The sequence below is a fragment of the Bubalus kerabau genome, chromosome 3, assembly GCF_029407905.1.
Source record: "Bubalus kerabau isolate K-KA32 ecotype Philippines breed swamp buffalo chromosome 3, PCC_UOA_SB_1v2, whole genome shotgun sequence".
In the NCBI taxonomy this organism is placed as follows: domain Eukaryota; kingdom Metazoa; phylum Chordata; class Mammalia; order Artiodactyla; family Bovidae; genus Bubalus; species Bubalus kerabau.
In genome coordinates, this window is record NC_073626.1 from 149,217,139 (window position 1) to 149,289,227 (window position 72,089).

The 72,089-nt window shown below is 41.5% G+C and overlaps 1 protein-coding gene across 1 annotated transcript; it reads left to right on the forward strand.

Annotated features, from left to right (window-relative positions):
• Nucleotides 1-8,478: 8,478 nt before the first annotated feature.
• On the forward strand, nt 8,479-40,775 carry CPO (carboxypeptidase O). Its single transcript, XM_055573269.1, has 9 exons — nt 8,479-8,546; nt 21,608-21,707; nt 23,689-23,790; nt 28,033-28,137; nt 29,250-29,360; nt 30,766-30,856; nt 33,293-33,495; nt 39,496-39,580; nt 40,396-40,775. Exons 1-9 carry the CDS (start codon nt 8,479-8,481, stop codon nt 40,656-40,658), a joined length of 1,128 nt encoding a protein of 375 aa, XP_055429244.1. The 3' UTR covers nt 40,659-40,775.
• Nucleotides 40,776-72,089: the final 31,314 nt, after the last annotated feature.

Sequence of the window (72,089 nt, forward strand, 5' to 3'; positions counted from 1 at the left end):
TAATTGACCCATGTAAGTTTAAGGCAAACAATGTTAGCTATCATCTCCATCTCCATCAGGTCACATAATTACCATTTTCTTTTTGTGGTATAACATTTAAGATCTACTCTCTTAGCAGCTATCAAGCATATAACACAATATTATTAACTATAATGACCATGCTGTACATTAGATCCCCAGAAGTTATTCATCTTCTAACTGAAATTTTGAATCCTTTGACCAAAATCTCCTCTTTTTCCCCAACCTTCATTCCCTGGTGACCACCATTCTACTCTCTGTTTCTGAGTTTGGCTATTTTAGATTCCACATATAGTAAGAACATATTTGTCTTTCTCTGACTTATTTCTCTTAGCCTAGTGACCTCAAGTTCCATCTGAGTTATAGCAAGTGGCAGGATTTCTTTCTTTTTTCATGGCTGAATGATACTCCATTATATATTTCTCTATCTACATAAAATCTTTTTTATTGGTTCATCTGTTGACAGACACTTAGGTTGTCTCCATATCTTTTGCCTCCCGTTTGAATGCCTTCCATTTAAATATCACCATTGACAAAGCCCTGATGGTGATAAATCAGAAGTGTTATTTTTTTCTTTTTAATTTGATTTGTTTAAACTCATAAGAAGCAAAAACAGTTTTTGAAAACCAATTGGTAGCTGATATGGAATGAGGTACTATCCAACTGTGAAAGAGATGGAAAAGTACCCAAAGGGCTAATTCCTAAGCTAACTGCCCTTACCATACCTTGGTTCTATGCCCATCTCACCTCCAGGCAGGTTGCTGGGATTTCTGGAGGAAACCCAAGCTCCTCACTAGTAGCTCTTCAGTCTCCTTACCCTCCTATCTACACTCCTGGCACTTGAGAGCCTATATTTCCTTCCTTTTCCTCTTTCTTCCCCTAATGACCTAAACAGAAGATACTTTAGCACAAAAAAGAAATAAAGAACAGTTTGTTATCTCCACAAAAAGATAGAGGACCTGCCATACAGTATTGGGAACAAAGTAGACAGGGCAAGCAAGCAATGAGATAAAAAAAAAAAAAATACATTTTTTAAAGCCAACTAGTATGTGGTGCTATTTAGCTAGCGTGTAATTTTCTGTAGTTTGCTGGCTGTGTTTTGGAAGCCTGATAAGATCTGGCCATGGAGGATTGCTCCCATTCTTCCAAACCTCAGCCTTGTTTCTGCATTTAATTATTCACGAAGTCCAAAAAGACTAAGAGCAATTGTGTTTACTTATTTTCATTTGTCCTGGAATCTGGTTGGTGTGTTGGCTGGATCATCTGAGAAGTAGATGCCAAGATGGACTTGGAAGTGGAAAAGATTTATAGGGGGTAGTCCTTGTGAAAGACAAAAGGCATAGGAAGCAGGAGAACCTTCAGAACTTGATGCAGTTCTGACACTCATTAAAGAGAGAGGGAAGAAAGGAGGATTGAATAGGCCATGGTGCAGTTCCAAGAATATTGCTCATAGAATAACCCTGCATATATACAAGGGAGAGCTCTTACGCCATATCTGCGTTCTATCATTGGTTGGGGGATGTCCAGGTAGCGCATAGTTTTACCTTGAATACTGAGTAAGATTCTGAAGGCATCCACAGCCAGAGATTGGCAGAAGTTTCCTTCTTGGAAGTGAATCTCAATGGGGGTGCTCCCATAGCTGCTATAGCTGGTAAAAGGGAAGCAGATAGAAACAGAGAGCTAAGTGCCTAGCTGTATACATGAGATGGTAGACATAGCCAAGATTTATGTCATTTGACAAGAACATGGATACAGATTCATGTGTCCATCCATGAATCCATGGATCCACCCACTTAACTATCCACCTATACACTCATGTATCGCCTGACAGCAGCAGTCTCTGAAGGTTCTCTCAAAACATGAAACTTATCCATGGTGCTACCTCAGAAACCAAATCTAGATTTTGCCTCTTTGCTACCACAGCCACAATCTGTGAGTGACAACTAGCCTGTATCTCTACCCAATTTGCTTCTGTTCCTAATTTAACTTACACTTCTGAGATGAAGTCCTTTAATAAACCCTAATTTCTACCAGTCAGACACACCTCTTTCTTGAGTCTTAATGATACTTTGCTCCACTGGATAGACCATAATTTATGTTATGGACTTTTGACTCAGTGTTGCAGGCATAAAAGGTGCCTGGCAAGTGATGAGGTTCACTGTGATGTCCTTGGGTTCAGGGTCAATAAGAACAACTAAGGGACAGCAGAGGTAGTGAGACAGCTTGGCTGTGTGCCTTCCATTTCTGAAGTCACTGAAACTGTTTACCTTCAAGATAACCATGGCCTTTGGTTATGATATTTCATAGCATCCTCTTGCCAACTAATACGGCCACCAGCCATGAGAAATCATGGACTTGATTTTGACAGTATATTATTTTGGAGGATAAAGATGGTGGGATTGTCTAGGGCTTGGCAAATAATAAAAAGAGGTTGATTTTTTAAAGAGATATTCCTGCCAATTAGAAATATATCTTTCACTATATCAGCAGTCTCTAAGATTCTTTGCATTTCTTTCACCCTATTACTTATTCTATCAAAGGACATGGATCTCACCATAATAGGAACTAATTTCTCCCTTTTTCTTTTTAAAACAATGTTTACATTTTGGCAGGCCTTCTCTCACATGGTTTAAAGAACCACATGTGTTTGCAGGCATTCTATCAAGTAGTTTAGAGAACATAAAACTTGCAGTAATAATTTTGGGGAGTAAATTTTATTGTTATGGCTTTAAAACACAATCAAATAAAAACAAGAATTCCATTAGTAGTTGAATATTGTAATAATAGAGTTGAGAATAAATTTTACTGCTATAAGAACTATAAAACAGCAATAATAAAAAACACTATTATTGTGAATAAATTGTGTTGAGATGACTAACTAGAAAGCTATAAAACACAATGATAAGGAATAATCTAATCACCAGAAAAGATATGATAATAATTCACGCTTGTTAGTGAGGAGTCCGTGGTTCCAGTTCATTGGCCCCGAGTGCTCTAGGTTACTGCCTGCATTCCATAAGGTTGCAGAAAGATAATCTTTGACCATTGGGTTGGCAGGAGACTACATATTACAGTGAAATTGGACATGGGGATTGAGGAAAATCCAATTATCAGTGAAAACCCTGTGTAGTACTGCCAAACGTCCTCACAATGTATTCTTAAAAATTATTTGCAGGTTTCCATTAACAATTTGCATGCATTATTTGATCATGCATTTCATGTACTTCTTATTTTTATTTATATTCTTTTTCTTCAGAATGACTGCATGGGATTGCATAGCTATTGAGGGGAAAAGCCTATTTAATCTTGCTTTTTGTTTAAACTACCCATGCATCACTGAGTCCATCTGGGTCCCCTTCCAATTAGCAGAAGCATGGAAAGAAAACACCCTTATCTCCTATGTTCCTCTCTCCATCTGTGGAGCTCTCAGCTCAATGAAAACATTTGCTTCAGAGTTAGGACCACCCAGGTTGCTGACCTGTCTGTGCATCAGGTAAGGGGAAGAATATCACAAGGGTTGCATTTTACTTCTCATTCTGAACACCATCAAAATTCAAATTCAAGATTTCCAAATTGACAATTTCCCCAGGGGGATGAAGGAAGATTATTAACAGTGAAGTTTCTATTAGGCCACAGAAGCATGCTGCAGAATTTTCTGTACTCCCCACCTCCTCTCTCTTCTTGGTCCTTTTTGAACCAACTCTAGTTGACTTTTGTCTTATCACATGCCATGTACTGACTGAAATTGCTCTTTTCAAGGTCTCCATGAATCTCTATCCTGCTAGTTCTCAGCCCTCATCAGACTTGACGTCTTTACAGGATTTGGCCCAGTGGGTAACTCTCACTTTCTTAAAATGCTCTTCTCACTTGACTTCTGGGACACAACAGTCTCTCAGTTTTTTATATACCTCACTGGCTGTTTTTTCTTAATTTCCATTGCTGATTTCTCCTCTTCTATACCACAATCTCTAAATGTTATACTGACCTACACCTCAGTCCTTGTTCTTCCCTTCTCAGTCTATCTAAACTTGGCCCCTAGAAGGGCTCCTCTGGGTGGCTTCAAACACCAGCTCTTTCATCCCAGAGAGCCACAAATGTATGCACTTCACTCCAGCTTTCCTTTGAGATCCAGCCTGCTATAGCTGCTGCCCATTTCTAAGTCCTGGGGTGTCTAAGAAACATCTCAAAATTATCAACCCTAAATCGAATCTTGACTTTCCATTCCCTCAGAGTCACACTTCCTTTGATTTCCCCCATATCATAAAAAGTCACTACTATTCAATCCATTTCGTGGCCTTCAATCTGGGAGGTGTTCTTGAGTTTCCTAATTCCCTCATACTTTGTATTTATTCCAAAAGCATATGTGTTAGTCTGCTGTTAAAATAAATTCCCAGTGCAACCATGGCTTACCATGTGGTCCATGACATTTAGCACTGGGCCCCTTCATCTCTCCCCTGGAATGCTGTGGTAACCTTCCCCACTGCTCTTTCTGTCTTCATTTTTTATTATAAATTTAATTATTTATCATTGAAGGATAATTGCTTTACAATATCGTGTTGGTTTCTGCCATACATCAACATGAGTCAGCCATAGGCATACATATGTCTCCTCTCTCTTGAACCTCCCTCCCACCTCCCACCCCTTCCCACCCCTCTAGGTTGTTACAGAGCCCCTGATCTAGTTCCCTGAGTCATGCAACAAATTCCCATTGGTTATCTATTTTATGTATGGTAGGGTATATGCTATCATGTTAGTCTCTCCATTCGTCCCCAGGTCTCCCTCCTCCCTCCAACCTATGTCCATAAGTCTGTTCTCTATGTCTGTATCTCCATTGCTACCCTGAAAATAGGTTAATAAGTACCATCTTTCTAGATTGCATATATATGATATTTGTTTTCTCTTTCTGACTTACTTCACTCTGTATAATAGGCTCTAGGTTCTTCTACCTTATTAGAACTAACTCAAATGCATTCCTTTTCATTGCTGAGTAATATTCCATTGTATATATGTACCACATTCTTTATCCATTCACTGTTGATGGATATTTAGGTTGCTTCCATGTCTTAGCTATTGTAAATAGTGCTGCAATGAACATTGGAGTACATGTGTCTTTTTCAATTTTGGTTTCTTCTGTGTTCAAGCCTAATAGTGGGATCTCTGCATCATATGGTTGTTTTATTCCTAATTTTTTGAGGAATCTCCATACTGACTTCCATGGTGGCCATATCATTTTATATTCCCACCAAAGTGTAACAGGGTTCCTTTCTGCACAGCCTCTCCAGGATTTAGGACTTTTTGATGGTGGCCATTTTGACTGGTGTGAGGTAATATCTCATTGTACTTTTGATTTACATTTCTCTAATAATGAGTGATGGGAGAAATATCAATAACCTCAGATATGCAGATGACACCACCCTTATGGCAGAAAGTGAAGAGGAACTAAAAAGCCTCTTGATGAAAGTGAAAGTGGAGAGTGAAAAAGTTGGCTTACAGCTCAACATTCAGAAAATGGAGATCATGGCATCTGGTCCCATCACTTCATGGGAAATAGATGGGGAAACAGTGGAAACAGTGTCAGACTTTATTTTTGGGGGCTTCTAAATCACTGCAGATGGTGACTGCAGCCACGAAATTAAAAGACACTTACTCCTTAGAAGAAAAGTTATGACCAACCTAGATAGCATATTGAAAAGCAGAGACATTACTTTGCCAACAAAGGTCCATCTAGTCAAGGCTATGGTTTTTCCAGTGATCATGTATGGATGTGAGAGTTGGACTGTGAAGAAAGCTGAGCGCTGAAGAATTGATGCTTTTGAACTGTGGTGTTGGAGAAGACTCTTGAGAGTCCCTTGGACTGCAAGGAGATCCAACCAGTCCATTCTGAAGGAGATCAGCCCTGGGATTTCTTTGGAAGGAATGATGCTAAAGCTGAAACTCCAGTACTTTGGCCACCTCATGTGAAGAGTTGACTCATTGGAAAAGACTCTGATGCTGGGAGGGATTGGGGACAGGAGGAGAAGGGGACAACAGAGGATGAGATGGCTGGATGGCATCACTGACTCAATGGACGTGAGTCTGAGTGAACTCTGGGAGTTGGTGATGGACAGGGAGGCCTGGCATGCTGCGATTCATGGGGTCGCAAAGAGTCGGACATGACTGAGCGACTGAACTGAACTGAATAATGAGTGATGTTGAGCATCTTTTCATGTGTTTATTGGCCATCTCTATATCTTCTTTGAGAAATGTCTGTTCAGGTCTTCTGCCCACATTTTGATTTGGTTGCTTTTTTTAAATATTGAGCTACTTGTATAAAATAGATAACTAATGTGAACATATTGTATAGCACAAGGAACTCTACTCAGTACATGTTGTGACCTGTTGAGGCTGTTCAGTTGTGGTGACCTATTGAGGCTGTTCAATCACTCAGTCTGACTCTTTGAGGCCCCATGGACTGCAGCATGTCAGTCTTCCCCGTCCTTCACCATATCCCAGAGCTTGTCCAAATTCACATCCATTGAATCAGTGATGCCATCCAACTATCTCATTATCTGTTGCCCCCTTCTCCTACCTTCAATCTTTCCCAGCATCTGGGTCTTTTCCAATGAATTAGTTCTTTGCATCAGTTGGCCCAAAGTACTGAATCCATGTCTGTTATGTCTTCCACACTGGCAGGCAGGTCTTTACCACTAGGGGCACCTGGGTAGCCCAACACAACATTGTAAACAACTTTACATCAATAAGATTAATTAAAAATAAAAATATCAAAACACAACTTGTTCAATGATTTCTTAGAATAAAATCCTAAGTCCATACTGTGGCCCATGGTTTCTACTAGATCTGGCTCTTGCCTATCTCTCTGACTTCATTTTCCATCACTCTCTCTTGCTCCCACTTCACTTAAACACTGATTTTCTTCCAGTTCCTCTATCATGCCATGCTCATTTCTTCCCTACATGTTTGGCCCCCTTTACTTAAAATACCTTTTCTACAGACCTTTGAAGAACCACATCATTCAGAACTGTCTTACATCAGTCAGGAATGGCTCTCTATCTCAATATATTCTTGGCCCATATATTTCCTTACTTTGATTTCCTTTACTCAAAATTGTATTATTTGTTTGTGAACTTGCTTATTCTCTTCTCAATTCTACTGTGAATTCCATTTAAAGAACCTCATTCATCTTGTATGTATTGATCTTTGTAATAGTGCTTGGTACCTGGTGAGTACTCATGACATTTTCGTAGAATAAATGAATGGATGAATGATCATACATGGCAAAGGATTTAGAAGGATCCCCGAATGCTAGAACCCTAACCCCCACCATGAGGGGAGATGCTTAGTGGCTCAGTTGTGTCTGACTCTTTGTGACCCTTTGGACTATAGCCAGCTACTGTCCTCTGTCCATGTGATTTTTCAGGCAAGGTTTTTCAGGAAGTGGATTGCCACTTCCTCCTCTAGGGGATCTTCCTGTTTCAGGGATTAAACCCATGTCTCCTGCATTGCAGGCAGATTCTTTACTACTGAGCTTCCCTGGTGACTCAGATGGTAAAGAATCTGCCTGCAATACAGGAGACCCGGGTTGAATTCCTGAGTCAGGAAGATCTCCTGGAGAATTCCATTGGCAGAGGAACCTGTTGGGACTGCATAGCGTCAGACACGACTGAACAACGAACATACACAACCCACATGCTAAGAACTCTGTTTAAACCCTTTACGTCTCTGCACTAAAATTTGCCTAGCTCAGTTAGATTTTAATCAGTAATCTTAACTTGAACCTTTGTTTTATTGGTCACTGTTTGAGATTCAAGGCGTATCCTGGGTTTGTCTAAAACATGGGGGTGGGAGGCAGTGTCTGACAAGAGTCCTTTATGTAAGAAGAATGTATGGGGAAATCCACTTGGGAAAGGATTTAAAACATTTTCATTGCTCATATATGGAGAGGCCTGGGTTTAAGGAGCTGATGATGTGGTCCATCAGAATAAGAGAAGACATTTGACCCCAGATAAAGCCTTAGATTGCAGAGTGAAGTGAAGATCCTGAATAATAATCATGCCCACCATGACCAGAGCAGAAGACACACCCCCTATTATACTCAATGACCTGTGTGGAAGAAAGAGCAGGAGTAGTCTGCTCTTGAATATGGGTGATGGGGATTCCTAGAACTGAGGACTTTACACAGGGAAGAAACTTCTTTCTGGATCTGGGGGAGCCAAGAGCTTTGATAAAGTTGGTTTTAAAGGAGAAAAAAGTCAAATAATTTTCCACTATTTAAAAAAAGCTATTTGAAGACATGATGGAGTAAATGAAGCAACTGCTCACACATTAACTTCTGCTGAGACATCCAGTAACTGACTTATCTTATCTTGATTGTGGGAGCCTATGCCTTATGCATTCTCAGAGACACAGGATCCACTGACCTGCACGAGAAGCACAGGATTTTCTAGCTCTCTTTACAGAAGAATGAAACCTCTGCTTGGAACCTTTTATCTGCTGGGTATGCTGGTTCCTGGTTGGTTGGGATACGATAGGTGAGTATGAAGTGGAAGGAGGGGTGACTGGTATGATTTGGATTGTCTAAATGGAAAGCTTCTTTTTAATATCAGTGCAGTTGGATTATCCACTCTTCCTACCCATTACACACACCACCATGAAATAAGAATAATAATGACTGAAATTTTATCATTGAGCATTACTCTGTGTGTGTGTGTGTGTGTGTGTGTGTTAGTTGCTCAGTCATGTCTGGCTCTTTGCAACGTCATGGACTGTAGCTTGCCAAGCTCCTCTGTCCATGGAATTCTCCAGGCAAGAATACTTTTCCAGGGGCTCTTCCCAACCCAGGAATCAAACTGAGCATTACTCTGCAGCTGCTGCTGCTAAGTTACTTCAGTCATGTCCAACCCTTTGCAACCCCATGCATTGTAGCCCACTAGGCTCCTCTGTCCATGGGATTCTCCAGGCAAGAATACTGTAGTGAGCCATTCCCTTCTCCAGAGCATTACTCTAATAATCTTTAAATAAATATATAGATCTTCAACAAAGATTTCCTAGCACAGTGTATGATAAATACCAATAGATATGTCATATTTTGTAATTGAAAAAAGAAAACTGTAATGAAAATTCTATATCCCTCATTTACATAATTTCTCCGTTTATAAATCACATTATTCTAATTATTCAGAAAATGTTTCAAGTGTTTAAAACTACCAAACAATTTCACTAAGACATAATTACTGTTGATGTTTTTGAATAGATAGTGAGATAGCTAATTAAGCATATAGTACTACTGCAAACATTTTTCAGTTAAGTTGTCTTATACAAAATTTCTTATGGCATTCATAACTTATTGAAAGCATAATGCAATCACTAATAATAGTCCATCATTGCTACCCTATAAGGCAGAGTGATTTCTACTGTCATTTGATACATAATGCTGTGATGCACATCCAGCCATATGATAATTTTTGTTGTTATTGTTGCAAATTTTTTATTATTTCTCTAATATAAGTTATAAGAAGTGGAATCACTGGATTAGAAGCTGCAAAAAGCTCAAGAATCTTGCTACCCCCGCCCTCTAGAAAAGCTGCATCAGTTTACACTTCCAGCTACAGTGTATGAAAGCACTTTTTAAGCATTTTCCAACTTGACAAGTGAAAAATACCCACAGTTACTTATTTTTCATTTTGTTGATTTCTTATAAGGTTAAGTATTTTGTCTTATTTATTACTCATTTTATGTTTATAAATTGCTCATTCATGTCATTTGCCCATTTTGTGTTCTTTCTCCACTCATAATGAATAACTTTTTTGAATATATAATATATATAAACATTGCGTGTATGTGTAGTTTCAAAATAAAGTATATTTTCCTGTATTAATATTATACATAGTTTATTATTCTGCACATTTACTATATCTCATCATGCATGTGTGGTTATAAACAGTGTTTCCCCTTTAGTTCCATGTTTAATCTAATCCTACAGCAAACACGCTCTCACTGAACAGAGAAATCCAGTCCAATTTTTGCCCCAGATTAACTGTATGACCTCAGCCTGTCCCTCAGCTTCATAGACAGTCTGATTTCAGGTATATATAGGAAGTCCAGGATCTAGTGATACCTAAAGCTGTTTATATCACCATCTCATGTTTTCATTACTTTACTTGGGTTTCATATAGATATTGCATTTATCTTCTCTTCTGAGATTCTTCATTCATAAATCAGAGACAAAGACTTACATATGTTACAGGACTTTGATTGGAATAAAAAACTTGCTTAAAATATCACAAACCTTCAAACTTACATATTCTTTGAATCAGTATTCCTTCTTCTGTAAATTTATATTGAGAAAACAAACTATGGAAAGAATCATATGCACTGAGATATAGCTTTATTTATAAGATAAACATGATATTAAATATTATAACATTTGGAAACAACCTGCGTGCCCCATATTAAAGGATATAAATATTGATACATGACATATGACAGTGGGATATTATTTATCCACTAGAATAATAACTATGAAAAAATTAATAGCATGGGAAAAGACATGTTTTATGCTAAAAGAAAGATGCAGAATACAAAATGTAATAAAAATACTTAAAAAAAATAGAAGAAACCAGGTATGTACCAAAATGGACACTGTTATCTTTGGCTGGTAATTCCTTTCCTTTTCCCTCAATTATTCTTCATTTTGCAAATATCTATAAAGGAGATACATAAAATTTTTATTTTAAAAATGATTGACAAGCCCAAGTTAAATTATGGAAGTGATTTGGCTCAGATATGGGGAATCAGACAAGATGGCTTCCAGTGCACAGCTCCTCATCCCAGCTCTTGAGCAAAACATTTCAAATCTCCTAGTCCTGGTCCTTGTTGATGGTTTTCATTTTCATTATTATTTACTGACATAAAATAATGCCCACTTTCGTATGGCTCTTACCAACTCAAAACATAGGTTAGCTGCCATTTTTGATCCTCCTTACATACTTTGTGTGATGTAATCAGTTCAGTTCAGTTCAGTCCAGTCGCTCAGTCATGTCCGATTCTTTGCGACCCCATGAACTGCAGCACGCCAGGCCTCCCTGTCCATCACCAACTCCCGGTGTCCACCCAAACCCATGTCCGTTGAGTCGGTGATGCCTTCCAACCATCTCATCCTCTTTCGTCCCCTTCTCCTCCTGCCCTTAATCTTTCCCAGCATCAGGGTTTTTTCCAGTGAGTCAGCTCTTCACATCAGGTGCCCAAAGTACTGGAGTTTCAGCTTCAACATCAGTCTTTCCAATGAACACTAAGGACTGATCTCCTTTAGGATGGGCTGGTTGGATCTCCTTGCAGTCCAAGGGACTCTCAGGAGTCTTCTCCAACACCACAGTTCAACAGCATCAATTCTTCACCTCTCAGCTTTCTTTATAGTCCAACTCTTACAGCCATACATGACCACTGGAAAAACCATAGCCTTGGCTAGACAGACCTTTGTTGGCAAAGTAATGTCTCTGCTTTTTAATATGCTGTCTAGGTTTGTCATAACTTTCCTTCCAAGGAGTAAGCGTCTTTTAATTTCATGGCTGCAATCACCATCTGCAGTGATTTTGGAGCCCAGAAAAATAAAGTCAGTCACTGTTTCCACTGTTTCCCCATCTAATTGCCATGAAGTGTTGGGACTGGATGCCATGATCTTCTTTTTCTGAATGTTGAGCTTTAAGCCAACTTTTTCACTCTCCTCTTTTACTTTCATCAAGAGGCTCTTTAGTTCTTCACTTTCTGCCATAAGGGTGGTGTCATCTGCATATCTGAGGTTTTTGATATTTCTCCCGGCAATCTTGATTCCAGCTTGTGCATCCTCCAGCCCAGCGTTTCTCATGATGTACTCTGCAGATAAGTTAAATAAGCAGGGTGACAATATACAGCCTTGACATACTCCTTTTCCTATCTGGAACCAGTCTGTTGTTCCATGTTCAGTTCTAACTGTTGCTTCCTGACCTACATACAGATTTCTTAAGAGGCAGGTCAGGTGGTCTGGTATTCCCACCACTTTCAGAATTTTCCACAGTTTATCGTGATCCACACAGTCAAAGGCTTTGGCATAGTCAATAAAGCAGAAATAGATGTTTTTCTGGAAGTCTCTTGCTTTTTCGATGATCCAGAGGATGTTGGCAATTTGATCTCTGGTTCCTCTGCCTTTTTTAAAACCATCTTGAATATCTGATGTAATAGTAGTCCAGAAAATCTACAGTTAACAAGGATGACAAGCTTTGTAATCTTTCCCTTGATCATTTAGGGAGGTGGTCTATTATATATATTACATACTCCCAATATGTAGAATCATTTGGATCAAGCCTATGAATCAAGGATGGATGCTTCCATATGCTCAGTCATGTCCAACTCTTTGTAACCCTTTGGACTGTAGCCCACCAGGCTCCTCTGTCCATGGAATTTTCCAGGCAAGCATACTGGAGTGGGTTTCCATGCTCTCCTCCAAGGGGTCTTCCCAACCCGGGAATTGAACCCCTATCTCTTACATGTCCTGCATTGGCAGGTGAGTTCTTTACCACTAACACCACCTGAGATGCTCCAGTAATTACTGTAAAATACTATGCAGTCAATAAAAATATTTATAATGAGTTTCTATTAGTTTGAGGAAATGTCTTTGGTAGAATATATAATAAAAAGAAGCAAAACCAAAATTATATATAGATATAATTTGCACTGTGTTTATTAAAAAATATGCACTGATAAAAGCCTGAAGGGAAATATGTCAAAATATCAGCAGTGGTTAACTGAAGAATGAAGACGATGGGATTATTCCTTCTTTCTCTCTTTTATTTTTCTTCTCTCTGTACTTCCTAACTTTCCACTTATAAGCAAATGTTAATTTTGTAAGAGAGAAAAAAATTGAAAATACATTACTGTCATGAAATATTCATGTAACTGTTTCCTAAGTATTTAAATACAAAATTTGCCTCAATATACATTAGGATTTTTTGCCTCTTTCAACATTCCAAAAAAAATTTCATCAGACAATCTTTGATCTGCAGTATTTATTAATAATGTACCCCAAGAGATCATTTTCTCTGTTAAACATTTTATGAATTCCTATTCAAAAAGAATACACAACGTACAATAATCTTCTCATTTGATCGTGAGATGAGACTGGTGATAATTCGGGGGATTAGACAGCTTTTCCTTCCCTCTCTACATGTATTATGCATCACCCAAGAAATTGCCTGGAAACAGGAAGCTGCCTTTTCTAAGTATATGGTTTATATGTTGCTTGAACTAAGTAACATTTGGGGTTTTGAGATATAAGTATTATGTTTAATGTCATGTAAAATGATCAGCACTTCTAATATTAGGGGTTTTCATTCAAATCTCATATGGTTCACATTTTTTTTTGCATATTGTATGGACCCAGTCATTCAATGCTGGGCTTGGACATTTTCCAGACATTTAACTGGGGCAAAGTTGAAGGTCGGTGCTTGATAGTGTCCAGTGACCTTTCATTTATTCCCTTCCATATTGTGAAATTGCTTGGGAATACCAGCTCAGTTGAAACAGAAATTCACCAGCTGCCAGGACTGCTTTTTAGTGTATTCACTTTCCTATGTTACCAAGTAGATGACTGTGATCGAAACAGACCTTTGCTGAACTATGTGATGGAAATAACCATGTTGCCTTGAACAACCACCATCCCTGGTCCCAACCGCACAGGAAAGCATCTGCAGTGATCTCCTTTCCCAGTTGGACAGTCAGTGTGAGGAGTGAGAAGGAAGGGCTGAATGGACTCTTCTCATTAGCTTCATTTCCTCTCCTCTCCCCATTCTGCAAAAGCACTGAAACTAGGTCCCAACGCATTTATAGTGCTAATACTTATTTAGCTTTCTTGTAGTCCAAATTAGAGATCAGTAAGAAAAAAAAAGGCTAATAAACATTTTTATGCATATTTTCTAGAGTATAATGAATGTATAATTTGACTTCCCAGGTGGCACTAGTGGTAAAGAACCCCCCTGCCAATGCAGGTAGATGTGAGATTTGTGGGTTGGATCCCAAAGTCAGGAAGATCCCGGGAGGAGGGCATGGCAACCCACTCCAGTATTCTTGCCTGAGAATCCCATGGACAGAGGAGCCTGGCAGGCTACAGCCCATGGGGAAGCAAAGAGTCAGACATGATAAGCGATTTAGCACGCACACAAATGTCTAATTTAGCCTCTGTAACAAAATCTTCAGAGGAGAAAAAAAAAAAATCCAACAACCTAGGACACTAGTATTTACCTTAAGGATTGTTGTTAGAACTATATATAGAGTTAGAACAGTGCTGACATACATAACTGCTTGTAAAATATTGGTTGTTATTATAACCAGCTACTCTTCAGTTTGGAATTCTCCTTCTCCTGTCCTCAATATACTTAGTGCACTATTTAATTGGTAATTAGGCTCTAGCTTATCATACCTCATTTTATATTTTTTAATAGCTAAGTTATTTTGCTTTTCATGTATTTATATCTCACTTCCTTAAGTAGATTTTAAGCTCTGTAAGGAAGAAATCTACATTCTATTACTATTACTATGTTATCACTTTTGCATAGAGTCCCAAGGGTGCCTGCCTATTGGATTGTTGAATGAATTAGATAAGATAATAATGTAAACGTTTAGACTGGTGCCTAGAATATAGTGCCCAATAAGGGTTAACAAATGTTACTATAACATATATATACTAGATGATTATTTGATAATAGCAGATGAAATGAGCTTCTGAAAATTTATCGGTAAGTTAAATTTTAAAAAATTTTAAACACCAAGGGATGTATGTGTTTTCTTTATAAAATGTTAATATGTTTTGTAAATAATCAGCCTCAACATATTACACTTATAGTATTTTTAAACTGAAATTGTTCATTCTGAAGCACTCTGATTTTCTTTAAAAATCAAATAAATGATAAGCGTTAGAAATTCCTCCTTGAGTGGAAAAGTGTATTGCTCCACAACAATTGCAATTTTAATAGCAGTTGTTTCTTGTAATCTCCTTTCAAAATTAATTTCATTGTTTTAACTAATTATCTAGACAATCATATCTTGTGAGCTTTTCTTGGACAAGCTAAATGAAGTACTGCTCATTTAACAATAAAACATTTACAGTTTTGAAGATAAAGAGCTTCTGCTAAGTTCAGATTATTATTATTAATATGGTAACAATTAAAATCATGGAATTGTGTAGAGAAATTGATTTCTACTACAGTGGGTGATTATTATGGTACATGGTGCTAATTGAACAGATTAAAAAATTAAATGTAGTCAGTTCTACATTGGAGTTATATTGATGTGAATGGAACTTGAGTTTTAATTAATTTATCAAAATATTTTGTAGTTTGATATTGCTTGAAGATAATATCAGTTAGGTGGCTAAATTATTCTCCATATAATTATTATTTTCAATATTATTGTAGCAAAATAGAGTTTTTACTTAGCATTGTTTTGAATTGCTACTTTGTTTTAACCTACATTAAGCATTAACTAAGTTCCAAAATCACTGCAGATGGTGACTGCAGCCATGAAATTAAGACGCTTACTCCTTGGAAGAAAAGTTATGACCAACCTAAATAGCATATTCAAAAGCAGAGACATTACTTTGCCAACAAAGGTCCGTCTAGTCAAGGCTATGGTTTTTCCAGTGGTCATGTATGGATGTGAGAGTTGGCCTGTGAAGGCTGAGCGCCGAAGAATTGATGCTTTTGAACTGTGGTGTTGGAGAAGACTCTTGAGAGTCCCTTGGACTGCAAGGAGATCCAACCAGTCCATTCTGAAGGAGATCAGCCCTGGGATTTCTTTGGAAGGAATGATGCGAAAGCTGAAACTCCAGTACTTTGGCCACCTCATGTGAAGAGTTGACTCATTGGAAAAGACTCTGATGCTGGGAGGGATTGGGGGCAGGAGGAGAAGGGGAGGACAGAGGATGAAATGGCTGGATGGCATCACTGACTCGATGGACATGAGTCTGAGTGAACTCTGGGAGTTGGTGATGGACAGGGAGGCCTGGCGTGCTGCGATTCATGGGGTCGCAAAGAGTTGGACATGACTGAGCGACTGAATTGAGCTGAACTGAAGTTCCAGAGATTAGCTTATTTTAAAACATGGACTAACTAATTTAATCCTCATAAAAATCCCTTGGAAAGGCATTATTCCCATTTTACAGATTATAAAATGAGACTAATATAATGCCAGAATGTTCAGAGGAAAAAAATGTGTGAAAATACATAAAATCATTGAAACATTATCTCATTAGATCACTAACACATTTCTTTCTCTCGATCCAAAAGTTCACACCCTAGCTTCACCAAAAACTCACATCCTAGTCCTATAGAGTTGGACTGTGAAGAAAGCTGAGCGCTGAAGAATTGATGTTTTTGAACTGTGGTGTTGGAGAAGACTCTTGAGAGTCCCTTGGACTGCAAGGAGATCCAACCAGTCCATTCTGAAGGAGATCAGCCCTGGGTGTTCTTTGGAAGGAATGATGTTGAACTTGAAACTCCAGTACTTTGGCCACCTCATGTGAAGAGTTGACTCATTGGAAAAGACTCTGATGCTGGTAGGGGTTGGGGGCAGGAGGAAAAGAGGACGACAGAGGATGAGATGGCTGGATGGCATCACTGACTCGATGGACATGAGTTTGAGTGAACTCCGGGAGTTGGTGATAGACAGGGAGGCCTGGCATGCTGCGATTCATGGGGTCACAAAGAGTCGGACACGACTGAGCGACTGAACTGAACTGAACTGAGTGCTATTAACATAGAAAGAAATCACTCCAAATATAGTTATTGGGTAAATGAATGATCAATTGCTATGCTCTCATAATGAAAATATAACCCTACATTTAACTTAGGTAAAGACTTTTAGTTAGGGAAACAAAACATTCCTCAAACATTTGTGTGGATTGGAGACAGAGAATTAGCTCCATGACTTACTAACTCTGTGACTGTCTGCAAGTTACTTGGTTTCTCTTGGCCTAATTTCCTTATTTGTAAAACATGCATGATGACATTTCACAGAGTTGAAATGAGAATAAATCATATAGTGTGCATTATTGTTCTGGCACAATATCTGGCACAAAGGAGAGGCATTGAATACTTTTATCAAACTGTTTGTTAAAATATAAGCCATACCTGGCAATCTATTACATAGGCCTATATCTATTATGGGCTTCCAAGGTGGCTCAGTGGTAAAGAATCCACCTGCCAATGCAGGAGACCTGGGTTCTATACCTGAGTTGGGAAGATCCACTGGAGAAGGAAATGGCAACCCAATCCACTCCATTATTCTTGCCTGGGAAATCCCAAGGACAGAGGAACCTGGTGGGCTAAACAGTCCATGGGGTGACAAAAGAGTCAGACATGACTTAGCAACTAAGCAACAAAGAATATATATTATAGAAATTGAATTAATAACCTTACGAAACAGAAAGCACCAAGCCCAGATGGGTTCACTGGTGAATTCTATGAAATATTTAAGGAAAAGGTTGTATCTCTACAATTTCATCCAAAAAATAGAAGCAGAGGGAATATTTTTTAATTTCTTTGAGGCCAACCAAATATCAAAACCTTTATTTTTGCTTTATTGACTATGCCAAAGCCTTTGACTGTGTGGATCACAGTAAACGGTGGAAAATTCTTCAAGAGATGGGAATACCAGACCACCTGACCTGCCTCTTGAGAAACTTGTATGCAGGTCAGGAAGCAACAGTTAGAACTGGACATGGAACAACAGACTGGTTCCAAATAGGAAAAGGAGTACGTCAAGGCTGTATATTGTCACCACGCTTATTTAACTTATATGCAGAGTACATCATGAGAAATGCTGGGCTGAAAGAAGCACAAGCTGGAATCAAGATTGCCAGGAGAAATATCAATAACCTCAGATATGCAGATGACACCACCCTTATGGCAGAAAGTGAAGAGGAACTAAAAAGCCTCTTGATGAAAGTGAAAGAAGAGAGTGAAAAAGTTGGCTTAAAGCTCAACATTCAGAAAATGAAGATCATGGCATCTGGTCCCATCACTTCATGGGAAATAGCTGGGGAAACAGTGGAAACAGTGTCAGACTTTATATTTTTGGGCTCCAAAATCACTGCACATGGTGACTGCAGCCATGAAATTAAAAGACACTTACTCCTTGGAAGGAAAGTTATGACCAACCTAAATAGCATATTGAAAAGCAGAGACATAACTTTGCCAACAAAAGACCATCTAGTCAAGGCTATGGTTTTTCCAGTGGTCATGTATGGATGTGAGAGTTGGACTGTGAAGAAAGCTGAGCGCCGAAGAATTGATGCTTTTGAACTGTGGTGTTGAAGACTCTTGAGAGTCCCTTGGACTGCAAGGAGATCCAACCAGTCCATTCTGAAGGAGATCAGCCCTGGGATTTCTTTGGAAGGAATGATGCTAAAGCTGAAACTCCAGTACTTTGGCCACCTCATGCGAAGAGTTGACTCATTGGAAAAGACTCTGATGCTGGGAGGGATTGGGGACAGGAGGAGAAGAGGACAACAGAGGATGAGATGGCTGGATTGCATCACTGACTAGATGGACTTGAGTTTGAGTGAACTCTGGGAGTTGGTGATGGACAGGGAGGCCTGGCATGCTGCGATTCATGGGGTCACAAAGAGTCGGACACGACTGAGCGACTGATAAACTGAACTGAACTGAAATATCAAAACCAATCAAAGACAGCATGAGGGAAAAAACACTATACAGTAATATCTCTCATGAACATAGATGTAAAAATGCACCACAAAACACTAGCAAATTAAATCCAAAAATGTATAAAATGAATTATACACCAGGCCCACTGACTGAATTTATCCCAGATATGCAAGCCTAGTTTAACATTTGATAACCAAATAATGTAATCCATTACATCAATAGGCTAAAAATTTAAAAATCACATGATCATGTCAGTAGATGCAGGGAAAAAAATTTGAAAACATCCAATAAATGGTACTGGAACAATTGGACATCCACACACACAAAAAGTGAATCTAGACACAGACCTACAGTCTTTACAAAAATTAACTCAAAAAGGATTATAGACCTAAAAAATGTAAAATGTAAAACCAATAAAGTCCTAGAAGATAATGTAGGAGAAAGCCTAGATAAATTTGGAAATAGTGATGATTTTTTAAATACATCACCAAAGACATGAACCATGAAGTAAATAATTGATAACCTATACTTTATTAAAATTAAAAACTTCTTTGAAAGATAATGTCAAGAGAAGGAGAAGACTAGGTACAAAATGAGAGAAGATATTTGCAAAAGATATACCTGATAAAGCACAGTTATCTAAAACATACAAAGAACTCCTTGTTAACAACAACAAAGAGACAACCTGATTTTAAAAATGGACAATGGACTTGAATGGACACATCTCACCAAAGAAGATACTCAGGTGGCAAATAAACAGAGGAAACCTTGCTGGAGAGAATGCGAAATGGCACAGTCACTTCAGTCACTCTGGAAGCCCATTTGGTAGTTTCTTACAAAATTAAACATACTCTTGCCATAGGATCTAGCAAACATGCTCGTGGTATGATCCAAATGAATTGAAAACTTACGTCCACAAAGCACTGCACACAGCTGTATATGGCAGCTTTACTCATAACTTCCCAAACTTGGAGCCACCAAGATATCCTTCAGTGGGTGAATGGATAAATAAACTGTGGTAATACAGACAGTAGAACATCAGACAGTGCTAAAAACCTGCCTGCCAAGGCAGGAGACATAAGAGACCTGGGTTCGATCTTGGGTTGGGATGATCCTTTGGAAGAGGGCACAGCAACCCACTCCAGTATTCTTGCCTAGAGAATCCCCATGGACAGAGGAGCCTGGAGGCTACAGTCCATAGGGTTCCTCAGAGTTGGACACGACTGAAGCGACTTAGCGTGCACAAAAAGAAATGAACTATCAAGCCCTAAAAAGACATAGAAGAAAGTTAAAATATTACTAAGTGAAGGAAACCAATCTGAAAAGGCCACATGCTGTATGATTCCAACTACATGACATTCTATAAAAGGCAAAACTAAAACTGAAAAGATCAGTGGTTGCCAGGGGTTAGGTGGGAGGGAAAGATGCATAGGCAGATCAGAGAAGATTTCTAGGGCAGTGAAGCTCTTCTGTATGATACTATTAATATAATGGTGGATACACATCATTATACATTTGTCCAGATCCATAGAATGTACAACAGCAAGAGTGAACCCTCATGTAACCTATGGACTTTGGGAAATAATGATGTGTCTATGTAGGTTTATTATAACAGACTGCTCTGGTGTGGGATGTTGGTAATGGGGGAGGTTGTGTGTGTCGGAGAGGGGCAGGGAACAGTAAGTATATAAGAACTCTCAGTATTTTTCATCCAATTTTGCTGTGACCCTAAAACTCCTCTAAAAAACAAAGCTTGTTTTTAAAAATTATAAACCACTGCATTAAGATTCTTACAACTGTATACAGTAGTGTGGTTAATACTTCAGGATTTTCACTCAGGCTGTCAGAGTTTAAGTCCTAATAATACTTTCCCTGTGACTCAATTTCTTCATCTCTGAAATGGGAGTAATAAGAATACTTTGGGGCTTCCCTGGTGGCTCAGTGATAAAGAATCTACCTGCAAAAAAGAGATGCAGTTTGACCCCTGGTCTGGAAAGATTCTGTGTGCTGTAGAGCAACTAAGCCCGTATGCCAGAACTATCGAGCCTGTGCTTTAGAACCTGGGAGCTGCAACAAGAGAAGCTGCTGCAATGAGAAACACCAGCACTGCAGCTGGAGTGGAGCCCCTGCTCATAACAACTGGAGAAAGCCCACTTGTAGCAACATGAAGACCCAGTGCAGCCAAAAATAAATAAATAAAATTATTTTTTAAAAAGAGAATACCTTATCCTAGGACTTAACCAGTGGTCCAGTGGCTAAGACTTCACCTTCCAGTTCAGGAAACGTGGGTTTGATCCCTGGTCTGGGAACAAAGGTTCCATATGCCTCTGCTGCTGCTAAGTCACTTCAGTTGTGTTGGACTCTGTGCGACCCCATAGACGGCAGCCCACCAGGCTTCCCTGTCCCTGGGATTCTCCAGGCAAGAACACTGGAGTGGGTTGCCATTTCCTTCTCCAATGCATGAAAGTGAAATGAAATCGCTTAGTCGTGTCCGACTCTAGTGACCCCATGGACTGCAGCCTACCAGGCTCCTCCGTCCATGGGATTTTCTAGGCAAAAGTACTGGAGTGGGGTGCCATTGCCTTCACCATATGCCTCAGGGTGTGGCAAAAAAAAAAAAAGAATACCTCATCTTAGAGTTTTCCAGAAAAGTGAGAGATTTATTATCTCTCTGAATTATCCCAGCCTCCCTGCAAAGTCCCCAACCTGCAGATGAAGAAACTGTAGCTCAGAGGGGCTCAGTGGTACCCATGGTCTCACAGTTTGTAAGCTCCAGAGACGAGACTTGAGGACTGACTTTCGTCCTCAAGGTGCTGTGCATGTTGGTTTCCACTACTTTTATCATCAACCTTCCAACCCTCATGGTATCCTGGTTTCATGGCTGCTTTTTGTCTTTGCAGATCCCTCACACAACAGAGACAAGAAGTTGTGGATAAAGTAGTGAGTCCATGGAGGATCCTGGAGACATATTCTTATAACAGATATCACCCCATGGGGGAGGTAAGCACGGACACATGGGGGGGGTGGGGTTGGTGGCGGTTACAACTGCTTTACGGTGGGCAAGGGATAGTTCATATCCCTGTTAATATCTACAGACCAGAGGGCCTCAGAATGCGAAGCTGAGATTTGTCTGTGCGCTGAGGCCAAGGGATTCACAAACATCATCCTGTGACCATCATCATTACAGATACAAATCTAGTGACAGAAATAAAAAGGCAAATCAACAACCAAAAGAAAACAAAAAAAAAGAAAAAGAATGCCCCAATCAGTTTTTCTAGTGTAAACATGGATCAAAATTAAATGTTACTCTCGTTCATCAAGCCTTTTAACTGCTTTAAGTAGGGCAGGATCAGTGTGTATATGGATGTAAAACACAGGTGGAGAAGCCTTCTGATTGAATCCTGTTTAGCTGAAAGGGTGGTATTTCTGGTAGGATACAAGAAACACAGGCAACAGCTCTCGAAAGAAATATTTGTATTGCTATGAAGATATGTTTAATGGTTTCTGAAACTGGATACAGTAAAAAGTATATATGCATATATGTGGTGTGTGTATGTGGTATTATGTAACACTTCTTTTGAAGTAAACATTTCTAAAAATAGAATTACTGGGTTAAACAATCATTTACATTTTTTATATAAATGCCCAAATTGCCCTCCAGCAAGGTTTTGCCACTTATTTCCTCAGTCTTGGGGAATATATTAATATTTTCCAGATTTTTTTTTCAAAGAGTACAAGAAAGAATTTACACTTTCTTCTGTAACATTCACCCCAAAATACTAAAGTTTCTTAGATTTTCTTTTTTAAACAAGATCCAGTAAGATCCATGAGAAGTGTATGGGCTTGTATCAGAGATGAAATATACTTGGCTTGGCTACTTGCTCTGTGACCTTGTCCAAGACATTTAATCTCTATGTTCCTCAGTTTCCTTATACATGAAAAAGGAATAGCAGTACTTCTCCTGCAGTTTGGTTGTGAGAGTAAATGAAATAGGCTACACTTTTACTGATGAAGCAATAAATAAAATGGTAGCTGCAACTGTGATGTGCTATTTATACCTCTCCCAGGACTCAGGGCCCTGCATCTGATCCTGTCTCATCACAGAAAAGCATATAGTACCCATGTGATGAGCTGTTAATCTCTTCCCTCAGTTAAGTATTATTACTGTTATAATAATGCATTTTATCCATAGATATTCCATGCTAAAGATGAAAGTCAATTGAGACACAGAAATTTGTCTCAGAATTGAGAGAAAATTGAGACAAAGTCAATTAAGACACAGAAATTCAAATAGAATTTGTTATGCCAAATTAATTATTATCATTTACCATAATTCTTATCATTCAGATAATTCTGCTATACAGAAATTGAATGTGGAGGGTATCATATGCTGAGGACTGTCCTAATATGTCTTATCTTGGTTAATTGCTTATTTCATTCTCCCTTAAAGGACCCTTAAAGGACTTTATTTCATTCTCTCCTTAAAGTTATTAACTTGGTCTTGATTTAGAAATTTCACTGTTCTGCGAAGGGGCATACCCAGACTCTTCTCCAATTTTGGATCCATGGACATTAACAAAGGATATTTTGGGGATTCAAAGAAGATCCCACAAAAGAAGCTTATCCTGAAATTTCTGGCATGACTGAGTGCCACAGCAAAGTCCAGAAGTCTGGTGGCTATCTGAAAATTGTGTGACTGGACAATGTTTCGGAAGTGTTATTCTGCATCGTTGAACTTGATCATTCTCTATCATTTATTTGTGAAGTTCAACAGGGTGTCCTAGCCTGGGTGGTAGAGTAGATCTTTAAAGAATATGGGAGAAGGGACAATTATAATTCATTGGTTTAGTCTTTCATTTGTGTGCTAATGAACAGCCAAGAGCTGAGAGTTCAGTATCTTGATGAAAGAAACAATTATCTTAATTAGAAGCAAGCAAAGGATCTTCTAATTGATAACGTCAGCCCTCCCTGGCTGTTTCAGATCTACCAGTGGATGAGTGAGATAAGGGAGAAGTACACGGAAGTGGTGACGCAGCATTTCCTAGGAGTGACCTATGAGAGCCGGCCCATGTATTATTTGAAGGTGAGTGAGAAGGCTGAGAGTTACAGCCTTATCCAAGGATATTGGCTTACTATTCAGGGGCTACTCAGAAGTACGGACAAGGTTAAAGAGACAGGACAGAGAGATGCTGACTTTTCCACCCTAAACTGGGCTTTTAAAATTAACAACTTGTAAATGCTTACATATTAATCATCTGGGTGGAATCATATTCGGAAGTAAAGAGAACTTCGGAAGTAAAGAGAACTTGGAATGGTTGGGTGACACCACGGGCCTGCCTGCTCAGTCGCTCAGTTGTGTCCAATTCTTTGCAGCCCCATGGATTGTAGCCCATTGGGGCTCCTCCATCCATGGGATTTCAGGCAAGAATACTGGAGTGGGTTGCCATTTCCTTCTCTAGGGGATGCTCCTGACCTAGCAATAAATCTGCATTTCTTCAGACTCCTTCATTGGCACTAGGATTCTTTACCACTGTACTACCTAAGGCCCAGAAGTAAGAACTTACTCCTTAGTTTTCTTCCTGCTGGGCCTCACTTGTCCCTGCTAAAACCGAGGAACTTAGAATCGTGGATGGTGGTTGAAAAGGACTTAAGACGCTCTGGCGGAGAGGTTTCCAGACTGTGTTCTGTGAAGGCCTGGATGCCTCCAGCGCTCCCACAGTTGGGGCGGTGGGGGCAGGAAGGATGGTCTACATAAGGGTGACATCCCCAGTTCACTTTTCATGCTTTTGAGTTTTTACAAAATTGCTTTTTTTAACACATTCAGTTCAGTTGCTCAGTCTTATCTGACTCTTTGCGACCCTATGGACTGCAGCATGCCAGGCCTCCCTGTCCATCACCAACTCCCAGAGTTTACTCATGTCCATTGAGTCGGTGATGCCATCCAACTATCTCATCCTCTGTCGTCCCCTTCTCCTCTCACCTTTAATCTTTCCCAGCATCAGGGTCTTTTCAAATGAGTCAGTTCTTTGCATCAGGTGGCCAAAATTTTGGAGTTTCAGCTTCAACATCAGTCCTTCCAATGAATATTCAGGACTGATCTCCTTTAGAATGGACTGGTTGGATCTCCTTGTAGTCCAAGGAACTCTCAAGAGTCTTCTCCAATACCACAGTTCAAAAGCATCAATTCTTCAGTGCTCAGCTTTCTTTAACACATTATTTTCCATAAAAATATTTGAACATTATGGACAACCTTTATTTTTGGTTCCCTCTTTTTTTTTTTTTTTCCCAAGATATTTCTGTTTTGTTGGGTGTTGTCATTATAGACATGCCTGAATCGGCTAAGTCGGCTCCTGCCCCTAAAAAGGGCTCTAAAAAAGCTGTGACCAAGGCTCAGAAGAAGGACGGTAAGAAGCGCAAGCACAGCTGCAAGGAGAGCTACTCCGTGTACGTGTACAAGGTGCTGAAGCAAGTCCATCCGGACACCGGCATCTCGTCCAAGGCCATGGGAATCATGTACTCCGTCAACGACTTTTTCGAGCGCATCGCTGGCGAGGCATCGCACCTGGCGCATTACAAGAAGTGCTCGACTATTACATCCAGGGAGATCCAGACCGCCGTGCGCTTGCTGCTACCTGGGGAGCTGGCCAAGCACGCCATGTCTGAGGGCACTAAGGCTGTCACTAAGTATACCAGCTCCAAGTAAATATAATATGCCTAGCCGCTGTTAACGGAGAAGGCAATGGCGCCCCACTCCAGTACTCTTGCCTGGAAAATCCCATGGACGGAGGAGCCTGGTGCAGTCCATGGGGTCGCCAAGAGTCGGACACGACTGAGTGACTTCACTTTCACTTTTCATTTTCTGAGGGAACAAAGACCCAGAGAAGTAAAGTGACTTGTGCAAATCACAAAGTCAGATCATAGCATAGCCAGAGGAATAAGCCATTCCCAAAGTTCTCTGCCCCTTTTGCATATGACATAATAAAAAATGTTTGAGGCTGATTAACCACTTTTCCATAGACTCTCAGGTTCAGACCAGTGATTTTTCAATCCTGATTGCTTAATACTGATGCCCGGGTCCCATTCACAGAGATTCTGAGCTAATTGCTCCAGGATGGGTCCCAGGCACCCCTTGAAAACTCCCTAGATGATCCTAAGGTACGGGCAGGGTTGACGACTGCTCCACCTAATCAGTGGGTTTTCAAAGGGTGGCCCTGGACCAGCAGCATCAACATTACCTGGGAACCTGTTAGAAATGCACATGCTTGGGCCTAACTGCCAATCTACTGAATCAGAAACTCTGGAGTTGGGCTCAGCAATCTGTGCTTTAACAAGCCCTCCCCCAGGTCATTTTGATGGACACTCAAGTTTCAGAGGGCTTCCCTGGTGGCTCAGATGGTAAAGAATCCACCTGCAATGTGGGAGACCTGCGTTCAGTCCCTGAGTTGGGAAGATCCCCTGGAGAAGGCATAGCAACGCATTCCAGTATTCTTGCCTGGAGAATCCCCATGGACAGAGGAACCAGGTAGGCTACAGTCCATGAGGTCACAAAGAGTTGGACACGACTGCACAACTAAGCACACACACACACACAAGTTTCAGGACCACAGTGCATTTCTAACAAGTTCTCAGCTGGTGCTGATATTACTGGCCCAGGACTGCTTTTCAAGAACCACCACCAAAGCAGTTTGGCATTAAAAACTAGCATTATTTGTTTGCTGTCCTCTTACTACTTACTATAGACATGTTATTTTGCAAAGTACATCCTCAAATTTTAATTACTCACAGTTACAAAGAAGTCTATTGACTTCAAAACAGAATTTACCCAGGAGTTGACTGCTATTTTAAACGTGGGCCACATACCTACATGACTTTCCATAGGCTTTCAAGCTGAGCTGAGTCAGCCAAGAAGACATCTAAACATCCTTTGCACAGGACATCTTTTAAAAAAGAGAATTGGCATGTAATAAGGAGACAATAAAGGTAAACTTATGGTCATATATATATATTCATAAAAGGGAATTATAAGACAGAATTTAAGGTAAAAGTTAGATTAGGAGCTTTGAAAATGGGTGAGGCTAAAAGGAAAAATTCCTTGAATATAATGAGTTCAAGCCACGTATTTCAAAATTTGTAAATTTCTCGTAGATACAGAGGGAGAACCTTCGTCAGTCCAACTCCCAGGAGCTTTCAATGAACAAGAGTCCAGGACATTTACAAAACAGAACCAGATGTGACTGTTACAAACATGGGCATGTTCACAGCTTCTCCACCAAAGAGGATATGTAATTGCTAGGTTAATCTGTAATTGCCCCGAAAGAGGAGGGGATCTCTATTGCTTTGAGTGAGGCTGACCTGATAGACACGAATGACAAGTGGGAAGACGAGAAAGAAGACTGGGTCAGCTGGGACTGGAGGAGTCTCTAAAGAAAGAGGAAATTAATGAATTTAATAAGTATTGCAGGACATTGTGTATTTGGATCCTTTCACAGTTTTCAAGAACTTTAAATGTAGTGCATGTGCGCATGTTAAGTCACTTTAGTTGTGCCTGACTCTTTGCGACTCTATGAACTATAGCCCGCCAGGCTCCTCTGTCCATGTGATTTTCTAGGCAGAAACACTGGAGCAGGTTGCCATTTCCTTCTCCAGGATATCTTCCCAACCCAGAGATTGATCCGGCATTTCTTATGTCTCCTGCATTGGCTGGGGTGTTCTTTACTGCTGAGCCATTGGGGAAGCCCTTAAATGTAGACTGGGATTCAATTTAACTTCTTTTGATTCTTGAATGTTACTACTTGTGTACTTTGTTACTCTGAGTGAACTCTATGTGAGAAGGTTTTATAAGGTTTATAGAGATTTAGCGTCACAGTTTGTGGCTTGGAAGTTTTTGCCTTTATTTAAAGTTAGGGAATAATTTAAGGTATAAGGAAGACCAGGCTTTGTGTGGGGGATGCGGGGGAGTCAGTAAGTTGTCCTAAGAAAAATAAGGGAGCAAGCGTAACCATCAGTTCAGTTCAGTCGCTCTGTCATGTCCGATGCTTTGTGACCCCATGAATTGCAGCACACCAGGCCTCCCTGTCCATCACCAACTCCTGGAGTTCACCCAAACCTATGTCCATTGAGTCGGTGATGCCATCCAGCCATCTCATAACTATAGGAGGGTCATATTGGTGGGTGTCTTTACCAGCAGCCTTGCCTCATCCTTGAAACCACAGAATGGAGGGAGACAGGTGCCCTTAGGGGAATAAAAAAAAAATCTAATAACTTTTCACAGTGGCTTGCAATCATAAGCAATTATTTGATAATGGAACACAAATGTCCCCTCCAGATCAGCCAACCATCCAGTAACCCCAAGAAGATTATCTGGATGGACTGCGGAATTCATGCCAGGGAATGGATTGCCCCTGCTTTCTGCCAGTGGTTTGTGAAAGAGGTAAGTGTTTTTAACTTTCTCACAATGGCTAGTTGTGCTTAGTCGCTCAGTCGTGTCTGACTCTTTGCAACGCCATGGACTGTAGCCCTCCAGGCTCCTCTTTCCATGGGGATTCTCCAGGCAAGAATACTGGAGTGGGTTGCCATGCCCTCCTCTAGGGGACCTTCCTGACCTAGGGACTGAACCCAGGTCTCACACATGGCAGGCGGATTCTTTACTGTCTGAGACACCAGGTGGTTAACTACCCTACAAAACACCTGTCACGTCTCGGCTATTTGGAGAGCACGTTTCTTTTCACATGTTGGCAAGGCAGCTCTCCACTGAGCTGCTCCTTCACCTCAAAGTGAATGGAATTCATAAGTAGGTTCACTGAAAACTGAGTTAGATATTCTGGTGTCTTTTTAGTGCACCCAAAATCATTTTTATTGGAAGGTAAACAAATCTAAATGGAGAAGAAAATACATCTTGGGAGTCAGAGATGAGTTTGAATCCCAGAGCCATCTCTTTCTAATAGTCTGGTGCACAATTTCTAACACCAGGACCCCTAGTTTTTCTCCTTCAAAAGTGTATGAAATGACTACTTCAGTGCCTGTTGTGTGGATTAAGAGATTAACACATAGAAATTATCAATACCTGGCACCGTGAATTCTCACATATTACCTATATCCTTCCCTAGGGAATAAGACTTTAAAATTAATATAAGATACTTTTGTGTCAAGCCTTTTCAGAAGCCCAAACAGGATGACATCCACAAGGAGTGGTTCTCAAAGTGTAGTTCCTAGACCCACAGCATCAACATAACTGGGAACTTGTTCAAAATGCAAATTCTGGGTTTCCATCTCACTACCTCATACCTAGTGAATTGGGGCTAGGGGTGGAGATGGGGGGTGTATAGCCAGGTGGGCAGTATGTTAACAAGCCAGCCTCCAGGTGATTTTGATATATGCAGAGGTTTCAGAAAGACCACACATTGAACAGGAAAGTTGAGGCAGGATTGATGGACAAAGGCCAGTGTACACTCACCTCCTACGATTAAGCTGAAATTGTCAGAAAATTGAGAGAAAAGACCTCTTCCCAGGATCATTCCAAACATTTTTCTATTAAATGTCCAGATTCTACAGAACTATGAAGACAACTCAAGGATAAGAAGGCTCCTTAAAAACCTGGACTTCTATGTGCTTCCGGTTCTTAACATAGATGGTTACATCTACACTTGGACGACTGTGAGTACATTGAGTTTGGTCCTGGGATGGGTTCACGAACTACATTTTGATTCAGGTTCATTTTCTTACTTCAGTCACTGCAACTATAAAAATGTTTGATGGTCATTTAAAGGAGGAAACCTCATTTGGGATTAAAATCCACATTTTTAAGTCAACAATCTAAGTTAAGTTCAGGATGGAGGAGTCTGAAGGCCTTTTTTGAACATTTTTGTTTGTTTGTTTTTGACATATTCCCAGTGTTTCAGCCAGACTTAATTTTTCTTCAACTCCATCTCTTTAACATTTGTGGATTGCCTGTCACCTGATAAGGATTATGTTGGTATAAAATTCCTACACTACCGTGTATCCTTAAATCAGTTCTTGAAACATGAGTGGCACAAATAATCTATAAATTCTAACCCAACCTTTATTTTTCCATGGTGGTCATGCATATGGAGTTGGGGACAGGGGAACATCTCATAAAATTATCTTTTTTTTTTTTTGGCTGCATTGGGTCTTTGTTGCTTTGTGCAGGCTTTTTCTAGTTGCAGTAAGCTTGGGGTACTCTTCATTGCTGTGTGTGGACTTCTCATTACAGTGGCTTCTTCTGCTGCCAAGCACAGACTCGAGGGTGCACAGGCTCAGTAGCTGTGGAGCACAGGCTTAGTTGCTCTGTAGCATGTAGGGGTCTTCCTGACCAGGGATTGAAACCTGCATCGACAAACGGATTTATATCCGCTACACCACCAGGGAAATCCAAGATTTTTATTTAATAGATAACTTCCTCTTTTAAAATGTTTCTAAAGCATACCGCTCCAGAAGTCAGAACCCTGTTTCTAGGGAATATTCATTCCTCCCACTTCTTCCAGCTCCCCCAGACCTTCAAGGGACCCCTTTCTCTGTAACGGCCTCTCTGGCCCAGTATGAATCAAGCCCTTCCCTTCCAGCTTGTCTGGTGAAACATGTCTTTATCCCTATCTCTACTCATCAGTTGTCTGCTTCCAGAAATGTGCACAAACCATCTCTGATGCACCTGCAAGAGCCTTTTTCCATCTGCCAAGCCATTTCTCTTTCATTCTTTATCACTTGGACTAAAAAAAATGACTCTCTGAAGCTTTTCCTGATTAGGCAGATCACATCCACCAGGCACTATTAATCTGCCCATGAGGGAGAGACCAAATTACCCCTCCAAAGTGATGGTTTACATGCATGTGCACTTAGGGTTGTACAGATGTTCCTGTTATTGGGGGTTACTAACCCATTTGGGGGACTAAAAATTAAATGCACTAGCTTCATAATGTTGAGGCAGGTTCTTCCAGACAGTCCTAGGAACTATTTTTCATGTTCAAGGACCACCCATCCTCACTAACACTGTGATTTATGAGACCTTAGAATGACAACATCCCTGTTTGTTTCCCTGTTACAGGATCGGCTTTGGAGGAAGTCCCGTTCATCCCATAATAATGGCACGTGTTTTGGAACAGATCTCAATCGAAACTTTGATGCATCCTGGTGTAGTAAGTACATGCTTACTAAGTACATCATTAGTAAGTAGATGAATAACAAAAGCAAAAAAATGGAGCAGAGAAGCTAGGAAAGAGGTGCATTACTAGAGTTAGTACTATTTATATATGCAACTTTTGAAATAAACATCTAATATTGTATAGCTTTCTGGACTCCTGGTCGGTGTTACTCTGTCTAAAGAGATGATATTATCTATGTAATAAGAACAGCAACACTCATATGCAGGACTCTTTTCAAGTGAGATTGCCTAAAAAAGGGCAACGATGACTTTGATCAGTGTGAATATATTTGAAACTCATCACTCTTTTTAAAAATATATTGTTCAGTCACTAAGTCATGTCTGACTCTTTGTGACCCCGTGGACTGCAGCATGCCAGGCTTCCATGACCTTCACTATCTCCCAGAGTTTGTTCAAACACATGTCCATTGAGTCAATGATGCCATCCAACCATCTCATCCTCTGTTGCCCTCTTCCCCTCCTGCCCTTGGTCTTTCCTAGCATCAGAGTCTTTTCCAATGAGTCAGCTCTTCACATCAGGTGGCCAAAGTATTGAGCTTCAGCTTCAGCATCAGTCCTTCCAATGAATAGTCAGGATTTGTTTCCTTTGGAATTGACTGGTTTAATCTCCTTGCTGTCCAAGGAACTCTCAAGAGTCTTCTCCAGCACCACAATTTGAACGCATCGATTCTTTGGTGCTCAGCCTTCTTTATGGTCCAACTCTCACATCTATACATGACTATTGGAAAAACCACAGCTTTGACTATATGGACCTTTGCTGACAAAGTGATGTCTCTGCTTTTTAATATGCTGTCTGGGTTTGTGATATCTTTTCTTCCCAGGAGCAAGTGTCTTTTAGTTTCATGGCTGCAGTCAGCATCCACAGTGATTTTGAAGCCCAAGAAAATAGTCTGTCCCTGTTCCCATTGTTTCCCCATCTATTTGCCATGAAGTGATGGGGCCGGATGCCATGATCTTAGTTTTTTGAATGTTGAATTTTAAGCCAGCTTCTTCACTCTCCTTTTTCACTTTCATCAAGGATCTCTTTAGGAATTGGTATAAAAAAAAGTCAGAGAATTATCCTTGCAGATATTTTTTACAACATGAGGGCAGAACAAGGCAAACATTTTCTTCTCATCAAGGCATTTTCATGTTTCTAAATCTGAACAGACTTAATAGATTGGAAGCAAATAGAAATAAGGATGGATAAGAGCAGTCTGGTTAAAAACCAGATGACAAAGGTTCAGATTTGGTGGCTGTGTGTGTGATCTTGGAAAAATTGCTCTCTCGACTTTAGTTTTCTCTTTTTTTAAAAAATGTGGCTCAACATAATACCATCTTATCAGGAGGTTGTTGTGGGGATTCAATGAGATGTATCAACTTGAAAAATATTCACAACCTAAAAGTTGAGGATTATGTTTTATTCGGTGAGAATTTTTAGGACTTCAAGCTTGGGAGACAGTGTATGAAGTGACCTTGAGAGAGCTACTCTGAGCAGGTGAGAGGAAAAGCCAGGTTTATGTAGAGTTTCGCAATAAAGAGCAGGTGGTCTGAAGGTCAAAATATTATTGCTAATGAAAGAAAACCAGATATACTGAGATAAGGAATTTAACCCTTTCTGTGTATGGGAAGATGCAAGAGTCTGGACTGAAACCATTCCTTTGATATGCACCTCAGCTATCTGGGGCCAGTATTGTCTGTTTTTCACCTCCTGAACTTCCTTGGGGCTCACTGCAGAGAGTGGCTGCATTTTGATGGCTGCTAGATGGCAAGTATTCTTCTCCTTCCCGAGTTCCCTCAGGGCTCAGCTCACATTGGAGGGCTGCAATTGGTGATGACTATGGTATCCATGTTTACTGATATGGCAGGAAATATTCCATTTCTCAGATGTCTCACAGGAGGGGCTGAGCACAGTGCCCAGCATGGAAAAGGTGCTCTATTAATGGTCCTTATTATTACTGGTGAGGACAACTGACTGAAAATAGCTGTTTTTCTATCCTTGCAAAATAGCACTAGTGAGACGCATGCCAGTAAAACAGCAAGAGAGACATTTAGGACAATAAGACCATGACAGAGGCTGACCCAGGAACCCAAGAACTGGTTCCCAAGCATTCGTTTCAGGGTTCACCAAAAATTTAAGTGAAAGATTGCTGAAAATGCTTTTCCTTTTTGCATCTTCCTTCCCCAGCCACATAAGCAGGGAGTTTGTTTCTAAATCTGAACATCAGCCCTCCTGCTTTTCTGTGCTCCTCCTTAAATGACTTATTTAACCAGGACAAACTTAGACAAGCAAACGCAAGCCTTGATTCCACCCACAGATGCCCTGAGTAAGAGTGAATCCTTGCGACCCATCCCCCGATCTCAACCCCCACCCAGGTCAGTGCTAAACGGAGACCATGATGCCTTCCTTGAGGTTTCCTGTATATTTCAGGTATTGGTGCATCTCACAACTGTGAAAGTTTAACATTTTGTGGAACGGGACCCATGTCTGAACCAGAGACGAAAGCTGTTTCCAGCTTTATCGAGAGCAAGAAGGAGAACATTGCCTGCTTCCTGACCATGCACTCTTATGGACAGCTCATTCTCGTGCCTTATGGCTACACCAAAAATAAATCAAATAACCACGAGGAATTGGTAAGCCCATACACAGTGCGGGAGCCCTGAGTAGCCTCAGTAGGACTCTGCCTTCCTTTACCTCCTCGTTTCCTTTAATAGGATTTTGGCTCCAGACCTGCTTTTGTTCCCTCTGCTTTTCCTTATTTTCTTTCTCCCGCTTTTCTCACCTTGCCAGACGCCTGCTGGGAAGGCTTCAGGTTAAATGCTGCTTTACCTACGTTAATTAACTACCTGTTTCGAAAAGTGTCAAGCTGGGAGACATCTTAGGTATTCGTGTATAATATAAATGAGATGATTATGTTAATAATCTGTAGGAATGTGCTTTCATTTCTGTAAATTCTCTTGAAGCTCAGTTCAGCAATTATAGCTTCTGAACCGTGCTTTAAAGAACTTGCCAGCTGTTAGTGGAATATGGCATATCTAAAATAACATGGCTAAATAATATCTGCTCTCTTCTCTGCTCAACACAATGCTTTATATCCTCCTGAACTCTGCCTCTAGTTTTTGCCTAGGAATATTTGTAAGGGGAAGTGCCAGTGGAATTCAAGCCGGGGCAGGGAAATTCTGCTTTGTCTTATCTGGGGTCCTTTTCTGAAGCTCTGTTTACCCAAGCCCTGATGGGCAGAATTGCTGGAAAGTACTGGGCTCTTGCCCTTTTGTGAACCTGAGAACAATAGACATAAGTCAAAGAAAGGGTCAATTTAGAATTGTTGTAGTATTTGTTATCTTTTCCTAAAATTTATTTTTTCAACTTTTAATTGTGGTAGAATCGATATAAAATTTACTATCTTAATCATTTTTAGGTGGACAGGTCAGTAGTTACATATATTCACATTATTGTGCAACCAATCTTCAAAACTTTCACCTTGCATCATCAAATATCTCTACCTGTCAAACAACAACTCCGGATCCACCTTGTCTCTGGCACCCACCCTTCTACTCTCTGCCTCCTGAGTTTGACTACTCTAGGTAGCTCATATAAGTGGAATCTTACAGCACCTGTCCTTTTGGTGACTGGATTATTTCACTTAGCATAATATCTTCAAGCTTCATACATGTTGTACCATGTATCAGAAGTTCTTTTTTCAAGGCTAAATAATATTCCATCATATGTATGTACCACATTTTCTTTACCCATTCATCAATCAATGGGCAACTGAATTGTTTCCATCTTTTACCTATTGCAAATAAAGCAGCTATGAACACAAGTGTACAAATATCTCCTTGAGACCCTGCTTTCAATTCAGAATCTGCCTGCAATGCAGGAGACACAGGAGATACATTTTCGATCCCTAGATCAGGAAGATCCCCTGGAGGAGAAAATGGCAACCTGCTCTAGTATTCTTGCCTGGAAAACTCCATGGACAGAGGAGCCTGGCAGGCTACAATCCATGGGGTCACAAAGAGTCAGACATGACTGAGCACATGGCACATCCAGAAGTAGAATTGCTGAATCGTGTTGTAATTCTAGCTTCAACTTTTTGAAGAACCATCATTTCCAGAGCAAGTACACCATTTTCCATTCCCTCCAATAGTGAATAAGAGTTCCAATTTCTCCACATTCTCACCAACACTTGTTATTTTCTGTATACCCTTTAAAAATATTTTTTAAACAAGTTTCTCATTATCAACAAATGCTGGGCTGGACGGGGGCCTGGCTTGCTCTGTTCTTAAGATCACAGAAGGCGGGCGGCCTATTGACTCTGTCATTTCCTCTTGTCTCTCTCCCGCTGGAACATCACTTATAAAACACATGTCTGGGCACTAAAAGAAAAATGACTATAGATCTTTGCTGAGGGGAATACCTCCTCCAGGAGCCAAAAATATCCAATAGTACCCCAGTGTCTTTCCACAGTTGTTTTTGGGCATTTGTACTACCTGATTATTTTGTACAAGGTAGAAATAACATTTACCTAGAACTTAAAAATTACAAGGAGATTTTATGGCCCTTATCTGGTCCTCATGACAATATAGTAAGCTCACTTTGGAGATGCAGAAGTTAAGACCTTGAGTTAATAGTATTTCTAAAATCCCTGTAGACGGTAAATGGTGGAGTCTGGGTTGGAGCTCACGTCTTCAGATTCCAAGCATCACATTTATCAGGCCACCAGACACTGCCTCTCCTCTCCACTTAAGAAGGGTCTGCAACTTCTGGACGCTGTCATTGACTTTGATGCCTGGGCCACCGTGTCCTATTTTCTCCTCATGTCTGTGCCCCAGAAATTCTATTTCTTCAGTAATGTACTGAAACAGGGATTTCAGTCAAGAAGCCCAGACGCCTCCTTATCTGCCAGTTCCTGTGATATTTGCCATTGTTGTTGTTGTTCAGTCGCTCAGTTGTTTCTGACTCTTTGTGACCCCATGGATGACGCCAGGCTTCCCTGTCCTTCACTATCTCCCAGAGTTTGCTCAAACTCATGTCCATTGAGTCAATGATACTATCCAACCCTCTCGCCATGGGTGTTTGATTTCTTCTTAAAGGATTCTATGACAAATACAAATGAACCACCACAGACAGGCCATTATAGGTCTTTGATGGGACAGGTCTTCTACCAGCAAAAAAAAAAAAAAAAAAAGAGGCTCATATATCCCAGTATTTTTCTAGGTAATTTCATTCCCTTTTTTGGTCCAGGAAAACAGATACTACATCGCCATGTTGCAAGGTTTGCATTCAAAGGTCACAGGGTCTTGGGCTACTGAGGGCTGTCTCCTTAGACCTCTCTGACCACAGAGTGAATACTGACTTTACCACTAATGGAAGGTGGAACTCTAAGATGAGAATTACTGGCAATCCTTGATACTCTATGTAGAGATTGGAAAATTGAATTGACAAAGATTGCTTCAATTCTGTGTCTCTTACAGTATCAGGTGTTGAAAAGTTAGCATAACATTCATCACTAAGACTTCTCCATAAAAAGACTGAAAATGTTACCACCATGTGTCAAACTCATAGAAGCTAGTTAGCAGTGTTTTTAGGTTCTCAGTGGTAAGCTTTGATAGAGCACACAAAGACAGAATCACACCAACTGTTTCAGGAGTTTTCCATTTCTGGTATATTTACAACCACCAGAGACTAGTAATTAATCTCTATGTATTTACAAAATGAAAAATTTGTATAAATCATGATAAATATTATACTGCGTGATAGACAACTTGGCAATCACTAAGTAGGGGAAATAGAACTATATATAGCCTCATTCGAAACTTCTCTGGAAATTAGAATAGCTATAAGAAGTCTAATGTTTCAAATGCTGACATTCTTTCCATTTGAACTCTTTCCACATCAACCCCTGTATCCCATTCCAAGCTCCATCCTCCCACACAGATGCCAGGGTCTTAATCAATCTTGTTGAGGGCTTGCCTATGAATATATGCCTATAGGAAACTTTCTGGGCCCAGGAAAGAAGTTATTAAGCATGCATGAGGTCTTTAACAATGTAAATTACACACTACTAGCAAAGAGATTTTTTATTATTTTGACTAGAAGGAACCTTTAGGCTGAGAAGAAGGATAGCAGAGAAATTGGCTCTCTATGGCCTTGCAGTATAGTGTTGAAAGGAGGCAGAAATCACAAGTTCTTTTGTCAATAAAGAAAAGGAAACTGGAAAGACTCTTTCCCACCCAATAGGCAGGATTTAAGGAGAGGGAACTATATAAAATTAAGTTTGACCATGAGAAGAAAGAATCTTGATCTGGAGTGAGTTTCAAGAAATAAAAAATGAGTGCAAGAACCCATCTAAATAGCCTGGAGCTGCTTCATGCAAACCAAATAACAGCTAAGACCCCACATGGACAAGTTAGCAGAGTTTCATTCAAAGAAACACAGATACACATGGGAATTAAGAATAATTAAAAGCAATTTATATCTCTACCAGAGACTCCCAAAGAACTACAAAAAGGAGTGAGCTGCTAAATTTTAGCAGCTCTTTCTCCAGGGTGCGTGTTTTAATTTCACTCACACACAGCAACTATTCTGAATCCTTCCTTTCTCTCTACTCTTCTTTCTGATTTCCTTAATGGAATTTTTCTCTCCAGAAATCCCCTCCCTGACTCTCTTCTCCTTCTTATAATTTCCTCTTCTTTCTGCAGACAGCTCTTGTACCCCTTTCCAAAGGCTTCTCTGGTGGCTCAGTGGTAAAGAACCTGCCTGCCCAATGAAGGAGACAAGTGTCCAATCCCTGGGTCAGGAAGACTCCCTGGAGAAGGAAATGGCAATCCACTCCAGTATTCTTGCCTGGGAAATCCCATGGACAGAGGAGCCTGGCGGGTCACAAAGAGTCACACATGATTTAGCGGTTGAACGACAAAAACAACAACTTCTTTCCAGTGTAAGTGATTAAAACCAGATTTATTCCTTGCACTTATTTAACCCTTCCTACCCATCATTTCAGTTCTGGAGACAGGAACAGGAACTAGGAACCAGGAACTAGGGCAGATGTAGAATCTTTCAGGAAGAGAGAGAGAATGTAAAACTCAGTAGTGAGTGGAGAGGAAGCAAAAAGCTTGCAAATATGTTCAATTTAAAGTTCTAAGTCCTACCACTGTTGCATGGAACCCTCCCACCACTTATTACCTCTCCTGCTTTTCGTTTTGAATGTCACTGTGCCTAAATCCACTCTACCCAAAGACCACACTGTCACACATTAGGATTCAGTGGGGCAGTACAGGAGCAGGAAAAAAAAGCAAAACCAAAAACAGAATCTAAAATAAGATCTGTCCCTGGTCAAGGGAAGAAGTCGGGAACTGATGCTCCTGAAAGTGTAGTCTGTCTGCCCTAAGGGGTGAAGGAATGGTGGATCCAGGCAGGTGGTGGCTAAGGGGATTTTCATGGTGTCTTGTGTAGAACCCAAGGGGAAGTAGTGGGGTAAGTCATCAAGTGGCTAGACTATAGCATTAGGGAATCTAGGGTGGGGAATACTTAGACTGTCCATAGGGTATGAAAGGAGATTTATTGCATGGTAAATAAACATAGCCAATACAGTTAGACTTCAGTTAGTGTTTCTGATCTCAGGAAAGGGTCTTCAGAGAGCAAGGCTGAGACCTTAGACATCATCTAGTTCTGAAGGGTTTCCAATGCAGTCAGATGACATGGTGATAGGTATGGAGAAGGGTGTCATTTCCTGTTCTGATAATCTATGAGCTTGTGAAAGATAAATATCAAATACCTTTAAAGAAAAATAAGAGGGAAGCAATAAGAGGAGTATGAAGAAAGGGCTATGTAAGAAAAAAAAAAAAAGTGAGGAGAGATAATCTAGTCACAGTGCTCAAGAGAACTTGGCATTTGAGAAGGTTTTGAGGTGGTGCAGAATTTCAACAGAGATAAGAAATGAGACATCCCAGGTAGAGGGCATATCTTGAGAAAAGGCAGAGAGGCTGAAGAACATGGGGCACATCTGGAGAACTGTGGGAGAACTGGAGTTTGACTATAATCTAGGGTAGGATCAAGAAAATATGATGCTGGAAAGGTGGGTTAGGTCCTTATTGTAGAGAATCTTAAATACTACACTGAGCAGTGTACCCTAACGCAGTGGGCAACCAAGATTCAGTGAGGGTTTTCAGCAGGATCATGATCACAGTCCTGCTCTACAAAAGCTCACCCTGAAGTCAGGGAGATCAGCTGGGATTAAGGATTGGTAAGAGGAAGGAAAACTTATTAGAAGATGACAACAGTCCATTTCAGAGTTAATAAAACTGAAATAGAGTGATGATGTTAGAAGTGCAACTTGGTCATTATTTGAGAGAAGAGTCAAAGATGATTGTCGGAATTTACATATGGGGCACATGAAAAGACAGAATGATGAAAATCAAAACAGCCTTATTAGTGGAGGAGATGATGAAACCGGATTTGAGTATGTTAAGTCTGAAGTATCAGCAGATGACCCAGGTATAGGTGTTCAGTGGGAAGTTAGAAAGATGGTCTGGAACTCAGAGGATGGATTTGGACAAAATAGCAAACCCTCTGGATTGTTAGATTTATTTTTAACACCAGATATCTGTCTCTGCATTTCCCACCTACAGATCCAAGTTGGACAGAAGGCAGCAAATGCATTGAAAGCAAAGCATGGAACCAATTATAGAGTTGGATCGAGTGCAGATATTTTATGTAAGTATCTTTTTTTTTTTAACTTCTTCAATAGTATCTAAGGCACAAAAGAAATCAGTGGACTTTGGAGTGGGGTGGGGTGGACAGGATAAAAGTGTTCCATGGATCAACAGGAAGTTGTACAAATCAAAATGATCAAGGATAAAAGGCAGTCTGTACAAATCCAGAATTGTGTTCTCTAGGAATAAGGTGCAAGCTAACTAAAAGTAAAAATTAATACACTGGCTCAGATCAGTACTCCCTCTGGCTTCAGTTATAAAGAGCTAGCCATGAGAAGGTACAGGAGTTAATAGGAAAGACCGTTTCCAGTGACCCTTGATCAGTTGATTTAGTTCCCAGAGGACCATCAGGTTAAGAAAGCAAAAGAGGTGGGGCTTGGAGTTTTTTTTAAAAAAACAATTTACTTGAAAGAACAGTGCATTGCTTTCCCAATCCCCAGCTACCACCCCCTCCAAGCACTGAAGAACCAACAAGATGGTATTCTCCGAATATTTTTCCTATAGGTCATTTTGTTTCTGTCTTTGATATGTCAGTTGACTCTTACTGTCTAATATCAGATTGTCTTTTCTTTGATTCAGCTGAGAAATTTTAACCAAACCTCTGTTAGGTGCCAGGCATAATGCCAGGTATCGTGGGGATGGTAAGCTGAGACAAAAGCCGAAAATATCGAAGAGAGGAAGAAGGCAGCTGTCCATAGATCCTAATATGAAAGAGTTGATTTTGCTAGGCTGAACCTTTAGTCCCTTAAATGTCCCTATAGAAATCTATCTTTTACCAGGGTAACTTCTAACTCTGCCTCCATGTTTTATTTGTAGATGCTACATCAGGATCCTCAAGAGACTGGGCTCGGGACATTGGGATCCCCTTTTCATACACATTTGAACTGAGGGACAATGGTACCTATGGATTTGTCCTGCCAGAAACTCAGATTCAGGCCACTTGTGAGGAAACCATGGAGGCTGTGCTTTCAGTCCTAGATGATGTATATGAGAAGTACTGGTACACAAACAGTGCCAGAAAGGCAAAATCTACTGCTCTGGTGCTGAGCTTGCTGATGTCCTTCATGTCTCTTCTCTAAGTGCATCCTACCCAGACCTGCTCGGCCCCAGTGACATGGATATGGCTGCCCAACAGGTGCTTTTGCAACTATGGAGAAATCAAATAATTTAACTAGAAATACTTTCAATAAAGATGAATCATCTTTGTATTTTCATGTTTGTTCTGCTGTAGTTAATTTTTATTAACTCTAAAAGAGTATAATATTAGTTATTGGTACAGTAATGCTACAAGTGAAAGTCACTGAGTTGGGTCCAACCCTTTGCAACCCCATGGACTATATAGTCCATGGAATTCTCCAGGCCAGAATACTGGAGTGGGCAGCCTTTCCCTTCTCCAGGGGATCTTCCCAACCCAGGGATCAAACCCAGGTCTCCTGCATTGCAGGCAGATTCTTCACCAGCTGCTGCTACTGCTAAGTCACTTCAGTCGTGTCCAACTCTGTGTGACCCCATAGACGTCAGCCCACGAGGCTCCCCCGTCCCTGGGATTCTCCAGGCAAGAACACTGGAGTGGGTTGCCATTTCCTTCTCCAATGCAGGAAAGTGAAAAGTGAGAGTGAAGTCGCTCAGTCGTGTCCGACTCTTAGCGACCCCATAGACTGCAGCCCACCAGGCTCCTTCGTCCATGGGATTTTCCAGGCAAGAGTACTGGAGTGGGTAGCCACTGCCTTCTCCAACCAGCTACCACTCTACAATTCAGTGGCTCACACAGCTATAGGTCATCTAGGAAGTTCTGATCTTGCCTGTGCTCACAGAAACTGATCTGTGGTCAGTTTCAAGGCAGCTGCCTCAGGGTCTGGAAAATTTTTTCCCATCTAAATTCTTTGAAAATGTTGCTTGTGCCTTTGACCCAAGTTTACTCTTAATTTTGTGTAACTGTGTTAGTAGCAGCAGTCAGAAGATAAAGTTATATAATTTCTCTATAGCTGTTGCTCGTTTTACTTATTTACTTAATATTTTACTTATTAAAAAAATTTTTTTTGAGAATCTACAAGGTACATTTTGCTAGGCTCTGGGTTTACAATGGTGAATAAAGCAGACATGGTCCCTGTTCTCATAGAATTTCTGTTCCAATGGGTGAGATTGACTGGAATGGACAGTATTGCTTACCAGGCAAATCTCCTTTCTGGAGAGCCATTACAATCAAGAACACAAATATATAAACTAACCATAGCAGCTTGTAACAGGGGCTAGGAAAGAAATTAAAAGTAAGTAGAGAGGTAAGTAAGGGCCAGATTGTATGTTTCCAGGTACACAGCCATTTAACGGTGCCATCTTGTCTGCGACACTTTACATGCTCTTCAGGTAGCACCTATGACTGTCATTTCCTATGTATCTCTATGTGACACCTTGAAATGATGCTAAGCACTTGTCAGGCTTTGAACAAATGTTGTCGCTGTGACCGAGTGACAAGGCATCCTTGGGTGTTCAGTCACCCATTTCTGAATTTCCTTGTTGATCACAGTCACAATATACTTCTTGGTTGTAACCCTTTTATTGCCTTTCTTTGTCCTTCTTATTTTTTTGTGTTTTGCCAGTGTGTGGCTGATAAGGGTCAGAAAGGAAAATGTCAGGGGCAGAGGGGCTTAATGAATCAGAGAACAGCTATTTACATAAAAATGCCAGCTTCACAACTGTGGCATTGTCAGGGAGCAAATGGTTGGGTTTCATCAATGGTCAGCCTGTGAAGGAAGAAAACTAGTATGATCACCAATGCCATATCCTAGAAAAGAGCTGAGGCGCTGAGGCTTGAGACGCAGTTTATTAGCTTTCATTCAGCCCGTGTTTTAGTTTCTAAGGCTGTCTGTTAACAAGTTGGACCTCTGAGTACTTTAGGAGCTACAAAGCTCAATTCATGTCTAAAGATTGAGTCCATGGCCAAATAAAGCTGGTAGGGAATGGATGGAAATGCAAGCCATCAGCTTGCCTGAAACCTCCCACAGGGATCTTTCCAAAAGTTTCAGATACAATTGTAGCTTTCTCAGGGGCTTCACATCTCTCTGAGGTTATGAGAGACCTAGGGCCATGACATGTTTTTTACTTCTTCTGAAAGTGTTTTACTCTGTATGAAAGGATACTAAAAGCAAGACTAGAACAGTGATGAATGACCACACTGATCTTTCTCAAGGATGTTTTCAGCTTTCTGGTCTTAAATGGTAGTAGTTTGGGAAAACTTCACAGTTGATGCAACTAATGCAATTTTGAAAGTATCCTGTACTGGAGAAGGAAATGGCAACCCACTCCAGTATTCTTGCCTAGAGAATCCTGTGGACGGAGGAGCCTGGTGGGCTGCTGTCCATAGGGTCACACAGAGTCGGACACAACTGAAGCGAATTAGCATGCATGCATGAGTGCATTGGAGAAGGAATTGGCAACCCACTCTAGTATTCTTGCCTGGAGAATCCCAGGGACAGAGGAGCCTGGGTGGGCTGCCATTTATGGGGTTGCACAGAGTCAGACACAACTGAAGCAACTTAGCAGCAGCAGCAACAGCAGCAGCCTGTACTAAGACTTTGTTGGGTCTGAAATTTTATTTTACCCTACTTTAAAGCTAGGGCTTCCCAGGTGGCTCAGTGGGTAAAGAATCCACCTGCAATGCAGGAGATGCAGGAAAGACATGGGTTCAATCCCTGGGTCAGGAAGATCTCCTGGAGGAAGGCAAGGCAACTCACTCCAGTATTCTTGCCTGGAGAATCCCAGACAGAAGAGCTTGGCGGACTACAATCCTTAGGGTTTGTAGTTAGGGGAAGCACACTGACTGAAAACACCCACCCTGGCCAGGCACCATAGTAACCATTTGCATGAGTTGTTTTACGACAGGAGGTCCTGCTAAGGAACACGGAACTAATAAGCCACCACCAACCAGAAGAGTTCCAGAAAGGTCAAAAGGAGATACCACGTGTCCGACCACCTCCCAGAATCCTTCTCTCTGGCATCCATCTTGGCTGAACAAGGCCTGCACCACCAGGAAGGACTCTGAGTCAGAATAATTGGCTAAAGACAACTAATCCTATCACCATAAAACCCGAGACTGCAAGCCATGTAGCAGAGCTGTTCTGGGTTCCCTTACCCTACTGCTCTCCACCCGGGTGCCCTTTCCCAATAAAATCTCTTGCTTTGTCAGCACATGTGTCTCCTCAGACAATTCATTTCCAAGTGTTAGATAAGAGCCTAGTTTCAGGCCCTGGAAGGCGTCCCCCTTCCTGCAACAGGGTCACAAGGAGTTGGACATGACTGATGTGACTGAGCACACCAGACACATTTTAAAGCTCGGAAGTTAGCTTGTTGCTGCTTCATGATTGTGAGAAAACATGAACCCCCCAAGTCAGAGACAGGAAGTTATTACACGCAGCACAGGAAACAGCATGAACATCAGCATATTTACATTTGTTTCCTTTGCTTCCAGGGCTTCCTGGGTGGCACAGTGGTAAAGAATCTGCCTGCCAGTGCAGAAGATGCAGGAGACATGGGTTTGATCCCTGGGTTGGAAAAATCCCCTGGAGAAGGAAATGATAATCTACTCCAGTATTATTGCCTAGAAAATTCCATGGACCGGAGAAACTGGCAGGTTACAGTCCATGGGGTCACAAAGAGTCATACAGGACTGAGCGTGCACACACACCTTACTCTTAAGTTTAAATATTTTGCTTTTTTGTTTACTGTTTCTTTCTTTCCATTACACTCGGTTGATGCTTTTTTCCTCATAACAATTTCTACAAAGGATTGAGATCTTCTTGACCCATAGGTGAATTTAGAGTTTAAAATGATGCAAAATGATAAACTCAGATGGTATTCAAGCTTCTAGCTCTTTTTTCTACCTCAGGGTCAAAATGAGTTATATTTTTGCTTACATTAGGTGTAACCAAGCTGTGTTTCCCTTCCTTTTCTTATGCAGTTTAGCAATCTTTTGATATGTTACTGAAAATACATTCTTCATATTGCCTGGTATTATTCTTATCTTCTGCATATAATTTGAATCTGGTATAATACTATTATGTCACTAAGAGAGGCCCACTGCCCAAGAATATAAAATTACAATATATTAAATATGAAGGAGTTTTAAAAATTAAATTAGTAATTATTAATTTGATACTATAGGTAGTGATTAGAATCCTTTGTGTGTATTCCTTTGCATAATACTCACAAGAATCCTGAGTTGGGCACTTTTATTAATTTCATGATGAGCCTGAGATGAAGAGAATGTAAGTAGCATATCTATGGTCACATTGTTCTTTTTCTTTTTTCTATCAAATGTCCTTGCTTTAATTAAAAAAAAAATTTTTTTTACATTTATTTATTTATTTGGCTGCTCCAGGGCTTAACTGAGGCATGCAGAATCTTTGATCTTCATTACAGCATGCAGGGGTCTTTTTCTTGGGCGTGCGAACTCTTTGTTGCAACATGTTGGACCTAGTTCCCTGACCAGGAATTGAACCCCAGACCCCTGCATTGGGAGTGCAAAGTCTTAGCCACTGGACCACCAGGGAAGTCCCCAGATGTCTTTATTTTTATAAGGCCACACAGGTCCAAGAAAACACATCTGCATCCTTCATGTGGTCACACTGTTCTTAATCATTCTTGATTGATCAAATAATTTCTTGGGATAGGGACTTCCTGGTTCTACCATGTTAAAAGTACTGTCTAGTGGCCCTGGCCAGAGCATCCTCCAGATCCTGTCAGGTCCCTTCTCCTGCATCTCTCTCTGTCCTTGATGTGTCTCTGTGACTCTTTATCCAATGTCTGCTTTTGGGCTACTGCCTGTGATTTGCCTGCAGCTACAGAGAGCTGCATGGAAAAAGCAAGAGAGTTCCAGAAAAAAATCTATTTCTGCTTTATTGACTATGCCAAAGCCTTTGACTGTGTGGATCATAATAAACTGTGGAAAATTCTGAAAGAGATGGGAATACCAGAACACCTGATCTGCCTCTTGAGAAATCTGTATGCAGGTCAGGAAGCAACAGTTAGAACTGGACATGGAACAACAGACTGGTTCCAAATAGGAAAAGGAGTAGGTCAAGGCTGTATCTTGTCACCCTGCTTATTTAACTTATATGCAGAGTACATTATGAGAAACGCCGGACTGGAAGAAACACAAGCTGGAATCAAGATTGCCAGGAGAAATATCAATAATCTCAGATATGCAGATGACACCACCCTTAGGGCAGAAAGTGAAGAAGAACTAAAAAGCCTCTTGATGAAAGTGAAAGTGGATAGTGAAATAGTTGGCTTAAAGCTCAACATTCAGAAAACGAAGATCATGATATCCGGTCCCATCACTTCTTGGGAAATAGATGGGGAAACAGTGGAAACAGTGTCAGACTTTATTTTTTGGGGCTCCAAAATCACTACAGATGGTGACTGCAGTCATGAAATTAAAAGACGCTTACGCCTTGGAAGGAAAGTTATGACCAACCTAGATAGCATATTCAAAAGCAGAGACATTACTTTGCCAACAAAAGTCCATCTAGTCAAGGCTATGATTTTTCCTGTGGTCATGTATGGATGTGAGAGTTGGACTGTGAAGAAGGCTGAGCGCCGAAGAATTGATGCTTTTGAACTGTGGTGTTGGAGAAGACTCTGGAGAGTCCCTTGGACTGCAAGGAGATCCAACCAGTCCATTCTGAAGGAGATCAGCCCTGGGATTTCTTTGGAAGGAATGATGCTAAAGCTGAAACTCCAGTACTTTGGCCACCTCATGTGAAGAGTTGACTCATTGGAAAAGACTCTGATGCTGGGAAGGATTGGGGTCAGGAGGAGAAGGGGACGACAGAGGATGAGATGGCTGGATGGCATCACTGACTCGATGGATGTGAGTTTGAGTGAACTCTGGGAGTTGGTGATGGACAGGGAGGCCTGGCGTGCTGCGGTTCATGGGGTGGCAAAGAGTCGGGCACGACTGAGCAACTGAACTGAACTGACAGAGAGCTTAGATGCATTTGTGAGTTCTACCCACCACCAGAAACTCCCAGCTTCTGCCTGGATAGAAACACGTGGTTCCAATAATATGAAACCCAGCCCCTTGCAGTGTGTTGGGAAAAACTTCAAAGCATCACTCGCCTCCCAGGGTTCCTGTGGGATACGGTTGACATGACCCTCCAAAGCCTTTCTCTGAGATTACAGCCATGCTTGGCTTCCACCTTTCCTTGTCCTGTGTCACTTCCTCTTGGTGGTACCTCCTAAACAAGTCATTTGTACATGAATCCTCACTTCTGGATCTACCTCTAGGGAACCCAACATAAGACAATCTCCTTGGGAATTATTACCAAAACATAATACTTTATTAATTTCCTAAAATGGCTTTTAATAAAAGCATATACATCTATAATATATATATATGTATTATGTATATTATATGTGTGCCTATGTGCTAAGTTGCTTCAGTCGTGTCCAACTCTGTGACCCTATGGACTGCAGCCTGCCACACTTCTCTGTCCATGGGATCCTTCAGGCAAGAATACTGGAGTGGATTACCATGCCCTCCTCCAGGGGAGCTTCTTGACCTAGGGATTAAACCCAGGTCTCTTGCATCAGATTGGTTCTTCACCTCTAGCACCACCTGGGAAGCCCATGTATATTACATATGTGTTATATATATAATATATTAAATATATATAACTGAATCACTGTGTTATATACCTGAAACGAAAATGAATGTTAATCAACTATACTTTAATTTTAAAAACCTAGAGATACATTTTTTAAAGTATTACTATATTTAATATTCAGAATATGCCTGGGGATTACAACTTCATATGGACAGAAATATTTCCTATTTTGAAGATGTAACCATTCTGGAAGATGAGGAATCTTGTTCCAGAAAAGACTTTCACTTCAGGAAAACATATGCATTTCCAGTCTGGTCTCTATTGAAGGCACAGTAAAAAAAAGATTAGCCTTTATGGACTTGTAAATTTTGAAATATCTGGTATTATGATAAGACTTTATGTGAAAATAATAGCCACTCATAACAGTTTTCCACTATGCCATAATCAAGACTGCATAGTCTTTTCTTAGCTCCCCTGAAAAAAGAATTTTATTTCTTTCCAAGGAGTCATTCATTTAAAATAATAATAATAAAAAAACAAAGCTCCAAAGAGCTTAAATGGTGAATGTATTAACTCCTTTCCTACCTGCATGTTCCTTTCCTCTGGAGCTCTTCTGTTTTTTTTTCTGAGAATTTGTTCTTTAAAAAAAAATACACTTGTGCAAGTCAGCTCTAAAAATGGTGCCAATTAAAAAAAAAAAGTCTCCCTCCCTCTTTACATAAATGGTACAAAAGCAACCACAGAAACACAGAGGAGGCAAAGAAGAATGTGTGTTCACTGGGCTGAATCCCACCCCCCCACACCCTACCCCCTGCCACCAGCAAAATCTGGTTGATTAGGTGGAAGATCCTGAGAAAGTGAGGTGGAAAGTCAAGCTGGAATCAGTTTGTTGAAGGCCCTGAGCATTGGATAGTTTAGCCATTATCCCTATAGACTGCAGGTAGTCCCCATATTTTTGCACAAAGAGGGTAATTAAACACATGTTGTGTAAATGTTACAGGAAGCAGAACCCCTTCCAGGGCCTAAGAGTGGGCTCTTGTCTAACACTCGGAAATGAATTGTCCAATGAGATACACGAACCGACAAAGCAAGAGACTTTTTTGGGAAGGTGCCCAGGTGGAGCGGAGAAGGCGATGGCACCCCACTCCAGTACCCTTGCCTGGAAAATCCCATGGACAGAGGAGCCAGGTAGGCTGAAGTTCATGGGGTCACGAAGAGTCGGACACGACTGAGCGACTTCCCTTTCACTTTTCACTTTCATGCATTGGAGAAGGAAATGGCAACCCACTCCAGTGTTCTTGCCTGGAGAATCCCAGGGATGGGGAAGCCTAGTGGGCTGCTGTCTATGGGGTCACACAGAGTTGGACACGACTGAAGCAACTTAGCAGCAGCAGCAGCCCAGGTGGAGAGCAGTAAGGTAAAGGAACACGGGAGAACTGCTCTGCCAAGTGGCTCACAGTCTCAGGTTTTATGGTGATGGGATTAGTTTCCAGGTTGTCTTTGGCCAATCACTCTAACTCAGGGTCCTTACTGAGCGGAACATACACACTGTTCAGCCAAAACGGTTGCCAGAGAGAAGGATTCTGGGAGATGGTAGGACAAATGGCATCTCCTTTTGACCTTTCCCAAATTCTTACGCTTGTGGGTGACTTGTTAGTTTCATGTTCCTTACTAGGACCTCCTTTCAGTAAAATAACTCATGCAAATGGTTACCATGGTGCCTGGCCAGGGTGGGCGGTTTCAGTCAGTGTGTTTTTCCTAACATGAAGATCAGTCTCAAAGGATGGATTAGAATAAGACAGTTGGAGGAGAAACATATTAGGCAAACAGTTAAGAAAATAGTGTATGGTGCACATACATAATTGAATAAGACTTCAGTTGAGTTGGTGGCCATAAAAATGGAAACAGACATCAGAGACATTGTTCAGAAAGATTCAGTGTGGGGTCTTTTCGATTATGGGGGTGTGGAAAAAGGAGGGTTGGAATTGTTAGGCATGGCCAAACAGAAAAACAGTGGTTATTAGACGATCGTGAGACTTTGTCTTAATTCATCTTTACCTCATCACTACCAAGAAAAGTATAACAGACCAATGCTGAATACAGACTTACAGAACACTGGAACCCAAAAGGAAGCAGTATGAAAATATGATGAGCCATTTCGTTTCAGACAGGAAATAGGGAATGCAAAATTGTCTCACTGAAGTATCAGTTAAAACTTAAGGTTTGCTTTGAAACTTTAAACCAAGTCTCCAGGAACAAGTAACCTTCATTTCAATCCACCAGCTTCTTCCTGCACATATACTAATTTGCCCTATGACATTTAATTTAGAATTAGGTTTGCAAGTCTATCACTTTAAAGTCTGACTACTTTCTGTAATGCAGTTCCCTAGAAGATTTGTTTTGCAGCAGAATTATTATTTGAAATCAAAAATTTCCTTAAAGTGTGATATTAAAATCAGATAAAAACAGATTTGCTCTGCCTGATCTTGGGAGGAGGATGGTTAGTGAGTAGGTCTGGAGATGTTTCTCTGCTCTCCCTGTCCCCAATTTCCCTGAGTCTTGAAGAACTTGCTGTTTCCTCTCTAGGCACTTACTACTCGAAGTGTGGTCCATGGACAGCAGCATCAGTCTCACCTGGCAGCTTGGTAAAAAGTCCAGTTCTCGGGCATCAGAACTTGAGTTTTCCTTAAGTAAAGTGATGTTCTTAAAAATATAGGAAACGCTGCTCTAGAGTATGGGGTTTCCCAGGTAGTGCTAGTTGTAAAGAAGCCGCCTGCCAATGCTGAAGACATAAGAGATGTGGGTTCAATCCTGGTGTTGGCCAGATCCCCTGGAGGAGGGTATGGCAAGCCACTCCACTATTCTCACCTGAAGAATCCCATGGACAGAGGAGCCTGGCTGGCTACAGTCCATTGGATCACAAAGAGTTGGACGTGACTAAAGCTACAGATTTCCTGGGAAGCATGTTTAAACACAGATTCTCAGGCACAGCAACATGTCTGTGGTAGAGCATGAAATTTTGCATGTTTAACAAGCTCCCAGATGAGGCTGCTACTATTGGTCCTTGGGCCATGACACACTGAATAGCAAGAGGCTAGGGCAGTGGAATCATCTGGAAGGGTTGTTAATCATGGCTTGCTGGACTCAGCTCAGTTTCTGATTCAGCAAGCAGGGCCTGAGAACTTGCATTTCTAACAAGTTCCCAGGTGATGCTGCTGCTACTGCTCTAGGAAACACACTTTGCAGAACCCTAATCAAGAGCACTTGGCTCATCATTGGGATATAGATGCCACTGGGTAATTGAGGGTACCTTGATTTATTTTCTTAAGTAAAAGGGGATAAAGCGTGAAAAGAAGAAGTTTCTTCCCTCAAGGATCTTAGAGTCTAGCTCGAAATACAGAAAAACAAGCAAACATCTCACATGTGCCATGTGCACAGAGCTAAGAGTAGACGAGCCATGACCTCAGGCTCCATGGCAGTATCTAAAGTGGCCCGGGGACGTTTCCCCTACTTGCCTTAAAGCTGGAGCAATACTTGGAAAGGGTCTGATTGCTTAAATGATATGTGTTCTATGCAAGACACATTCTTTCATTTGAGAGCTTGTGAATAGCCACGGATTTTCCATTCAGTTATGCTTTTGTAATGAAAGGGTTCTCAGTCTTTTATGAAGCAGAATGAGGCAGGGTGGGATGGGGAGGGGGAGTATGGTTGGGAGTCCGGGGCTACGAGAGTGGTGGGGGCAGAGACAAGCCTGCACAAACCCTCTCTCAGAGTCAGGGAGAAGAGTGAAGAAACACCTGGTTGTCTCTGGATGTTTGCTTCTTAAAATTAAAAGCCAAGCATCTGATGTTGGCTGCTCTCCCCGGTCACAGGAGGAAATCCTCAGGATCCGGCCCTTGCAGGAATGGAGTTCTTAAACCCTAGGACTGAGGGGCATGCCTTCTTCCAAGGGACCACAGGTGTCTTAGGGAGATTTTTTTCAGATACAAGGGACTGGAACCCCAAACGGTCTGGCTTTAAACCAATAAAAGGGGATTTACTGGTTTGGATCATAGAAATGTATAGAGGGAGTTCAGGAAAAAAAGGATCTGGCAATTCCAAGTGTTATCAGAATTAGTAATTTTTCATTTTTTACTTTTGCATCAGCATTTTTTTCTGTTGGTTTGACTGAAGCAGGTTCTTTCCACATAGATGCCAGTGACCACCCACAGCTCCAGGCCTACATTTTACCCTCTCTGCAACACTGGAGGAAAAGTGCTTCTGTTTTCCAACAGTTTCAATCAAATTCCAAATACGGACTGAATGGGCCTCCTTGAAGATGACCAGGAATTTGGATACCTGGCCTTGACATAGATTGCGCTCCCTTGTCAGATTATTTGCAGTCCACCAGCAATCTGTGAATAATGAGAATGAGATGGTTGGATAGCATCATCGACTCAATGGATATGAGTTTGAGCAAACTCTGGGAGATTCTGAAAGACAGGGAAGCAAGCTTGGTGTGCTGCCATCTATGGGGTCGAAGAGTTGGACACAACTGAGAGACTCAACCACAACAACAACCAGAAATCTAGCTCTGAGTTGAGGTACAAATTTAGAGAAACTAGATTGTCTTTCCCTGATAGGCAAAAGTTTCATCTGTGCTCAGTCATCTACCTTTATTCATCACCTTTATTTTATCCCAATCCTGCTGCTGCTGCTGCTAAGTTGCTCAGTCATGTCCGATCCTGCTGGTTCTCAAAGGCCATTCTAAGGCATTGTCCCTCCGATTTGTCTTCAGCTGATTTCCTGATGTTGGTATTGCTCTCTTGCTGCTCCTTGTGAGCTTGGATCCTCATATTTCTGACCCAGCACCCTTTCCAAAAGAGTACAGTGTCCCTGACCTGTCCAAATGAGTGTTGCTACCACAATGGGATACATCTCCCAAATTACTGAAAAGTGACTCTGAGTCTCAAAACATTTGACACATGTCAGTATAGATGCTCAGGAGTCTGTTTACTCTGAAATGATGATATAAAATGTAAGCAAGTAGTCAGTAACTGGTAAATATTGGTAATTGTGATTTAACAGCATAGTTACAACCTCCCTCTCTGTCCTATTTCTTATTCTTCCATTTTTTCTCCTTATTAATAGCTTTCCACTCCTATTCTCATTTGTTTGTCTACATTAATCCCACTAGTCTGTGAGGGACAAGCTGTGTTATTAAGAAAGCAATAGTGGCCTTTCTGATATAACACAGTAGTTATGAACTTAGGTTTTAAAGCCAGGCTGCCTTGGTTCAAATTCCAACCCTGTCCCTTAGCTAGTTTTGTTTCCAGTTCTTCACCTTTTTCTTTCTTTAGTTGGAATATAATTGCTTTACCATGTTGCATTAGTGTCTACTGTACAATAAAGTGAATCAGCTATATGTATACATATCTCCCCTCCCCTCATGAGCCTCCCTCCCACACCTCTCATCCCACCCCTCTCAGTTCAGTTCAGTCAATCAGTTCAGTCACTCATTTGGGTCCGACTCTTTGCAACTCCATGGACGGCAGCACGCCAAGCCTCCCTGTCCATCACCAGCTCCCGCAGTTTACTCAAACTCATGTCCATTGAGTCGGTGATGCCATCCAGCCATCTCCTCCTCTGTCGTTCCCTTCTCCTCCTGTCTGCTGCTGCTGCTAAGTCGCTTCAGTCGTGTCCGACTCTGTGCGACCCCATAGACAGCAGCCCACCAGGCCCCTCTGTCCATGGGATTTTCCATGCAAGAACACTGGAGTGGGTTGCCATTGCCTTCTCCGTCTCCTCCTGTCTAGGTCATCACAAAGCACCGAGCTGAACTCCCTGTGGTGTAGAGCTTCCCACTGGCTGTCTATTTTACACGGGGTAATGTATATATGTCAGTGCTACTCTCCCCATTCATCCCACCCTCCCCTCCCCATCTCTGTGTCCAGATGTCCATTCTCTACGTCTGTGTCTCTATTCCTGTCCTGCAACTAATTTCATTAGTACAATTTCCCTAGATTCTGCATATACGTATTAATATATGATATTTGTTTTTCTTTCTTACTTCACTCTGTATGACAGACTATAGGTTCAGCCACATCACTATAAATGACCCACTTCTTTTCCTTTTTATGGCAGAGTAATATTCCATTGTAACTATGTACCACATCTTCTTTATCCATTGATCTATCGATGGACATTTAGATTGCTTCCATGTCCTGGCCATTGTAAACAGTGCTGCAATGACTATTGGGGTATCTGTAACTTTTTGAATTATGGTTTTCTCAGGGTATCTTCACCATTTTCTACATCCACTTTGCCATAGTTCCATCTTGGGCAGAGGGTCCTTTTCATTTCTGGACTTTAGGCTCACCCATGTGACGTGTGTTGGCTAATTTTATGTAGGTAAAGGAGTCCCTGTATTAGTTCTGAGCCTAAGACTTCAGTGGCCTCATATGTTTCCACTTTGCTGTTTTCATCTCCACCATCCCTATGAGAAGACTATGACTCTGCGCATTGATCTAAAAAGGATGAAAAACACAAGTAATAGAATTGCCCCAGCTGAATCCAGCCTAGTGTAAATCCAACCTCCTGTAAACCCAGAGATACAGTCTAACTAGGTGCTTACTGCTGTCTGACGTGGAGAATTTGTAGCTGTTTGTCATACAGCATTATTGCATAACAGTTAACTGAATCTTCTCTCAATGTCTGAACTTTCTTTTATATAATTTGAAAAGAAGGGCTCATAATTGTGTCTTTTATAGGGTTGTTGGGGAGAGTAAATAAGAAAAAGCATATGAAGTGCTAAATAAGCTGCCTGATACACAAGAACCAATTGGTATTTATCTGTTATTATCATTATTAAGTGCCAGGAGTTTATGTTCATTATCCTTATCTATGTGTGCTTCACTTTTCCATCTGTTAAGTGGAGAGAGATGAGTTTTAAATAGTGAAATGCAGAAATGAAAGTGAGTTCCCAGTGACCTGCTGAAGTGGCCCAGGCAGGAGAGAAGCTGGAGGGTGAAACTTCTTTGGAAACTCAAACCAGAAACTACCCTTGTAACCACACAGCATCTGCCAACAAATCAGGAAGGGAAAGAGAAGGCTTCTCTGCAGAAACTGATGATAAAAATAAAAACAAGAAGTCAAGGACACAAGCCTTGGGTTAGAAGCCTGGATCCAGGAATAAATCCTGTGTGTCCATATTTTACTGCAGTTTCAATGGAGTTCTGATAATTCACCTCACCTTGGTGCCATGAAATTTGCCCTTTGTTTCATACACAACAGTCCCCTGGAAGTGTTGCAGGACTACAGACATGACCGTGTCAGAAGAGGTGGTGTCGCATCCTCCAGCCAAGTGGAAAGCTGCTTTCCCAAATCACTTTCATTAGGGTTTCTCTCCAGGCGCAGAGACACAGGGCTCGTCTAAATAGGTGCCGTGGCAGAACCCTTGATTCAGCTTTGTTTTCCTGGAGCCAGGCTGAAAACAAGGCGTTATCAGAGCTTTTCAGATGTGTACCTTCACAAGCCCAGGATTTTCAAAAGATGAGCATTTAAACCTACTTTCAATATGAGTCCAGGGAGTGAAAGAGAAGGGAATACCTGGCCATTCCTTGTAGCTGCCAGTCTAGGGGTCAGCTCATTGGCAAATATTTCTAGGGCCTCCATCTCTCCCCCAAATAATCAGGAAACCCACTATTTAAACCTAGGTTTGCAAAGTCAAGCTACAAAGGGCATTTAAAATTGACTGTCTCTAAGATCACTCTTGGGCTTCCCTGGTAGCTCAGACGGTAAAGCATCTGCCTACAATGTGAGAGACCCAGGTTCAATCCCTGGGTCGGGAAGATACCCTGGAGAAGAAAATGGCAACCCACTCCAGTACTCTTGCCTGGAAAAATCCCATGGACTGAGGACCCTGGTAGGCTACAGTCCATGGGGTCGCAGAGTCAGACATGACTGAGAGACTTCACTTCACTTTTAAGATCACTCTGGCTTTGTCCAGGTGGTGATGAAATTTTTTAAATCGAAGCAGAATGTGTCTGTATTTTTCTGGGGAAAGGATACAGACATTTTCACAGGTTTCAAAAGGTCTTCCAAAAGATAAGAACTACTGATTCAGAGGGATGCTAGTTGAATTTGGACAATTCAGTTAATTAACTGAAATCAATTAATTCAGTTAATGAGAATATTTTTTTATTTGTCTTTATGCTGACAACCTTTTTTATTTCAAAGCAAAGCTGTTGGTAGACAAATCCATTACCCCATTCTTGTTCATAACAATGAGGCTGATATCTTCCCAAATGTATTTTGTTCTCCTAGGCCAAGCCTGACCACGAGCCAGATCTAATCAATAAAGCTATGTTTCAGAAGATACACTGAACCTCTAAGACACAATCATGTGTGCTGGCTTTCATGTGCCTTGAGTTTCAATGGAAACACAGAGAGGCTTTTCTATGTCCTCAGTGCTTTCTGAAAAATATCTCACTAGTTATCCCATCACACCTGTAAGGTGGAAATAAGAAATTGCCACAGAACTCTCCCAAGCTCTGCCTGAGCAGGTGACTTCGGTCCCAAGTCCTCAGCACCATCCTTAACGATGTAAATAAGGTTACAGCTTCTTCCGAAGATCCCAGAGGCAGGATTGTACTGGTGCCAGGCACTCATTTATAGGAAGCAGCGTCTGCTACCAGCGTCTGCTACCTGCTACCAGAAGGCAGGAGCAATGATCACTGTCTCAGCACCAGTGGCCTCCCCAACCTAGTTACTTGTTTTAATTAAGAGGACAATGCCACACCTTTATGTGTCCTTCAGGGAATTGGAGCATTACAAGTGGAAGGGGCAGGAGAAAGTGGTTCTGTGTACCCAGATCTTGGGTTCTAAAGATAGAAGGCCATGACTAAGCCTTTGTTTCCCTCCTGGTGGCAATGGAGGAGCTGGGACAGCACGCCCCAAGGATAGAGGGTTTTCCAGGAGATGGCAGTGCTCTCTAAGGCTGGATCCTGGCTGTGCCGGCCTTCCCCATCCACTGAAGAATATTGTAATTGAGACATAACATGATAATGCATTCTGGACCACACAGCTGCTCGAGTGTCACCTCAAAATGCTTCTTACCAGCCTCAAAGTCACTGTAAACAGGGAAGAGAGATGGAAGGGAGATGGAGGGTGGGGACACACGGGAGGGGGCCCGTGGAGACGCCAGACAGCGGGCTTGGCTTTGCTGTCAGTGGAGTTTCAATACCTCCAGGCCAGGAGCTACCCTGATACATATTTACAACTGTTCCTTGGTTCACCTCTGAAGACCAATAAAAGTAAATTGAAGGACATGTATTGTCTGCATTTTAATTTCCAGGTTTACAAGAAATATTGCATTATTCTAATTCAGGGGCAAAATAAAACATCTTCCCTTTGGAAATGAAAGATCTCCTTGTTCAGGGTGAAGAGCATAGCAAAGCACTTTCTCTCCTAAGAGGCAGGGCTATTCCCGAAGCTGTCCCCAGATTCCAGACAGCTAGGGGAATGGTGGTGTGGGGGTGATGGAGGGGGGAGACGAGCCAATAGAGAATACTGGCCAGTGACAGAATTGCCCTGTGTGATGCACACGTAAGAAATGAATTCACGTGACTGCATAACTGATGAAGCAGATCCTGTACTTCCCAGGACCTGACAATGACATCTCAGGACAGACCTAGGGACAGAGGGATGAGAGACAGGGTAAGCAAATACCTTTTCCCCTGCAAGAGACTGTTGGCTGAAGTGCTAATTTATATAGGCACGTTTATAGGAATGAATGAGCCTGATAAGATCAAGGTCAGAAGGACAGTAATGACTGTTCAGTAATGTCATGTAATTTACTAGATGTGTTCATAGTTCAGGAGTTGAACCTCTACTTCCGGGGCACTTATTTGTAGTTTTTGTTTATTGCTCCTTGGATTTTGCCAGAGACCTGCATGTGGAGGAGACAGCACTGAGGTCAGCCGGGTGGATTGTTTGGGAAATCTTTGCAAAGGAAACTGATCCTTAAAGAGAAAGAGGCCAGTCTTTAATCGGCTTTGAACACCTCCAGAGTCTGTGTGTGGCTTCCTTTTAATTTTTTGTCCAAAACAAGTTGCTTTCTGTTTTCCTTAACCCTCTTCCACTGGACTCTGTTCTATATTCTCTGAATCCTCTCTTCCATGAAACTCTCTCTTATTCCACCCTCTTACCTAAGTTCAAGAGTCATCCTCACTTAGAACCTGGAAAGAGTAGGCAGGAAACACACAGTAGTATTTCTACTCTTTGCTGTTAGCACTTGAAATGTGCCTCCATTTGCCACAGCCAAGTGATGCTTTAAAAGTTAGAAGACGAAGCAAGCAAACAAAAATTCACATATAAAATTTTGTTTTGAGGATTGGGGTGATATTTTTCCAAGAGGTCAGTCTTTCCTGGTGGAACCAGGTTGCTTTCTGGGTAAGGAGGAAGAAGTAACCATTTTGCAGAGAGTGAGAAATATTTCTCAGAGAATACCCAGGCTGTTCACTGTGGGTGGTGGCTGTTCAAGGAGCATTGTTGTTGTTGCTCAGTCACTAAGTCATGTCCAACTCTTTGTGAACCCATGGACTGTAGCCTGCCAGGCTCCTCGGTCCATGGGATTTTCCAGGCAAGAATACTGGAGTGGGTTGCCATTCCCTTCTCCAAGGGATCTTCCCGATCCAGGGATATAACCCACATCTCCTGCATTGCAGGCAGATTCTTTACCACTGTGCCACCTGAGAAGCCCTCAAGGAGTATTACCAATAATCAAGTGAGTGAGGTAGGGAGATAGAGGCTGGGAAGACAAACATGCAGGGTGGAGACTCAGCAGACGGATAGAATGAAGTGGAGTATCCTCTAGGCAGCGTGAGACAGAGTTTTCAGACTACAGCCAAAGAATGCTTTAAAGGAGGAAGGCGGTGGAGACCGTGGAGGCAATGAAAATGATCAGCAAAACCTATAAACATTTATAGTGGGAGAGAGCAAAGTCCTATAAACAAAATAAATGAACATTGGGCAGATCACAGAGGAATTGCATGTTAACACCCTGCAACCTATGTAACAACAGGTGTTGTAGACAGAACACACAAATAGAGTCCTAAGACGTGGACCAGCCCCGACGAGACACCGATTACCAACTCAGGTGAGAAGCATGTATGGTCCATGCCAAGCACATTCTTGCTACATTTATCTCTGCTGGCTAATTCTGTTTACCTCTCATAATGTTTATGCACTCTCAGACTTAAATTATTTTCCAAAAAAGACTTCGTGTTTGAGTCTCCATCAAAGGAATCAAGCATTTGTCTGATGCTCAAATATCTGAAATCATGTAGTTCCTATTGACCATCTGGCAGGAATGTTATATCATTAGCCATATTTAAACTCGTAAATATCAGCCAGGAAGACTGAGGAGGTGGTGCCAGGATTATACAAATCATTCACCAAAAATGGTGTCTCTATTTTACAGAAATGGCCTGTACAAACCTCATTCAAATTCAGCAAGCACACGGAACAATGTTCTTTCTCCTCCATTACGGAGAGAAATTTAGAGTGAAATTCACAAGCAAAACTGAGATTACACAGTTCCAGATGTGCAAGTCAGCAGCACTTGGATGTTAGAAAGGGTTAAATTTCAGAGGCCAGCACCGGAAGATTGGTGGGAAAGCTATTGAGAAATCTTTTACATGAGCCTATTACTGACCTAGGTTTCTTTGTGGTTCCTGTTGATTGTAGCATTTGCATTGAGTCGGCTGCCAGATCTGCAATAAGCCTTTTCTTCTGTTGTTTTTCAAGCTTAAATGCATGGGACTAGGAACAACATCTAAAATTATCCTGACCAAACTCTAATATTTTAGCAGTGGAACTGGGTAAAAAATAAACAAAAACCAATCTTAATGAAACTTTATCCACCTAGGGTTATTTGGTTGTAGGCAACAGAAACTAGTGAGCTAAATAAAGCAAAAGGGGATGTACTAGAAAGGTATTGGTGACTGTAGGGAGGATGGAGGCCTGAGGCTGAGAATAAACAAAACAGCAGGAACAGAAGCGGCGCTGGATAAACTCAGACCATTATTTTTGCCTTTGTAGTTACTGATCTAAGGGTCAAAATCCAGGAGAGAGAGTCTGATTAAGCTTGGATCACATGCTTGGTGGGCTTCCCAGGTGGCTCAGTGGTAAAGAATCTGCCTGCCAATGCAGGAGACTCAGGAGATGTGGGTTCAATCCCTGAGTTGGAAAGATCCACTGGAGGATGAAATGGCAAGCCACTCCAGTATTCTTACCTTGAGAATCCCAAGGATAGGGGAGTCTGGTGGGCTACAGCCCATTGGGTCTCAAAGAATCGGACACAACTGAGAGACTGCATACGCATGCGGGCAAGTGCTTGGCTGTACCAAGTGGTGAGAGCTTCTGGTAGAAGAAGCCAGTAGCCTCCATGGCTGATGGGCAGGACATTTTGAAGTTGCCCACAGCATGGAGGACATAGTTTTCCGAATAGAAATTGGGGTGCTGAGGAGGAATGGGTGCTAAAAAGCAAAATCCCATCAAATACACACATACATAATAAAACTGATGAAAATAGTTTAAAAAAAAAGAAAAAGAAAAATAGGAGTACCAAGAACCCCATCCCTAACCTCTTACGGAGGCTGTAGAAGCAATCACTCCATCCATGGCATAGGATGAAAACCACCAACCTGGTTCACAATCTGGCAATCTTAGGTGATTAGATTTAAGTTATTATTCCCCAAATTTTGAGGGAATGAAGCCTACACTATCTTTTCACAATTTCCTTGAGGAATTCTTCATTATCACATTACCTCCTGTCAACTTAATATGAACCTTCAATATTTACTGTTATTGGTGCCAGCCTGAATCTGTCTTTCTACCTCTGGTCATGTGATATGATTGTGCTTCCTTTTTTCTTTGAAGTTGGGTGTGACCACGTATTGGCCAAAGAAATGTGAGTGGAAAGTACCCGCGTCACTTCTAGGCAGAAGTTCCACTAGCCAGGGCACAATTTGCCATGTTTTCTGCCTGCTGCTGTATGATCATGGCAGCATGGGGCAGATCAAGCCTCCATTGGCCTCGTCCTTGATTGGTCCAGGGATTCTGTGATACAAGTGCGCTAATTACAGTTTCTTCTGGAGCAAAACAATGGAATGGTGGAGTCCTGTCCAATCCTAGGTGCAAGAGAAAACTATTTAGAGCTCTGGCCTAACTGTGATGATTTCCCCCAACATGGCCTGGGGAGTAGAGAAGGGAGCAATGAAGTAGATGCAGAGAGGAGAGAGAGGAGGAAAGGAGCACTTGAGGCCAATGATGTGAATGGACTTCTACCAAAGCTTGCCTGCAGCCCTGAGCTCATCTATGCCACTTCCATTTCTATAAGGCATCCTTTCTTTTACATTTGACTCACTTGGGTGGGGGTAGGGTGGGAGGGGGTGGTTACCTGGAAATAGCAAAGTCTTACATTATTTCAGGCGCCTTCCAATTTTTGTAACCTATTAGATCATCAAACTCACCTGAAACCACGGCTTCTGACTTACATTTGTGTGTTCGTCTGTGTTTTGCTTTTTCCTCCTCTACACCAAGTCAGGTTCTGTAGAACCAGAGCCTGAGACAGAGATCTGGGTAGTGTGATCTGAGAGGCTGCTCTTCAGGAAGAAGATGTCAGAGAGTGAGGGGATCAGTGTAGGCTGGGTGTCAGCTAAAACCTAGACTTGGCCTGAGGTACAAGGGGCTTAGAAGACAAACTGCTCACCAGATTTGTCTCAGCCTGGGGAATGGGGGCAAGAATTTTGTATCCCATTAGTACCACCCCACTCCATACTCTTGCCTGCAAATCCCATGGATGTAGGAGCCTGGTAGGCTGCAGTCCATAGGGTTGCTAAGAGTCAGACACGACTGAGCAACTTCCCTTTCACTTTTCACTTTCATGCATTGGAGAAGGAAATGGCAATGCACTCCAGTGTTCTTGCCTGGAGAATCCCAGGGACAGCAGAGCCTGGTGGGCTGCCGTCTATGGGGTCTCACAGAGTCAGAAACGATGGAAGTGACTTAGCATCAGTACCAATTGGCTGGGTGTCTGGGAGGGAGCCGAGGTCAACTTCTTGAACAAAGCAGCTCCCATGGGCCAACAGCAGTTCCCCAAAGAGCAGGATGAGAACTAGCTCTTAGCAGCCACCTCTCAAAGCAACTGGGGAAGGGCCCCAGAAGGGCCCCTGAACAGGGATATGAGTGGGGCACCAACTGTGTCTATGACAGCCTTCTAATTATTCTAATTATTAAGTCCATCTTTCTTATTTTAGAAAGTTCTTTCAAGGATAGTTCCTGTCAGACCTCACAGAATAAAAGAAAAATTCTTTCATTTTTTCTGTAAAATACACTGAAATTGGCATCAAAAGTAGTAACTATCAGGTGAAAGGGGACCATTTAGAACAGAGGGTAGTCAGTGGCACTGGTCATGACTCTGAACATTGTAGGTGGTACCTGGAATTTTACTCCTGTATCCCTTTTCCTCCACTTTCATGATGATAGCATTCCAGATTTCCACTGGGGAAAAGTCCCACTTCCAGTAGAAGTTCTGATTGCTGTTGTTGTTCAGTCACTTAGTCATGTCTGACTCTTTGTGACCCTATGGACTGCAGCACACCAGGCTTCCCTCTCCTTCACCATCTCCTGGACTTTGCTCAGACTCATGTCCATTGAGCTCGGTACCATCCAACCATCTCGTCCTCTGTCATCCCCTTCTCCTCCTGCCTTCAATCTTTCCCAGCATCAGGATCTTTTCCAACAAGTTGGCTCCTTGCATCAGTTCAGTTCAGTCACTCAGTTGTGTCCAACTCTTTGCGACCCCATGAACCGCAGCATGCCAGGCCTCCCTGTCCATCACCAACTCCCGGAGTCCACCCAAACCCATGTCCATTGAGTCGGTGATACCATCCAACAACCATCTCATCCTCTGTCTTCCCCTTCTCCTCCTGCCCTCAATCTTTCCCAGCATCAAGGTCTTTTCAAATAAGTCAGCTCTTCACATCAGGTGGCCAAAGTATTGGAGTTTCAGCTTCAACATCAGTCCTTCCAATGAACACCCAGGCCTGATCTCCTTTAGGACTGGTTGGATCTCCATGCAGTCCAAGGGACTCTCAAGAGTCTTCTCCAACACCACAGTTCAAAAGCTTCAATTCTTCGCTGCTCAGCTTTCTTTATAGTCCAACTCTCACATCGATACATGCTGTTGCTGCTGCTGCTGCTGCTAAGCTGCTTCAGTCGTGTCTGACTCTGTGCGACCCCATAGACGGCAGCCCATCAGGCTCCACTGTCCCTGGGATTCTCCAGGCAAGAACACTGGAGTGGGTTGCCAATTCCTTCTCCAATGCATGAAAGTGAAAAGTGAAAGTGAAGTCGCTCAGTCGTGTCCGACTCTTAGCGACCCCATGGACTGCAGCCTACCAGGCTCCTCCGTCCATGGGATTTTCCAGGCAAGAGTACTGGAGTGGGATGCCATTGCCTTCTCCGCATCCATACATGACCATTGGAAAAACCATAGCCTTGACTAGACGGACCTTTGTTGACAAAGTAATGTCTCTGCTTTTTAATATGCTGTCTAGGTTGGTTATAACGTTCCTTCCAAGGAGTAAGCGTCTTTTAATTTCATGGCTGCAATCACCATCTGCACTGATTTTGGAGCCCTCAAAAATAAAATCAGCCACTGTTTCAGTTGTTTCCCCATCTAATTGCCATGAAGTGATGGGACCGTATGCCATGATCTTAGTTTTCTGAATGTTGAGCTTTAAGCCAACTTTTTCACTCTCCTCTTTCACTTTCATCAAGAGGCTCTTGAGTTCTTCTTCACTTTCTGCCATAAGGGTGGTGTCATCTGCATATCTGAGGTTATTGATATTTCTCCTGGCAATCTTGATTCCAGCTTGTACTTCCTCCAGCTCAGCATTTCTCATGATGTACTCTGCAGATAAGTTAAATAAGCAGGGTGACAATATACAGCCTTGATGTACTCCTTTCTCAATTTGGAACCAGTCTGTGGTTCCATGTCCAGTTCTTGACCTGCATACAAGTTTCTCAGGATGCAGGTAAGCTGGTCTGGTATTTCCATCTCTTTAAGAATTTTCCACAGTGTGTTGTGATCTACACAGTCAAAGGCTTTTCATAGTCAATGAAGCAGAAGTAAATGTTTTTCTGCAAGTCTCTAGTTTTTTTATGATCCAACAGATGTTGGCAATTTGATCTCTGGTTCCTCTGCCTTTTCTAAATCCAGCTTATATATCTGGAAGTTCTCAGTTCACATTCTGCTGAAGCCTAGCTTGAAGGATTGTGAGTATTACTTTGCTAGCATGTGAAATGAGTGCAATTGTGCGGTAGTTTGAACATTCTTTGGCATTGCCCTTCTTTGGGATTGGAATGAAAACTGACCTTTTCCAGTCCTGTGGCCAGTGCTGAGTTTTCCAAATTTGCTGGCATATTGAGTGCAGCACTTAAACAGCATCATCTTTTAGGATTTGAAATAGCTCAGCTGGAAATCCATCACCTCCACGAGCTGTGTTCATAGTAATGCTACCTAAGGCCCACTTGACTTCACACTCCAGGATGTCTGTCTCTAGAGAGTGATCACACCATCGTGGTTACCTGGGTCATTAAGATCTTGTTTTGTATAGTTCTTCAGTGTATTCTTGCCACCCCTTCTGAATATCTTCTTCTGTTAGGTCCATACTGTTTCTGGTATGAGCTCTGATAAGCTTAAGCTGGTCTGTAAAATCCATCCACCCCTTTCTCAGGCACAAGGATTGCCTTAGAGATGAGCTCATGACCCAACTGGACCAATAAGTACAAAGAGTCTTTTCTTTGAGATTTTGGGGGAAAATGCTTCCCTACTATTATTAAAGGCTAGGAAAGGCACTTTCTCTTCTGACTGGCATGGGAAAAGGATGTTTCAAACCGTGAAACCATTTCTGGAACCTGAGCCTGGGGTCAACCTGAAGAAAAGATCTGACACTAAAGATGGACAAAAGGTTTTCAAATCAATGGACCCTTGTAGTATATGGTGAATCTCTGAGTCAAATTTCACCAGAAGATATATGCCCCTGAATCATCAATCTCTGAGCCAATAAATGCCATAATTTGCCTATGCCAGTTTCAGATGAGTTTTTTTTTTTTTTTTTAAACATAAATATCCTGTGGTAGCTTGTAGGGAGTGGCCGGGGGAGTGGACTCTCATCGAGGAATGTTACCACTCACTGTTTCTTGGCAAACTTTCATGTGTAAATCCTCCCCTCCAGTCCCATCATTTTCAGATTTAAACGCAGGAATAAATGATTCAGCATCCCTGATAACCCCTCAACTGGCATCCTGACCCAGAAGCCAAGTACCTAGCCATCCACTGCAGGCATCCAATTTAGGATTTATTTCTAGTATGCTAAACCATTGACATAATATTAGCTTCATTTGGAAGACCTCCAGTTGCTAGCAGAGTTTTGCAGAAACATCTTCTGAAATGAGAAGGAAATGACCTCCCCTTTGGGGGTGTCTTCTAAAGTTTATTAATAAAATATGTGATTGAAACTGTGCATTAGTGTCCTGCTGAAACTACTTGGGAAATAGTAAAAGTGCTTGAGATAGCTTAGAGCTTGTATGTATCATTTCACACCGTGGTCCACACTGTCCTGGAACTGGTTCCAGGTGAGGGACCATTGCAAGAGTCCACTCAGGGCCACTCAGGGGACACTAGGAGTCCATTTGGTTCATTTCACCTCTCTCTCTCTCTCTACAGAATCATTCTAGAGCTCTCTAACAAAAGGACTATTGTTTTTCGCCTCATTCCTAGAGGTTATAGTACCCCAGGAGAGTTTAAAAAAATAATAATTCCAGTTATTATCATGGTTAGATATCTCTTTGTTTCTTTTCTCCATCTATGATGCCTAATGCTATCTTTGACCAGATGGAGAATGCAATTAAAATAAATATAATGTAATATAAAAATAAAACAGAACATATTGCTTTTGCAGGGCAATCTGGGACCAAGATTTTCTGCAGTGGAAATTACTGGCTAAATAAACCTATCTCCTCATTGACACAAAGCTAAGAAGAGAGATCAGTTACAACAAAAAAAAGAGAAAGAAATGTGATTATTTCCTAAGCCGAGGTGAGAGAAGTTTTGCCCAAATGGAAAATTGTTGAAGTAGAAAGTTGTTTTTTTTTTTTTTTTTCTTTTTGCATGAACACCATCAGCAAATTCAATAGTATCACAGGCCAGGTGCTACAGGGGATGAAAAGATGAGTAAGTACAATCATCTCCCTAAAGATGCTTCCAGTTTAGTTGGAGAGAATGCACGTACATGGAAGAGGAAAATAGAACTGCACAGTGAGTGAACTTGAACAAAGCGATTGTTGTAGCTTTTTTCTGGCAGAAGCCCTGCTTTCTTGGAGGGACCATGAGAAACTCATCCTTCCCTACAGGACACCTTTGGTACAGAGTAGCTGGATAATAATCTTGACCACTTAATCATCATACACAGTACTATGATATACACTACCTCAGTTAGATTTTTGGAACAAGTGACAGACTCAGATATGAGAAAATTAAAACTTGTTGAAAGAATCCCTATGTATCTCATAGAACTCAACAACCCTTAGGCTCCAGGAAAAAAGGAAATAGGGACTGGACAATCCATCAGAACCAAGGGGGCTATTGCCAGGTTTTCTGTGACTATGAGGTTATTTGCTTCTGTATGTATGCTCAGTCACTCAGTGGTGTCTGACTCCTTGTGGAGTGTAGCCCACTAACCTACTCTGTCCATGGAATTTTCCAGGCAAGAATATTGGAGTGGTTTGACATTTCCTCCTCCAGGAGGTCTTCCTGACTCAGGGATCTAACTCGCATCTCCTACATTGACAAGTGGATTCTTTACCCCTGAGGCACCTGGGAAGCTCTATTTCTCCCCAGGTGCCTTTTTTTCCCTCTCTCTCTCTTTACATCAGTTCCCAGCACATGGTGGAATATCACAGGCCTGGCCCTAGAACCACATCACCTCCCACCCATCAAGGTTTCCAACTAATTGAATACCAAAATCCTAAAAGAGAATCTCATTAGTCCAGTTTGGGTCCACTCTCCATCTCTAATCCAACCCACTTATGACCAGGAAAAGTGTTAGTCAGCATACATATAGCTACAAAAGCCTATCCACTTGGGTAGGTGAATAGTTCTTAGAAAAACGGTGAAATAGCGACAAGGCAAACGCACCAAAATCTACTACAAAATCTGGCTACCATTTGTTACATTGATTTTGGCAGTTTGCTAAATATTTTTATTTATGATCATTTCTGTGGGTACAAGCCCATAAAAATAGTCAGATTTTTTTAAGGGAAAAATAATATTCACTTTATTAAAAATATAATCCAGCAAAGGAAGCAGAAACAAGCACAGTCACTTGTCCACCCTGGTCACACAGGGGAGGTGGCAGGGCTGGTATCAGGACCCTTACCTCCTCTGCCACTTCTACAATAATCCTTATTTTTGTCAGAAATGGGAGGTTGGAGTGTCAGTCACTGGGGAGACAGATCCATCATGGAGGTTGGCTTCTTATTGCTCTTGCTCAAGTAAACGCTCTGGGGCCCTTTTCCCAACTGTCTTGTTTCCACACTCATAGCCCCTTCTCATGGCCCATCCTCATTCCCACATTTAGGATAGCCTTATCCTCAACTAGAGTTTACAATTTATCATTGACATTTAGAACTCAACCTCTCGAAATTCTGTTTCCTGTTTCCACAACCTGAGAGCATGACTGACATAGTATGCACAGACTACAGCCTCAGAAGAGTGCCTGTCTACAGTCTTTATTCTTTTCAAGCATTCTTTCTTTAAAACCCGTACACATACTAAATCAGCATATCAAAGATAGGAGATACAAAGCTTTTTGTGGCGAATTTAAATAAGGAGGCTTAGAAAAGATTAAAAACCTTTATTCTGCTTTAATGCTTGCCAACAGGAATATCTGAAAGGTCATCAAAAGAGGGAAACAAGTATCTGTGCCATGGAGGAGCCTGATCAGAGGCCATATTGCCGTCAAGGTTTGGTATTTCTGTTTGTATCTTGATTTTCCTTAACCAGATATAGATCTTTTGTTCTGGTTACTCTTGAATAATTTGAGTGTTGACCAAGGCTATTGGAGAGAACACTCTCTAACATTTCTTGAAAAATTTACTACATGACAACTACTTTATGTAATGTAAGGACAACCATGCAATATTTATGTTAATCCCCATAAGGCAGCTATGATTGTTATTAATTTGCAGATGAGAAAATGAAAGCTTAGAGGAGTTGAGTGGCTGGCCATAGTCATACAGCGAGTGAGCTGACATATGTCCATGGGTAGAATATATCCCATCTCTGTCTACTATTCCAAGTTTGCCTCCTCAGACTTATGTCTCCTTTAGAGTTCAATATGTTTTATCTGCAGAGAAGGCAATGGCACCCCACTCCAGTACTCTTGCCTGGAAAATCCCATGGACAGAGGAGCCAGGTAAGCTGCAGTTCATGGGGTCACGAAGAGTCGGACACGACTGAGTGACTTCACTTTCACTTTTCACTTTCATGCATTGGAGAAGGAAACGGCAACCCATTCCAGTGTTCTTGCCTGGAGAATCCCAGGGACGGGGGAGCCTGATGGGCTGCCGTCTATGGGGTCGCACAGAGTAGGACATGACTGAAGCGACTTAGCAGCAGCAGCAGCAGCATGTTTTATCTGATGGTTGCTCATCTATGAGAAGAAACAACTGGAAATGCAGAGGTTCTAGGTCCAGACTTTGAACTTAGTCGATATACAAACTTCAGAATATCTGTTGACTTCTGCCAGCCCATTTTCTCCATTGATGACAAGGGGACACTATACTACACATAAAAGAGGTCAAGCAGCAAGCATTGTGTCAAAGTACTGAAACAAAAGAGATGTTCCACTTCAGCACCCTCACTATTGTACGTTCTCTGCTTCCTGGCACTAATCATCAGAGAAGGAACCAATAAAATAAAACAATATACTCAGTTTCCTATTACTTCAGATCTCTTGGAAGACAGCTTAGAGATGTCTATGAAAGTTTGGGTGGTAATAGCAGAGGAAATGGAGAAGGCAATGGCACCCCACTCCAGTACTCTTGCCTGGAAAATCCCATGGACAGAGGAGCCTGGTGGGCTGCAGTCCATGAGGTTGCTAAGAGTCAGACACGAGTGAGCGACTTCACTTTCACTTTTCACTTTCATGCACTGGAGAAGGAAATGGCAACCCACTCCAGTGTTCCTGCCTGGAGAATCCCAGGGACAGGGGAGCCTGGTGGGCTGCCGTCTATGGGGTTGCACAGAGTCGGACACGACTGAAGCGACTTAGAGGCAGCAGAAGAGGAAAAGTTAGCTCTACTTTTAAGAATGTGGTATTTTGCCTGTTGATTGAATGATCACTGCTCTTCCACTGCCAGCCCCTTCCTTGTGGATGCTTTGCGCTCCCTCTGTTTCTGTGGCCAGAAGATAGAGTGGAGTCATCCTCTGAGGAGACCCTTAATCTTGCCCAGCAGACGCCCTGTGTGTACTGTGCAGAGAACACTGTATTGGGGAACCACAAGGTCTGGGTATCGGGTTCTATTCCACCATCGCTGACTCAATAGCTAGGAGTCAGACCCCAGCTGACTGGGGTCTGGACTGCAGTTGCTCCATCTATAAAAAAATGAAGTCTCTGGACTTCTGTTGCTCCATCTATAAAATGAGAAGACTGGAAGAAAATATCTCCCTGGGACCTTCCAGCTTTCATGTTTTATGACCTTGAGTGGGAAGAAGGAACACTCCTCAATGCTTACCTGATCCCCTCAGCCAAGTCTTTGCAGGCTTTTTGGCCCTGAAACTAAAGGGGTTTTCTTTATGCCTCTGTCCTGCCTGCTTTCTGAGTCTAAGAGCTCAACACAGAGGGATGAGCTGCAAAGTCAGTGTAGAGCACACTAGTGAAATTCACTTCCTATGGAATTTGCACATTTCACTGGGACACTCTGGTTCATTTTGCAGGTTTTGCTGACTTCTACACAAAAGAGGCATGCACTTGAAGGAGTTCTCTTTCACAGTGAATACTTGAGTATAACTCTAGGTATGAAAGACCCTCTGGATTGCATAAACCAGGGCCTTGCTAGAGTGGTGGTGGGTGGGGAATCCTCGACACCCTTGATGGCAACCGTTACACTTAGAAAGTCAAAGGGTATAACCTGGTTAGCACTCGGTTCACATATTTCATTTTCAATTCAGAGATTTCAAATTCCAATGTCACCACTTATTTGACCTCCGTCAAAGTGTTTAACCTCTTTGCCTCACTTTTTTTAATCTGTAAAAAGAAGAGAACATTCCTTCCTACCTCTCTGGATTGTTGTTGAAGATAAAATTTCACTTTTCATAGAAAATGCTTAGCAGAATTCCTAGTACATAGTAAGTATCCAAAACATGTTGGTTAATATTAGTATCCCTCAAAACACATGCCACCCTACTACACACAGAACCCAAGAAAAAGCAATGTTTTGATTATAAAACACAACGACTATTTCCCTATTGCATAAGCAAAACAATTACGGTTTTTCATTTCTTTGAGTTTCAAGCAAAACTATGGGTATAAAATTCAGAGCAGGGCCAAATTGAATTTCCAGGAAAGTAATATCTGAGAAGCTTTTAAGCAATAGAGAGGTTTGCTGGCTGAAAGGCATAAACACATCTTAATCTTGGAATCAGAATGGAAGCAGACAGCATGGCTGGCCCCTGACCACTTACTGATGAACTTCTACCTACATGAAGACCAAGGTACACTGGCCAAACTTAACTTCATTCCATATCTGTTCCCTGTGTCTTTATTTCTTTTCTCTAGAGAAATATTTACATGGCCAGCAGGAGCTTGGGAAAACTGGGTATATTCATGGAATAAAGCTATCATGGAGAATGTGGTAGTAATGGGGTTGGATATTGTGGGCATGCTACTTATGTGTAAGATTATCTTCCCACACGTCAGGCTCACATATATAAATAGCTACAGGGATCAGGCAGACAACATAATGAGTGAAATGGACTATCTTAAGCCTATGGCAGATCAGAAAACACACATTCTCTCTAAAGAAGGCGACCACTACTCTGCTCCAGGCTACTGTTGCCATTTAATGCCACCAGATCTTTTCGTTTTAAAATAGAGCAGGAACTGTGGATTTTTAGGTCAGTCTTCTTAAAATTTTAATTAATGGCAACTCATTAAAGTATTTAGAACACCACTGGAGTCAAGACATTAGTCACACTGGAACACCCAGTGATGATCAGAGCTCAGATTTCCAGTGATTGGTGCACGTGTTTGAGGGTATGAGGGGCGAGGGCAGTAAGAAAGACTTCAATTTCTACTGCATTGTTTTCACCAAACACATTTGTGGTTAGTTATAAAATCTTTCCTTATGGTTACAAACAGCATTCAAACTTCTGCTCCCAGCCATAAGGGAGTAAATGGTACCAGATTTGCCCTCCCACCATAAACAAGTATAAAGATGGTCGAAGTGTATGAAGTATCTTTCTTTAAGCATTAACAACAGACAGTGAAGGATTGTTATACCTGAGAGAAGAGAAACATATAAGGTGAACCTCCATGTTTTCTTTTAGGGGCATTTTCCTAATGTTAAAAAAACAAAATTAAGCCCAACTGGAGTGGATTGGCACTTTTGCTAAGTTGAAAAGGCAGAGATCAGAATTCCAGACTGTAGAAGTTCTTGGATTTTTTTAGGGTACTAGGAAGAAGGGAGCTCCAAAAGTGGGTGTTCCAAAAGCCTGTGTGGGATTCACCATATGTCCTTGGCTGAAGGCTGGGGTGGGACTTTGCAGGACAAGACTCAAGAAAGTCTTGTAGAGAGCAGCTGCTGCAGGGCTGAAAGCTGACTGCAGAAACAGGAAGTTATATAGTGCTAAAAACATTAAAGCTCTGGTGCAGACAGAGTGAGGAGACCTCACCAAGACCTTGGGCATTCAGTTTGGAACCCCGAAAGGCCACACTTCTGAAGCAAGAATCATATCTGAAAATAAAGCCATAGCACAAGTTTAAGGCTGAAACCAAAAAAGACCTGTCTTTAAAAAGAAATTCAACAAAGCCTTGCTGCTATTTAGTCACTAAGTTGTGTCCAAGTCTTTTTGCAACCTTAGGGAGTTTAGCCCACGCAGCTCCTTTGTCCATGGGATTTACCAGGCAAGAACACTGGAGTCGGTTGCCATTTCCTTCTCCAGGGGATCTTCTCAACCCAAGAAGTGATCCTGCATCTCCTCCATTGATAGGTGGGTTCTTTACCACTAAAGAAGCCACTAAAAGAAGCCCAAACAAGGCCTAAAAGAACCTAAAAGAGTGTCTAGTCCAACCCAGGGATAGAACCCAGGTATCCTGCACTGCAGGCAGATTCTTTACAGTCCAGCCACCAGGTAAGCCCCCTAGTTATTTACCTGCTTCCCAAAACAGAACTCAACACTCTTTCATGTGTACACCCGTGGCAGATTCATGTTGATGTATGGCAAAACCAATACAATATTGTAAAGTAAAAAAATAAATAAATAAAACACTTGTTCAAAAAAAAAAAGAAAATGACATAATTTATGTCCCTACAACACATCATCGACAACATTCATCATACAGTACAAAATTAAGAAATATGGGAAGAGGCAGAAAAATGCAGCCCACAGTAAGGAATAAAAGCAGTAAAAAGAAACAGATCCTTAGATAGCCTAGACAAGACCATGAAAGCACCTATTAAAAATGTGTTCACAGGGTTAAAGGAAAAGATGAGATTCCTCAACAGAGAAGTGGAAACCATAAAAAGATTCAATAAAATTCTAGAACTGAAAAATACAAATCATATAATGAAACA

Coding starts and splice junctions, on each gene's coding strand:
- CPO (XM_055573269.1), top strand. CDS start 8,479: ATGAAACCTCTGCTTGGAACCTTTTATCTGCTGGGTATGCTGGTTCCT. Junction 23,791..28,032: donor GGCCCATGTATTATTTGAAG/GTGAGTGAGAAG, acceptor TGTCCCCTCCAG/ATCAGCCAACCATCCAGTAA. Junction 28,138..29,249: donor GCCAGTGGTTTGTGAAAGAG/GTAAGTGTTTTT, acceptor TTAAATGTCCAG/ATTCTACAGAACTATGAAGA.